Here is a 71,768-nt window from a genome sequence, read left to right as displayed (position 1 = left end):
GGTTTCTTCCTTTTTTTCCCCCTGAAGGGTTATTTGGGAGTTTTTCCTGGTCCGATGTGAGGTTTTGGGGCAGGGATGTCTATGTGTACAGATTGTAAAGCACTCCGAGACAAATTTGTAATTTGTGAAATTGGGCTATACAAATAAACTGAATTGAATTGAATTGAATTGATTGGTATTATCGGATCGGCAGATACTGATTTCAGTGATCGGTGATCGGCACCAAAAACCTGATCGGTGCATCTCTAGAAACCAACAAATGTTTTGATTGGCCACATCGAAGTGCAACATGCACATGCTCAAGGTATGTTTTCTCTTCAAATATGTTTAAACTCAATACAGTAACTTCTGAAGAGTTCTCTGTTGTGAATGTTTTGCAGTTCATGAAGGCAAACAGGCATAAGATTGTATATTGTCAAATTATTTATCAGTAATACAGTAAATGATGGGAAAACTTTGCAAGTCGATTTATAGTGTGTCAGGGTTTTCCTGCAGAGAAAATTTGGCGCGCCTAAGTCGTTTTCCCGAGCGCCTATGACAAATCCCGAGCGCCTAAGGCAAAAAAAAGTCTGCGTTGAAAAAACAAAAAATAACTGTGTTCATCAGGTTCATGTCAGCGAATATGTTCTCAATAGTATGTTTCAAGGAGGTGTGCTCACCTGTGTGCGCATATCACGGCAGAGCGGCCAGCTGTTGATCACGCACTCAATAGCTCGACTGCATGAATAGAAGGTGTGGGCTTGCAAGCGCTAAAAATTGTTTGGGACCACCCAAGACCCATTTTGACCCAGGAAAAAGTGCGCCCCTAAATTTTCTGCTTGCGCCCCTAACATTTTAAGTTAGGAGCGACTGTGCTCCTAGTTAAAAAAGTTAGTCTGGAGCCCTGCTTCATTTCTAAGAACAAGAATAGACTGGCGAGTTTCACAGGAAACTTCTTTTTTTCTGGCCATTTTGAGTCTTATCGAACCCACAAATGTGATGCTCCAGATAATCAACTAGCTCAAAGGAAGGCCAGTTTTATAGCTTCTCTCATCAGCAAAACAGTTTTCAGCTGTGCTAACATAATTGCACAAGGGTTTTCAAGGGGTTTCTAATCATCCATTAGTCTTCTAAGGCGATTAGCAAACACAATGTACCATTAGAACACTGGAGTGATAGTTGCTGGAAATGGGCCTCTATACACCTATGGAGATATTTCATTAGAAACCAGATGTTTCCACCTAGAATAGTCATTTACCACATTAACAATGTAGAGAGTGTATTTCTGATTGATTTAATGTTATCTTCATTGAAAAAAACAATGCTTTTCTTTGAAAAATAAGGACATTTCTTAGTGATCCCAGACTTTTGAACGGTAGTGTACATGTATGTATGTTTGTTCACACATACCTGGCCAATAATGCTGATTCTGATCAACGTTTCTCCTCGTCTCTCCCCCCCCCCCCCCCCCAGAAAAATCGAAAGGTAATGTTTTGATCGCCGTGTATTTATTTATTTGTGTGCGTGTTACTCGCATAACTAAAAAATTATTAAACCGAATCGCATGACATTTGGTGGTATGATTGGTTATTATCCGGGGACCATTTGATTAGATTTTGGGATCGATCGGGTCAAAGGTCAAGGTCATGAAAAGGACAAAATCTTCTTTTTACCATAGCACGGTCAATTTCTATCCAATTGGCATGCAACTAATGCCAAAATGTTCATAATTCAATGCCCAATCTTGTGACATGTGAAGGTATGCGCTTTACCGAGTGCCCATTCTAGTTTCTCATATATTCATATTCAGGGACAAAATTGTGTTGCGAAAATTCGCAACTCGCTTGAACTTACTCCCCCTGACTATTTGTGGTTTATCTCCGTGGAAACAGTTATCATTTCCGCCATCCACCTTTAAGAAATCACCACCGTTTCTGCTTCTTACGTCCCACAAACGTCAGAACGTGTAACGCCTTCGTATCGAATTTTTACCTTCCCTCTATTCGCCTCAATTTGTGTCATTCGCGTCTGTGAATTGACATTGCATGGGATCTAATGAGCGCAGCATTAGGGCTGTCTCAGGTTCACCTGGTCCCGCCCCTAGAGATGCTGCTATAGGCTTATCGGCTGCTGGGGGACGTTTAAGGACACACTGAGCACCTCTCTCCTCTTTTACGTCTCTTCATTGCACATTTTTAAATCTACTTGTTCCCTATTGACTCTACTTCCTCCCCGGAGTCGTTGCGCCTTCTCACCTCATCGGGGCCATTGGACCTGGCCGTGTCTGAAGCTGGTCCTGGGTTCTGACCCCTTGTCCCTGCTTCCTGCATCCAACCTCTGGCCCTGCCTCCTTCTTTGTGCCTCCTGCCTCCGTGGCCCTGATGATGCCCCTCCTCACTTCTTTCTGTTTCATGAATTGTGGAGGTCTAGATCGAATTATTCCTAATTACCTTCGCATTGAAAATGCAGAAGGTAATGTTTTGATCGCCGTGTATTTATTTATTTATTTGTATGAGTGTTACTCGCATAACTAAAAAAGAATTAAACCGAATCGCATGAAATTTGGTGGGATGATTGGTTATTATCCGGGGACCATTTGAGTCGATTTTGGGATCGATCGGGTCAAAGGTCAAGGTCATGGAAAGGTCAAAATCTTCTTTTTACCATAGCACGGTCAATTTGTATCCAATTGGCATGCAACTAATGCCAAAATGTTCATAATTCAATGCCCAATCTTGTGATTTGCAAAGGTATGCGCTCTACCGAGTGCCCATTCTAGTTTTTCTATGTTCTTCTATTTTCTTCCTCTGTGAAAGTTTTTTTTTCTGCCTTTCCAGCCTTCTTATCTTCTTAATCACACTCTAGTGATCAGATAATGTGTGAGTGTGTGTGTGCATGCATACCAAAGTGTGTGTGGAAACCTACACGCGTGTCATGCAGATTACACAAGCAAGGTGACACCACCTTCACTCAGGAGGAGTCGTGCAAGCACACGCGGTTCGTCTTTGTGTACGTGCATCCTGTTATGGTGAGACAATGAGAAAAGGAAGCACAGTGAGCTGACACAGTGTGGCTGACAGTGATAGCCCCACATATACATGTCAGCACATCCTTCCACTGAAACCCCAAAACAGCTCCCTTTTCTCGCTATTCTGTTGGCTCAGAACATTTTTTACCGTTAGTACGTACGGCCCGAGCCCACAGGAAGAGCCTTTTGAGGTCAATTGCATACAGAGATTAAATGGTGGACGGAAAACTTATTTTTCATAGATCTAGATTGCGTAAGAGACGTCTGTAAATCAGCCCATTCAACCAACTCCCCAATATAAGCAGTGGCCGTTCTCGTAACTGGCCCAGGGATGTCTACAGGTGGCCACTAGGGGTGGTTTTGTAAAAAGAAAATAAATAGAAATATAAACTTTTATTGATCGCATTGGGGGAAACTTCTCTGCATTGGATCCATCTTAGTTATGAAGGAGCAGTGTGCTGCAGTGAAGCAGCCGGGAAGCAACTGGGGGTTCAGTGCCTTGCTCAAGGACACTTCAAAATGCAACTAATGGGGAGAGCGGGGATCGAATCGGGGACCTTGAGGTTACGGGATGACCACTCACCCCGTGAGCTACCCAAATATATGTGCCTAAATGATGCCGATTCTTCACCGAACTCACTTAAAAAGTGTGGAAACATACTTGAAATGTGGCATCTAGTTGGATAGTTAGACAACGTCTATTTGATTAAATGGATTTGTGAGATGACGCAAACACCCAACTGGACAATACACACACTGTGTCTATAAAACTGTCAAACGTATACTACCAAGGTGCAAGGGAATTAATATCACAACCGATCAATGGAACACATCATTTTACATGAGGGAATCTGTCGGGAAAGTGCACAATATCCTAATTAATTACCTAAAAGCAGAACAATAAAGAGAATGTGTGTGTGTGTGTGTGTGTGGGACCTTGTGATTACGGGACGACCACTCTCCCCCATGAGATACAGCCGACCGGTGCGTGTACACAAAGCGGACGTTTTGTTTTTCAATGCATTAATATTCTACTCATATTTGGCCAAAATGTAAATCAAGAGGCTACATGCACTTGCAATAATAAAAAAAAAAGTGTTTTAAATCTTAACTTGTGAAACGTTGAATGAGGGTTTGAAACATCAGCTGCAGAGAAGCAATGACAGCAGTGGAAATGTTAACCGATGAGCTGTTGGCGTAGAAAATTGGATGGAAGAAGAAGACGTCAGTTAACGTTTACTTTTTTTTTTAGTCATCTAATTCTATCTCTCGATCTTATTCCGAAGGTTTGTTGACAGGAAGTTCGGGTTTCACGTTGTCTCTCTCTCTCTCTACAAAGTCTGTGACAGTTTATCTTCTTCAGCTTTTAAGAATAGAATATTAACACAATGTACACACTGACACGGCGTTGATAATTTAATTTAAATTAAATCAAATCAACACAGCATTTATAAAATCACTTAAAAATACAACTTCCTTCCTCGCAGTGCTTCCCCCTCTCTATCTGTAACGCTGGCCTCCGACCAGAAGCTGAGCGGCTCCAGAGTGATGTCCTCATATTTTCTCTGACGCAGTGAGAAAGAAAATGCATTCGCCAACTCGCTGACTTTTAAACAGGCAACCCACAAGAGTCACGTGACCTGCACTGGTGACACTTTTACCTGCAACGTTTGGTGTATTTTTACTTCTTCCTGTGTACAGCATACAACGAAACGAAAAAAAGACTTCTCCCTCTGCCAAGGAAGTTATAGTTTCGCTATAATTATTAATAAAAGGCACAACTAAATAGCTTTTACAGCACAAAGTGACACGGTATAGTTCCCTATGATGTCTGCTGATTGGTTGCAGAGTGAACAAACCTTATTTAATGCAATTTGAAAAGTCTATTTACATTTTTTTAAATATATATATATATATATATATATTTTTAAATAGACTTTATAGATATAGATATATAAAGTATATTTAAATTTGTTTTAATATATATATATATTATATATATATATATATTTATATATATATATAATGGGATATGAAAAAGAATGCAGGAATATTCACCCTGAATTTTGAAGGCCGCATTTTAATTTTAATGAGACAACCTGGTGCACTTTGAGAGAAAAATGAAGAAGCTCCTCCTCCCCCTCCTCTCTCTCCTCCCCCTCCTCTCTCTCCTCTCTCTCCTCCAGCTCCGTCTCCCTCTCCTCTGTTTTCTGCCTCTTCGCCGCCCTTCCGTACTCACCCTCCTCGTAATAAATACGACGTAATAAAATGATACGACCGGCATAAAGTGCAAAAATACAACTCCTAGCTTCTCCTCCTCTAGTCTCTCCTCCTAGCTTCTCCCCCTCTCGTCTCTCCTCCTAGCTTCTCCTCCTCTAGTCTCTCCTCCTAGCTTCTCCTCCTCTAGTCTCTCCTCCTAGCTTCTCCTCCTCCTCTCTCCTCCTAGCTTCTCCTCCTCTCGTCTCTCCTCCTAGCTTCTCCCCCTCTAGTCTCTCCTCCTAGCTTCTCCTCCTCTAGTCTCTCCTCCTAGCTTCTCCTCCTCTAGTCTCTCCTCCTAGCTTCTCCTCCTCTAGTCTCCTCCTAACTTCTCCTCCTCTAGTCTCTCCTCCTAGCTTCTCCTCCTCTAGTCTCTCCTCCTAGCTCCTCCTCCTCTAGTCTCCTCCTAGCTTCTCCTCCTCTAGTCTCCTCCTAGCTTCTCCTCCTCTATTCTCTCCTCCTAGCTTCTCCCCCTCTAGTCTCTCCTCCTAGCTTCTCCTCCTCTAGTCTCTCCTCCTAGCTTCTCCTCCTCTAGTCTCTCCTCCTAGCTTCTCCTCCTCTAGTCTCTCCTCCTAGCTTCTCCTCCTCTAGTCTCTCCTCCTAGCTTCTCCTCCTCTAGTCTCTCCTCCTAGCTTCTCCTCCTCTAGTCTCTCCTCCTAGCTTCTCCTCCTCTAGTCTCTCCTCCTAGCTTCTCCTCCTCTAGTCTCTCCTCCTAGCTTCTCCTCCTCTAGTCTCTCCTCCTAGCTTCTCCCCCTCTAGTCTCTCCTCCTAGCTTCTCCTCCTCTAGTCTCCTCCTAGCTTCTCCTCCTCCTCTCTCCTCCTAGCTTCTCCTCCTCTAGTCTCTCCTCCTAGCTTCTCCCCTTCTAGTCTCTCCTCCTAGCTTCTCCTCCTCTAGTCTCCTCCTAGCTTCTCCTCCTCCCGTCTCTGTATATCTCACTCAGAATACACATATTTGATTGGCTGAGTGGGATCACGTGATGTGCTTTACAACACTTGTAATTGGTCAGTGTGTTTCCTGGACCGCTGAACGTGGGCCGTAAAAGCTGGAAAAGCTCAGTCAGCATTTAACAATTCTCAATTATTGATCGGTTATAGGTCCAGCAGAGTCTGGGTCCGGATCTGATCGCGGTCCGCCTGTTAGTGGCACCTGCTCTCCATAAAGGAGCATGCTGTGGATTTCTCACGGTACCCACACATACAGTCCTGTCCTTTCAGTTCACCAGTGGTGAACATTATGAGAGCCTGGTGCGGACAGATGGTGAGGAACACTCATCTATCTAAGTATCTGTACTTCTGTTGCATTTCTGACAGAGAAGACGTGTTTGTTGTTGTGTCATTACGGCTTTCATCCATCATCTGGACCCACTTGTCTTATTCGGGCTGGAGCCGATCCCAGACGACCTTTGGCGAGAGTCTCAGGCCCTCGAGAGTCAAACATGAAGCTAACCTGCATGTGTCTGCACCAGGAGGCAACCTCTACTGACCAGCAGGGGGCGACCCCTCTGGTTGTATAGAAGTGGCTCAGGTTCACCTGGTCCCGCCCCTAGAGATGCTGCTATAGGCTGATAGGCTGCTGGGGGACGTTTTAGGATACACTGAGCTCCTATCTCCTCTTCTCTCTCCTTTACATCTCTTCATTACACATTACTAACTCTACTTCTTCCCCAGAGTCTTTGTGCCTTCTCGCCTCATCGGGTCCTTTGGACCTGGCTGTGTCTGAAGGTCCTGGGTCCTGACCCCTTGCCTGCATCCAGCCCCTGGCCTGGACCTGGCCTCCTTCTTTGTGCCTCATGCCTCAAAGGCCTGGCCTCATTGGTCCGGCCTCTTTTGCGATGCCTCCTGCCTCCTCCGTGGCCCTTCTAATGCCCCCTCTCTCTATTTCCTTCTGTTTCATGGCTTGTGGAGATCTGGATCGTGGTCCATGCCTACTACTCATTATTCATAATTGCTGTCCTATTTATTGAATTCAATTCAGTTTATTTTGTATAGCCCATTCTCACAAATTTGCCTCAGAGGGCTTCACAATCTGTACACATACGACACCCCTGACCTTTGACCTCACATCGGATCAGGAAACTCCCAAACAACCCTTTCACAGGGAAAAGAGGGAAGAAACCTTCAGGAGAGCAACAGAGGAGGATCCCTCTCCAGGATGGACAGGTGCATGTTATGTAAATCTGTAACGCTGTTCATCTGGTCACATGACATCTATTCTTCTCTCCATCCTGGAGAGGGATCCTCCTCTGTTGCTCTCCTGAAGGTTTCTTCCCTTTTTCCCTTGCGAAAGGTTTTTGTAAAGCACTGATAAATAAATGTATTTGTGAGGATCACATTGTTTCAGATGGTTAAACTGTGAATGGATTTGATGTAGTTATTGAATACAAATCAAACCTAAAGTAACATGAATTAGTAAAACCAATATCCATATTTAATGGACCTCCGGCCACTTTGTGTTTGAAAAGTTGAGCCCTGAGGTCAAAAAAGGTTAAGAACCCCTAGTCCATGGTATGGGCCGATTCAACCTTTTTTTACGAGCTTAAATTATAATATAATATTCAAAGTTGACATGCATAGCCCAAACAATATATCAGATAAAAGTGTGTACATGTTGAACTGTTTTTAATGTGTTGTACGGCAACCTTGAGTGCCTTGAAAGGCGCCTTATAAAATAAATGTATTATTATTATTATGATTACATAATACCATTAATAATATCAGAGTAACTGCAAAGGTATTTTTGACAATACATAAACCCTGAGCAGCACTGTGAGGAACCGAAGCTCGACTATGGAAGTATAATTGATTTAATGTCGAAGGAAAGCAGTAAAGTGTATTCTCCATGGCCAACAGCTCCTAATGTCCACGGCTCAGTGTCCACACGGTGTCCTCGCGCGACTGACGTGTGAATGCGCGCGCAGCCACGTGGAGAAGCCGCTGAAGTCACCTAGTGGTGTTGCAGCTGGATGCTCTCTCACTGACACAATGACAGCGTCCGCGTGCACGCGCGCTCGCGCACGCGGACGCATGCGATGCCGCGCTGCAAGGGGGCCAATGTGTTTGATCCCGTGTGTCGCTCTCCTTACCTTCCCCGCTTCTCCGTATTGGCTCGCGCTCCGACGGGCCCGGTTGTCCCCCGCTGACTCCACGTTACCGGGCAGCGAGCCGGAGTCCGAGTCCTCTCCCTCCTCCAGCTCCTCCTCCCCCTCCTCTCTCTCCTCTCTCTCCTCCGCCTCCGTCTCCTCTGTTTTCTGCCTCTTCGCCGCCCTTCCGTACTCCCCCTCCTCGCGCTGGCCAGCTCCTTCTGCCGTCGACATGCTCGCGCGCTGCGCGTGGACCTGTTGGATAGAGCGGGTCTGGAGCGGGTCTGGAGCGGGTCAAACGGACACCTCCATGTCAGCAGTTAACCCCGGATAGCGTGTCCCCGTGAAGCAGCCTCCGCGTCCCCGAGTCCGTGTCTCTACGTGCCCGCGTCGGTCTCTATCACTCGCCAGCACCAGTGATTTTTTTTTTGTCCTTCTCTCCTGTGTGTGTGGAGGTGTGAGTGGACCGGACACGTCCCGCCCCTCGATGCTCCCTGATTGGCCTATCGGGCCCTGCGCCTCGGAAGACGAGGCGTGCGATTGGCCGGGGGCGCCGATGCGTCAACAGCCCTCCGCGCTCTCTGCAGAGGAGTGCGCAAAGAAGGAGCGGGGAGAGAGGAATGGTGGGCTGGATGGAAGCAGAGAGGGGACTGACTCAAAATTGCAGAGCGTAGAAAGAAAAAAAAAGAGAGAGAGAGAGGGAACAAGTGGATATTTGCTGCATCATTTACCGAGCTGCCGAGGGGCCTCACTGAAGACGCTGCACCGCGCTGAAGGCCCTCCCGATCTCGTCCTGGAGGCTGCGCTGTCTCCATCAAAGGTCAAGCCCAGTTAGCGAGCGTCAGCGTGGGCCACGGCGCTGCGTGGTGGCTGACGCACATCCATCTCTCAACATGTGTGTGTGTGGTGGGGGGGGGGGGGGGGGGGTGATATGATGATTTATGCTCCTTTCTAAGAGCGCTTTCATGACGTGGGAAAACGTGTCCTCATGCAACATGTCCTGATAAAGCGTGTCCTCATTCAACGTGTATCACTTAATTGATTAAATAAATAAAAAATAGCAGTTCTTCGACAATAGGCCTACGGTCAAAATGCTGGATCCTAAAATTCCCCAAATCTAATGCATGCACACACACACACACACATTGGTCCAAAATACACATAAACAGGATCTGTGGCGAGATGTCAGAGTAATATATCAAACTTTATTTTTTAAACGTCATGCCCCAGTTTGTTACAGCCAATTTAGAAAAGATGCTCAACTACTGTTAACGTTCTCCTCCGCAAATTACTATGAGCACGTGTATAGTTGTAATGGTACAGACTTCAATATCGTGTCTGATTATTGTCTGAGGAAAGTATTTACAAGCAGTACAACTCGTGCATGTTCAGGGGTCATGCAGAAGCTTCAGGTTTGATATGTTCTGGTTTTAAGATAATGGTTTGAATGAAGTATAGATTAAGACTCCACACTGAACCTGATTCTGCTGTAGTTTTGATGATGTCATCATCATCGTGGTCGCTCGCTTCCTTGCTACCTTGCGAGTCGTCAGCAGTGGTTGCGTGTATAACGTCGCAGCTCAGAGCCCTGTGCAAAACTAACCCGCATGCCTAATTATCAGATATTTATAACTTACAAGTTGTATGTTTTTTGCACATCTTTACCGTCGCATGGAAAATGCGGAAGGTTATGTTTTGATCGCCGTGTATGTGTATGCGTGCGTGTTATTCTCATAAGTCAAAAAGTATTAAACCGAATCGCATGAAATTTGGTGGGATGATTGGTTATTATCCGGGAACCATTTGATTAGGTCATGAAAATGTCAACATCTTATTTATACCATAGCACGGTGAATTTTTATCCAATTGGCATGCAACTAATGCCAAAATGTTCATAATTCAATGCCCAATCTTGTGATATGCGAAGGTATGCGCTCTACCGAGTGCCCGTTCTAGTTTCGTTATTTATTTTGCCCTATTAGCTAGCTTTGATTGTAGGTCCACAGAATGGAGTTATGTAGTTATGTTTGTAATAAGACGCTGCTACCGGCCCGAGGCTCTCGTCCTCCACCCGGAGTCTGAGCCTCTTGTGAACCTGCATGATTTGATCTGATTCCACCAGACTCCAACCCGGTGGCACCACATTAGGAACGACCACATAGAAATGGACAGTCCAGTTGGTCCGGTTTCTGAAGGTAAAACAGAGACACCAGGATTACAATGAAACAGCTTCAGGACCAGTTAAAGGTCAGTGTCGGTCGTCTCTCCCCCGCCTCGGAATCCCGTCGCCAGCTGGTTTTCCTCCCCCCGAGGGTCCGATTATCCGACGGACTCTTTCCAGAGATCGCCTCTTGCTACACTCAAAGAAATGACTCATTGGATGAACTCAATTACAGTTTTTCTCGATTGATTACACACAAAAACTGGAACTTATAACACAATGACCACAACCTGTAACTCATGTGCCAACTCCCTAAACCAATTCTGCTAAACTATAAACACAATTATCTGCTTTAGACACAGATTTCAATTGTTAGCCACACTTTCTTCAAAACACTAAACACCATCCTCTCTACTTTGCACACTTCATCAATGCCACACCTCCTCGTGTTCAGACAGAACACACTGCTATTCAATTGGCAAAACTTCCATTTCCATGGCTGTTGTGCAATTTGGAATCAAGGCTTTAGCAATATAAGGGCCACAGGTGACCTCCTGATTTGAAGAAGAATGGATGAAAACATGGAAGGTAGAGGAGACCTTTATTGTTGTCCTTTATTATTTACACTTTTTTGTTGTTGTTGTTGTGGTCTATTTTCTATTGTTTGTTCTGTGAAAAAAAGTGAAAAAAGAAAGAATTTTGTTGTTGTATATGTGTGTGTTGTTTTATATTTTGAGTTAAAACACTATACATTTACAATATTTTACAACAGGAGAAAGCGTACAGTACCACTGGACATGAAAAGGCATAATTCTCCTGATAAGGCCTTCATACTCACGTTTTCCCATTTCATTGTGTTTTCCATTGAGCACATCAGTGTTCAATCGATGCTTAGAATGTCTACTCATATAATGGGCTGTGTTTGTCATTTGAAAACAAAATACCCTTTTGAGGTGACATAACACTGTTTTGAAAGCAAAGTTGCATTTTGCAGGAGATATAAAGGGTTTTGTATTTTGTGTGAGTGGTTTTGGGATTTGCGTTTAGAGTTTTGAGAAAACGAGGCATGCTTTCAAAAAATGTGTTTAAGCAATCGAGAAAAACTAAAGTGTTGGCAGGTTTTCCATCCAATATTTATATGCAACTCCAACTCAAATTTAGCACATCAGTAATTAAGTTAGTCCAACTCATTTTTATCAAATACATCTAAAATAAAATAACGATATTCATTAAACTAAATTAATGTGTGTTTGTCCAACTCAAAATATAAATAGGAAATTATTCTATTCCACACCGCTTATCCTCATTAGGGTTACGGGGCGCTGGAGCCGACCCCAGCTGACATAGGGCAAGGGCAGGGTCACCTGGACAGGCCGCCAGTCCATCCAGGGCACACATAGAGACAGACAACTATTCACACTCACATTCACACCTATGGGCAATTTAGACATCAATTAAGCTGCTGCATCCCCACTTTGGGAGGAAGCCGGGGAAAACCCACACTGCCACGGGGAGAACGTGCTGCCTCCACACAGAAGGACCGCCGCGACCAGGAATTGAACCCGCGGCCTCTGGCGCCAGTGCTGGCCACTACACCACCGTGCAGCCCTGAAAGCGAGTTCACCTCATGCAAACAACTGATTTTCAGCTGGCGCATGCGCAAAGGGTAGTCCCCAATTAAACACATTTATTTTGCGTTGATATGCACACCATCTAACCTAAATAAATCTAATAAATGAAAGTATTCATACATTTTGTGTTACACCCATTAAATATAAATATCTATTTTTGTAATTGATTTATTTAAATGTATCAAACAATATTTAAATGTGTCCCCTCTAAGAAGGCCTTGAATCGTTTTTTTTGAGTGTACAAAGTCAGTCAGAGGTTCAGATACCAACATCTGTGCGACACCGGTACCGGATGCCGAGCCGGTGCGTCCTGCGTGTTTCTATAGCTACATCTACGTCCGTGCGAGGCTGAGCTTGTGTGTTCTCGGAGTCACAAACGTAATAATGCAGTCGCTCCAGCTTGCCTGAGCTTGCACACTTCACTCTCTTTTCCCACGCAGCCGGTTTTCAGGCCGCCGCCGCGGTCCAGATCGGCTTTCAGGCGACTCGGCTTGTCGAACAAGGCTGCAGCGGAAACACGAGACGGTTCAGATGATCCTCTCACTTAATACTTTTCAAAAGGTTGTGATTCACATACATAAACAATGGGTTTTTAGGGATTGTAGTAAGTAATTAGATCAGCTTACACTCATCAACTGACACGGTTTAATTCTTGTTACCGAGTCCCCGGTAGCACTTGGAGGTGGTTCATGTTTTTAGTGACTAATTGGACTCATGGTTCTGGCTTCAGGCCTCGATCTGACACGTCTGGAGTGTCTTGTTTTCATAGTTTTCAATGAGTGTGAAGCATTTTGCTCTTTATTTTTCACCTCACCTTTTGACAGGAGTGATCTGAACGACTCGCGAGGGTTTTGGAGTGGCTGTAGCTCAGTGGGCAGAGCGGTCGACCTGCAACCTCAAGGTAGTCGGTTCGATTCCCGCTATACCCATTAGTTGCAGAAAATTCATTTCATATATATATATGTAATATGACAATACAAGTATTAGCTTGATACCCAGCGCTGTATGTCTCCAGTAATTTAAACCATGCTTCTCAAATTAAGGTCGCGTAGCAATAGGATTATTCACATATAATTTACTAAAATAGAGCCCGGAGCTGGGATTAGGGTCCAATAACCAAACTGTGGGTTAAAGTCGCAAAATTGGTGTTTACTCAAAATGTCAACAGTCAAAGTATTATTCAGAGTGAACAGTGAAGGTTTGAACATAACACATATGCACACATAAAATAAATCACCGAAAACTTTAAAAAATATAACCGAGTATTTACATCTCAGAATATCGATCCAAAATCTATAATATTATAAACCAACTATAATACTACAAGCGTACTACCTAAAAGCAACAAACACGCACGTGGTGATGGGAGTGTCTCTGTGTGTGTGTGTGTGTGTGTGGAGGGGGAGGAGAGAAATAAAAAGAAAGTTGGCGGACATAGTCTCGAATGTGATGACGCCAGGTGAGACGTAACAATGCAGGAGGGCAGAGGGAAAAAGAAAGGGGGGAGCAAGAAGGAGAACATATTCACAGGAAGTAGTCGTGTCACGCAAACACCACAACGGCGTTGAGTCCGCGTTCATCCGACGGGGGAATAAGTACAGTAACTTTATCCCACAGAAGCTCGACAGGTGAACTCAGGCTCAGTCGGACCTGGACCTGTAACTTATGAATAGTCTCAGGACTTTAACAGGAAACAGTGAATCCAGGAATTCCGTGGTCTTCCTTCTGCAGGTTAAAGTCGTGGAGCAAGTTATCCGTTTTTCCATCAGGAAAGATTCTTCGGTTTTTTTCTTCTTCTTTAAAAAAACCAACATTGCCTCACCCCCTTTGCGCAAGTTGAAGGTATGCACTGGTCGATGTAGCCTTAGTGACGTCATGCAAGTGCCTCCTCATCTAAGAAGAAACATTAAAAGAGTTCATTTTTCTCAGGTGAAAAAGTCTTTGCTGTCCACCAGGTCAACTCCTTTAACAGCAGCTGGCAGTGGGCTCGGTGGTGACCTCCGGAAGTCAATAATCAAGTCTTTGCACATTGAGATGGAAAAAAGACTCATCACACCAAACCATAAAGTCATCCATCACCAGCCCATCATCCCCTTCTCTTAGAATATAAATACAAAACATATCCTACATGCAAAAAGGTGACTGAAGTACCCGATGGGTTTTGGGGCGATGTGTAATGGTTACAGGTACTGGAACCCAAAAGCACGACAAACACAGGAATGCAGGAGGAGGCAGTTTACTTAATCTTTCAGGCAGGGTCAAAACCGGGTGGTCCGTCAAACAGGGCAACAAATCTCAAGTCGTGTAAACAGGGTCGGAACAGGCAGAGCAGAACTAGTACTAGTAATTCACTGGAAAGTTTGGCAACGACACACAAGACAAGCTGGCAGAGAACAAGTGGAAGTGAGGGAGCTAAATAGTGAGGAACTAATGAGGGGAGGGGCTGCAGGTGAGAAGGGCGTGAGGACCAGGTGAAGGGAATGAGGGGGTGGGCTGCAGGTGAGAAGGGCGTGAGGACCAGGTGAAGGGAATGAGGGGGTGGGCTGCAGGTGAGAAGGGCGTGAGGACCAGGTGAAGGGAATGAGGGACTAATGAGGGGGTGGGCTGCAGGTGAGACGGGCGTGAGGACCAGGTGAAGGGAATGAGGGACTAATGAGGGGGTGGGCTGCAGGTGAGACGGGCGTGAGGACCAGGTGAAGGGAATGAGGGGGTGGGCTGCAGGTGAGAAGGCAGTGAGGACCAGGGGAAGGGAATGAGCGACTAATGAGGGTGGGCTGCAGGTGAGAAGGCGTGAGGACCAGGTGAAGGAATGAGGGACTAATGAGGGGTGGGCTGCAGGTGAGCAGGCGTGAGGAGCAGGTGAAGGGAATGAGGGACTAATGAGGGGGTGGGCTGCAGGTGAGAAGGGCGTGAGGACCAGGTGAAGGGAATGAGGGACTAATGAGGGGATGGGCTGCAGGTGAAAGGGCGTGAGGACCACGTCAAGGGAATGACGGCCTAATGACGGGGTGGGCTGCAGGTGAGACCGGCGTGAGGACCAGGTGAAGGGAAGGAGGGACGAACGAGGGGTGGGCTGCAGGTGAGAAGGCGTGAGGACCAAGTGAAGGGAATGAGGGACTAATGAGGGGATGGGCTGCAGGTGAGAAGGGCGTGAGGACCAAGTGAAGGGAATGAGGGACTAATGAGGGGATGGGCTGCAGGTGAGAAGGCGTGAGGACCAGGTGAAGGAATGAGGACTAATGAGGGGGTGGGCTGCAGGTGAGACGGGCGTGAGGACCAGGTGAAGGGAATGAGGGACTAATGAGGGGGTGGGCTGCAGGTGAGACGGGCGTGAGGACCAGGTGAAGGGAATGAGGGACTAATGAGGGGGTGGGCTGCAGGTGAGAAGGGCGTGAGGACCAAGTGAAGGGAATGAGGGACTAAGAGGGGAGGGGCTGCAGGTGAGAAGGGCGTGAGGACCAAGTGAAGGGAATGAGGGACAATCAGGTGAGGATGACAGGATCTGGAATGACAGGAGAGTTAATTAAACATGTAAGCAGAATGAATTTAGCTAGGAAGGTGGGGAATTCGTGACAGATGTACGTACTCTGACGTTAAAATAGAAGCGAAAGATGTTTGTGAAAAAGTTGACAGAACATGATGTGGGCAGAAACTATAGTGATGGTGAGATGAAGCCTCATGAGGCATCGAACCACTTCAGCCAATTGGTTCGAGAAAGGGTTCATTTCTCGAAGCTTCATGTGCTCACGAAACCCCCTACTGGCCAAGTGTATAATCACAGGCAGCTTTATCTAAACCACATAATGTGATGCATTGAATGTGTGTGTGTCTGTTATGGCTGTTGGGAATGACTATGAATTACAAAAATGTATGACCAAATAATTTCTGTACATAAATTATCACATATGTGTATCATAAAATATTGTTTTAAAGTATTCTGTGTGTGTTAATGTTCCCAAAATGGTAGTATCATATGATATGGCAGGTTGTGTAATAATGTTATTATGTCCCTTTAGGAAAATGGCATGGGCTTAAAGCAGGCAGAGGACAGTGAAAGTGCTCGTGGAACTAGGAAGAGGGGACTGAATATGCTTGTGTAACTTGGACAGTGATGTACAGGACAGGGGACATTTTATTCATTTTTATTCAGAAATAACAGTTTCTCAACAGTTCCATCTTATCAACTCTCCTCTCCTAACTCTTCAAACTATTTCTCTCTCTAAACTCTCCAAACTCTCAACCAACAACCCACATGTTGAATGGAGCCTGAGGGGTTTATATTGCTGTCAAACCTCCCGGCAATATCTGAACCACTTCCCGAAGCAGTCACGTGATACAGCCGGGCAGCGAGGCTTCGGACGTCATAATTTTTGGCTCCTCCCCTAAATGAAGCGAGCCTCGATACGCGCTTCGAGGAAACGCCCCCTCCATTACTCGACTGCGGCAAGGCGTCGGCACATCTCGTAACAACACTAGCAGAAACCCGCCAACGCCGCCTCGCCGTGGCGCGGAGGGCTTCGTGTGACGCGTCAGTGCCAGACAAAGGAAGTGAGGATTGTGTGGCAGGATGCGTTGATCCAGGCAGTGTGACAAGCTTCCCCAAAGAAGAGACTCCGGCACTTTTGGGTTCAGTGACTCTTCACCTCGAGCATCGCAGCTGCCAATGGGCGAGAGCCATCAGAGGATGGGCGTGGCCGGAAGGAAGAAATAAGGTGCAGAGGTTATGTTTTGACGTCGGAGTAGTTTCCAGTAAACAATCGGCAGATTTACAGGATATAGAGAAAGATATCGAGAAGGATATAGAGAAGGCTATAGAGAAGGATATCGAGAAGGAAAGAGAGAAGGATAGAGAGAAGGACATAGAGAAGGATAGAGAGAAGGACATAGAGAAAGATATAGAGAAGGCTATAGAGAAAGATATAGAGAAGGATATAGAGAAGGATATCGAGAAGGCTATCGAGAAGGCTATAGAGAAGGATATCGAGAAGGATAGAGAGAAGGATAGAGAGAAGGACATAGAGAAAGATATAGAGAAGGCTATAGAGAAGGATAGAGAGAAGGACATAGAGAAGGATAGAGAGAAGGATAGAGAGAAGGACATAGAGAAGGCTCTATAGCTGCTGGGATTGGTATGGATGATAAGAGGGGCACCATTTTGATTTCTATTGGTAGATTTGAATTATCACTGACATTGTAACCTGCCAGAACTAATTAATATATCTGAACCTTCACGTATCATATGCATGGATAGATTGATTAAAAAAGAACCCGTCTCATCCATAACTTGGTCTACAGACTCTGGTCTCTGAGTTCCATGTTTCTGGTGTTCGGCCTCAAGGCTGCAGTCAGAACTTCTCTCTCATTTCTAACACGGGACGAAAGACAGATGGACTACAGACAATCTATAAAGAACACATAGGAACAAATAGAAACCGCCAGCTTGAGTGAGTCAGATCCTTCTTTATTTTAGTTTCACTTTAAAGTTTGGTCAGATTGGACTCGGAACATCGTGTTAATGACTACTGCAACTACAAAAGACAGCATAGCACTGGTGTAGTAAAATATATCACATCTCTGTCCTCCTGTTGGTCTGTCCTGTGGGTCTGTCCTCCTGTGGGTCTGTCCTGTTGGTCTGTTCTGTTGGTCTGTCCTCCTGTGGGTCTGTTCTGTGGGTCACCTCAGACGGTGGTGAAGGTGAAGCGGGTCACGTGGCGGTATTCCTCACCAGGACGCAGAAGACAGTCAGGAAATGAAGCCTGAAGACAGACAGACACACCGTCTGTCAGTGTGTGTTCACAGATATAAAGAGTAACATTGCCCCCCTCTCCCTCTCCTCATCATCATCATCATCATCATCATCATCATCATCGTCATCGTCGTCATACCTGGTTGACAGCATCAGGCCAGTTCTGTGTCTCCAGACAGAAGGCGCTGTGCTTCCCGTACTTGGCCCCGCCCTTTCCCGTTATAGAGCCGTCCAGGAAGTTGGCGGTGTAGAACTGGACGCCTGGTTGGCTGGTAGAAACCTCCAGGACACGCCCACTGGCCGGGTGACACACTCTGAGATGAAGAAGGTCACGTTTCACTGACGACGGTGTCCGTGATGTGACGGTGTGGTGTGTGTGACAGTGTGATGTCTGTGTGTGTGTGTGACGGTGTGTGTGACGGTGTGTGTGTGTGACGGTGTGATGTCTGTGTGTGTGTGTGATGGTGTGTGTGACAGTGTGTGTGTGTGTGACGGTGTGTGTGTGTGTAACAGCGTAGTGTGTGTGTAAGGGTAGTCTGTGATGGTGTTGTGTATGACAGTTTAGTGTTTGTGTGTGTGACAGTGTTGTGTGTGCGTGTGAGTGTGTGTGTGTGACAGTGTGGCGTGTGTGATAGTGTGATGTCTGTGTGTGGTGTGTTGTGTGTGTGTGACAGCGTAGTGTGTGTGTAAGGGTCGTCTGTGATGGTGTTGTGTATGACAGTTTAGTATGTGTGCGTGTGACAGTGTGGTGTGTGTGACGGTGTTGTGTGTGAAAGTGTGTTGAGTGTGTGTGTTGTGTGTGTGTGACGATGTGTGTGTGACAGAGTAGTGTGTGTGTGTGTGTGTGTGTGTGTGCTCACCTGGCCGCGTGTCTCTCGGCCCAGTTGTCTCCGGGTGACGAGAGACAGAAATTGTGGTCAAACCCCGGACCTTGGAGTTCCTTCAGCCGGGAGCCAATCAGAACGGGCTTCCTGAGGTCGAAGGGCGTGCCTTCCACTTGTCTGATCTCTCCTGCAGGTGGATCAGGTTATTGGGATGTCATCATTGTGAGACAGCGACGTTTTACTGAACAAACGACACCAACAAGCCGGATTTTACATCTTTTAAATTTTTTTTTTTACTGCTTCAGAGAAGCAACATTTGTGGGTGAGAAAAAGAAAACAACAGTCCGTTCTCTCAGCGTCAAACAGAAAGCACGGCCGGCGGAGACGTGAGGCTCGAGTCCGGCCTCCACTTTGCTGTTCAAGTCAAGTCAAGTCAAGTCTTTTATTGTCAGATGCACAGAATGACACAGGGTCAGACTGGGCACTGAAATTCTTAGGACAAGGCACCACACAACAACTACCATAGCCTAACATAATATAACATAACATGACATACACTCTGTACAAGTACTCTGAACATAATACTAACATATAACATATAATACACATAATAAACTAAACTACAGACAAATTGGAGTAGCAGGTAGTGTTGAAGTCAAGTTCATGTTCGAGGTGGATTTTGCGGTTTAAATAAACACTCATTAGCTCCTCCGTCTCCCGGGTAACCAGCGCTAATTGCAGAGTAACGAGACTGTTTGTCTGACGTGAAGGAACACACTCTCACGCACAGGAGCACAATGGGTCGCGCTTCCACACCTCTGGGTGGAAAGCACCGCAATTACAGCGCGAGGAGGAGAAGGATTCATCACACAGGAGGAGGAGAGGAGGAGAGGAGGAGAGGAGGAGAGAACCGCCTGTTATCTCCAACAAGCGGACCCGACCTCTTGAAATAGAAACGGAGGCAGAACCGGGAAGAATCTTTCAACACGAGCGCTTTGGGAGGAAAAGGGAATCAAAGAACAAGAGCCGGTCTGGAGCGTTGTAGTTCGGTCTGGAGCGTTGTAGTTCGGTTTGGAGCGTTGTAGTTCGGTTTGGAGCGTTGTAGTTCGGTTGTGGAGCGTTGTAGTTCGGTTTGAAGTGTTGTAGTTCGGTTTGGAGCATTGTAGTTTGGTTTGGAGCATTGTAATTCGGTTCCGGAGGGGTGTAGTTTGGTTTTGGAGTGTTGAAGTTCGGTTTGGAGCGTTGTAATTCGATTCCGGAGCGTTGTAGTTCGGTTTTGGAGTGTTGTAGTTCGGTTCTGGAGCGTTGTAGTTCGGTTTGGAGCGTTGTAATTCAGTTTGGAGCATTGTAATTCGGTTCCGGAGCGGTGTAGTTGTGTTTTGGAGTGTTGTAGTTCGATTGTGGAGCATTGTAGTTCGTTTGTAGTTCGGTTGTGGAGCATTGTAGTTCAGTTTCGGAGCGTTGTAGTCCGATTGTGGAGCATTGTAGTTCGGTTGTGGAGCGTTGTAGTTCGGTTTGAAGCGTTGTAGTTCGGTTTGGAGCGTTGTAGTTCGGTTTGAAGCATTGTAGTTTGGTTTGGAGCATTGTAATTCGGTTCCGGAGGGGTGTAGTTTGGTTTTGGAGTGTTGTAGTTCGGTTTGGAGCGTTGTAATTCGATTCCGGAGCGTTGTAGTTCGGTTTTGGAGTGTTGTAGTTCGGTTCTGGAGCGTTGTAGTTCGGTTTGGAGCGTTGTAATTCAGTTTGGAGCATTGTAATTCGGTTCCGGAGCGGTGTAGTTTGGTTTTGGAGTGTTGTAGTTCGATTGTGGAGCATTGTAGTTCGTTTGTAGTTCGGTTGTGGAGCATTGTAGTTCAGTTTCGGAGCGTTGTAGTTCGATTGTGGAGCATTGTAGTTCGGTTGTAGTCCGATTGTGGAGCGTTGTAGTTCGGTTTGAAGCATTGTAGTTCGGTTCAGAGCGTTGTAGTTCGGTTTGAAGCATTGTAGTTCGGTTTGGAGCATTGTAGTTCGGTTTGAAGCGTTGTAGTTCGGTTCAGAGCGTTGTAGTTCGGTTTGAAGCATTGTAGTTCGGTTTGGAGCATTGTAGTTTGGTTTGGAGCATTGTAATTCGGTTCCGGAGGGGTGTAGTTTGGTTTTGGAGTGTTGTAGTTCGGTTTGGAGCGTTGTAATTCGATTCGGGCGTTGTGAATTCGGTTTTGGAGTGTTGTAGTTCGGTTCTGGAGCGTTGTAGTTCAGTTTCGGAGCGTTGTAGTTCGATTGTGGAGCATTGTAGTTCGGTTGTAGTCCGATTGTGGAGCATTGTAGTTCGGTTGTGGAGCGTTGTAGTTCGGTTTGAAGCGTTGTAGTTCGGTTTGGAGCGTTGTAGTTCGGTTTGAAGCGTTGTAGTTCGGTTTGGAGCGTTGTAGTTCGGTTTGGAGCGTTGTAATTCGATTCCGGAGCGTTGTAGTTCGGTTTTGGAGTGTTGTAGTTCGGTTGTGGAGCATTGTAGTTCAGTTTCGGAGCATTGTAGTTCGGTTGTAGTCCGATTGTGGAGCATTGTAGTTCGGTTGTGGAGCGTTGTAGTTCGGTTTGAAGCGTTGTAGTTCGGTTTGGAGCATTGTAGTTCGGTTTGAAGCGTTGTAGTTCGGTTTGGAGCGTTGTAGTTCGGTTTGGAGCGTTGTAATTCGGTTCCGGAGCGGTGTAGTTTGGTTTTGGAGTGTTGTAGTTTGGTTTAGTTGGTTTTTTTTGGACGAGTTCGTTTTGGGGTGTAGTTCCCCATTTTTGGAAAAAAACCGGGGGAAAGCATGAAATCTTGGGCCCTGAGAATGGAGGTTATTCCCATTTTTTAGCGTTTTTTTTGTTCTTTTTTGGGGTTGTAGTTCGGTTTGGGAGGGCAAATTTCTTTAAAAATTTTTTTAAAACGTAAATTGGTTGTTCATGTTGTTTTTTCTTGTTGTTTTTGTTTGGGCGTGTATTCGGAGGGGTGAGCGTGATGGTTTGGCGGTAGTTCCCCAAAACACACCACAAAAAAAACCTTCACTAAGAAAATTTAATTTCTGCGTCAAAAGAAACCTTTTATTATTTAATTAAACTTTTGTTTTTTCTTTGGTTTTTTTCTGGGAATTCTTCCTTCCCCTTGTAGTCCCCCCTATTCCTTTTAAATTTTTTTTAAACGTGTTTTTATTTTCCGGGACTCCCGGTCCGTGATGACGTGTCTCCCACCGGCCCGGGAAAGGATGGGGGAGGTTTATGGGCTTTTTGGGGGGTCGGATTCTTGGGGTTCCCCCAAAACACAAACACAACAAACACCTTAAAATATCCAGCCCCTCAAGTATTTTAAAATTTAAAATTCCGGTTTCCTGTGGGGAAAAGGGACCTCTAAAGATTTGAAAAGCTTTTGGTTCTTCTTTCCCCAAGGTTTTCTCCAAAGGGGGGGGAACTTCTCCCCCCTGGGGGTCTCCAGTTCCTGGGGTTTAAAAAAATCTTTTTTAAACCCTGGGTTTTTTTTTCCCTTTTTGGCACAACCTAAAGGTTTGGCCCTGAGCCGATCGGGTGGTCCCAAACCCGGGGGCGGCCAGGTTTGAAGTGGATGGTGGTTGAAAGGTTTTAAAACTTTTTTGGTGGCCCCGGTGTATCCCTGGGGAGGGTTTTGACAACCTCATTGGGTTTTCCACAGGGCTTTTAAAATTTTTTCACGGGTTAAAATTATTTCAAAGTTCACGAGACCCCCTTTTCCCTTTTTTGCCTGTGAAAAGACAAAAGGGGACCGTTTGAGCCAGAAAAACCCCCTCCCCGAAAAACAGGTCGGTCTCTCGGACCTTCCTAGGGTGTGGGGTGGCCCCCCAGGGAAGGAGGAGGGAGATGCTGGGTCCCTCCCCCTGCTGCGGGGAGAAACCTGAGGAACAAAACCACAAAAACCAAAAACCCCCACAACACAACAAACACCAACGTTGTGCAACCTACTTACAGGAAGCCCGCTGGAAAAACCGGGGCAAAGGGCAAACAAAAATACAATGTTGCCCTGATTAATAGAAAAAAAATTAGGTTGTTAGGTTAATTTTTTTGGGATTTTTAAAATTTTTTTATTTAAAAAAAAGGTTTCATAAAACTAAGTTTTTTGTATAAACAGCTGTTTTCTTTCATGTATTTTTTAATTGTAATGTTTTTTTCCTGGGCCCCCGGGAAAAAATCTCCACATGGGGAAAAATGGGGTCCTAATCTCATTTCTTACTGGAGGGGGAAAAAGACCCCCAACCTCAATAACTGGTTATCTGGTTTTTTTTGTTTGCTTGAGGGCCCCGCCACGCCGGGCGGGCGAGCCAGGACTGAGGGGCCCACCCCCCCCCCCCACAAAAACCCCCTTTAAAGAGGATTGGAAACACACCGGGGCCCAGCAAACTGAAAAACCCAGAATAAAGGTTCTTTTAAAAAAAGAAAAAGGGGAAAAGGTTGGGGGAAAGGGTTTAATTTTAAAAGGATAAAAATTTTCTTTAAATGAAATGTTGGTTTTTTTTATAAATTTAAGGTGTGATAATTGATATGCTGTTCTGATTTTGTTTTGGTTTTTAGGAATTTCCGACCAGAGGAGTCCCCCTGGTGGAGCAAGGGGTCATTAAACATAACATAACATATCAACCAAAGGAAGGGGCAGAAAAATGACCCATAAATCTTTTAAAACCCAAGGGTATTCATAAAACGTTTTGGGTTTTTTCCCTAGGGTCGCCCCTTTCGTAGAAGGTTTCAGAGAAACAAGATTCTAACCCAAGGTCCCTTTGGGGGTAGTGGAATAATACGCGCTGAAATAGACTTTAACAACCAAAACACCCCCGGTTTGGGTCAGCAAACTGAAGCATCCTAGACAACCAGAGGATCCCCCTTTAAAAAAGCTTTAAAAAGAAACATACCTTTTTCCCCAGAGGAGGACTGGTGGTCAAAAGGAAACAGAAGCAAAAATGCTTCTTCAAACCGGGAGTGCCCTTTTTTCAGGGAAAAAAATGAGCTTTTAAACCCTGGAAGCTTATAAACCGAGGGGTCCCCCGGGGGTCGAGGAGTCCTTTAAACCTCTAGATTTATCAAACCCGAGGAGTCCCCCCGGTGGCACGAGAGAATGCAGCTTAAACACAAAGATAAACTTTATCCACCAGGGCATCAAAACCCGGGTTGTCGTAGGGAATGGACTAAACAAATTAGATGACCAACAACAAAAAGTGCAGGGTTTTAAAAATTTAAAAATTTTTTTCCGATTGACCCTTTTAATATAAACTTCTTTTTAAAACCATGTCGGCCCTGGTTTTTGGTTTTTGGTTTTTTTCTTACGTGAACATAGACTTCCAAACCCAGTTTTCCCCCGGTGGTGAAAAAAGGATTAATTCCCGCTTTACAAACATTCTATCACAGTTTACCTTTTTGGCCCCCCCGAGATGCAGGGTAACACATAGGATGGCTTCTTCCCCCCCCCCGGGGGAGTCACCTGTGGCCCCCGAGGAGGTCCGCTTCTGAACGTAACCTCCAACCAAACGCCATTGGGTTTTTTTAGGGAGAACAAACTAGCCCCGAGGCATTTTAATCTATCAACAGGACGCGGTCAAAAAGGCCCCCTTAACCCCCCCCACCAAAAATAAACAACAGGGACGCCCTGTTCAGGAGAAAACAACCATAAGCAAAAAACCTACAAAAGTTGTTTGGTGTTTTAAAAAGAAAAATGAGCTTTTTTAAGCAAAACAAAACGGGACCTTTTGTGGGCTGCTCGGTTTACCCCCCAAAGGTCCGTACTTTTTTTTGGGTATGGAAAAAATTTTTTTTTTTTACAAATTGTATGGGGGAAACCAAAACGTGAACAGGGGGTTTAAAAGTTATTTACCCCCCTTTTTTTGACCGAAAATTTTCTATGATTTCATATTAAAAATTTAAAAAAAAGCTGAATGTAGTTTGTTTTTTTTGGTCTATTCAAGGGGAAAAACATAGTTCCTTTTTACCTTCCCGGTCTCAACCCGGCCCGTTCCATCCGCCTCCCTCCCTTCTCAACGGACCCATGATGGCCCCGGGGGAGGCCCCAGCCCCCCGGGAGGCTGGGGCCCACATCCAGGAGGCCCCTCTCCCCACCAGGCCCCAGTCATCCTGTCCAAAAAAACCCCCAAAAACCGGGGGGCCCAGTACCGCTTTCCTTAAAACTACCTCACAAAGGCCTGATTGGGGCCCCCTTTTTTTTTCACCGGTTGAAAAGAACAGTCGGATTTCAAAAAAAAGGTTAGTTTTCCTTTTTAAAACGAAGGAGGGGTCCAAAACAAAAGCGGTGTTAACCTTTTTTTTCCCAAAAATTTTAAACTTAAGCGACAACTTTTAAAATAAGAGTTTTTGAAAAACAACATTACAACCCTCCTCTCATATAGGGTTGTTTTGGTGTTTTCCTTTAAGGAAAAAAAGTTACATTTTTTAATTTGTTTGGTTGGGGGTTCAAAAACGAGCCAGGGTTAATGTTTGTTTGCCATCCCTGCCACGGGTTTTTTAGGTACCTTTATTTTGGGGGCTTTTTACTTAAAACTATACCCATCAAAGGCAGTGAAGGAAAAAAAAACCGTAAAAACGGGATTTTAAGGCAACTTTTTGGGTTAGTAACAAAAAACCTGCAACACCTCCCCACTTTCACCTCGGCGTTTAGAAGCGATTTTTTTCTTTTTTCTGTTTATTTTAAAATACAGAGAAAAATGTCCCTACTGTGGGATCAATAAAGGATATATTATTATTTATTATTATATAATAATAATAATAATAATAATAATACATTAATTTTATAAGGCGCCTTTCAAGGCACTCAAGGTCGCCGTACAACATAGAATATGTCTGTAGGTTGACAGGTATGTGAATCCATCATATGTATTTATTATTATTATTAATACCGACAGACAAAATAAATTGGCAGCCCTGCCAATATGCTAACAATTTTAATCGGGCCTTTGTGTTTAACTCATTTGTTTTAGGGATGTTCTTTTACATGTTCAAGATTCAAGATTCAAGATTCAAGATGTTTTATTTGTCACATACACACACAGGGTGTGCAGTGAAATGAAAGTGGCAATGCTCAGCAGGAATGTGCAAGGGCAACAAGTACACACTATTTACAATAAAAAACAACACAATATTTACAGTAAGTGTGTGTGTGTGTGTGTGTGTGTGTGTGTGTGTGTGTGTGTGTGTGTGTGTGCCTAAGAGGCAGTTGTGTGGGTCTATGGGGGTCCTGGTGAGGTCGGAGTTCACAGTCCTGATGGCCTGAGGAAAGAAACTCCGTCTCAGTCTCTCTGTTCTTGCAGCGTGACTACGGAGGCGCCTGCCTGACCGCAGCAGCTGAAACAGTCTGTTGTTGGGGTGGTGAGGATCCTTCATGATCCTGCCGGCTCTGGTTCTGCACCTCCTGGTGTACAAGTCCTGCAGGGTGGGAGTGTAGTTCCAATAGTGCGTTCAGCCGAACGCACTACTCTCTGCAGAGCCTTCCTGTCCTGAGCGGAGCAGTTGCCAAACCAGGCTGTGATGCTTCCTGTCAGGACGCCTCTACAGCTCCAGAGTAGAAGGACTGAAGGATCCTCTGGGAAACTTTAAATTTCCTCAGCTGCCTGAGGTGGTAGAGGCGCTGCCTTGCCTTTCTCACCAGAGTGTCTGTGTTTGTTGACCATGTCAGATCCTCGGTGATGTGGACTCCCAGGTATTTATACCCGCCACCCTCTCCACAGTAGTCCCGTTAATCCCCAGTGGTGAGTACGTCCTCTGTTGTTGTACCTCCTAAAGTCCATAATCAGCTCCTTAGTTTTGGTGACATTCATGATGAGGCTGTTGTCCTGGCACCAGAGTGACAGATCAGCAACTTCCTCCAGGTAGGCCTTCTCGTCGTTGTCGGAGATCAGGCCCACCACCACTGTGTCATCCGCAAACTTGATGATGGTGTTGAGCTGAACCTGGCCACACAGTCATGTGTGTACAGGGAGCACAGTAGGGGGCTGAGGACGCAACCCTGGGGATCCTGTGTTCAGGGTGAGGATTTGGAGGTGTGTCTGCCCACCCTGACCACCTGTGGCCTGGCGGTCAGGAAGTCCAGGATCCAAGCACACAGGGGTGTTCAGTCCCAGCTCAATCAGCTTGCCGCCAGTCTGAGGGACTATGGTGTTGAAAGCTGAACTATAATCAATGAACAGCAGTCTCACATAGCCCCCCCTCTGGCTGTCCAGATGAGAGAGTGTGGTGTGCAGTACCTGGGAGACAGCATCATCTGTGGATCTGGTTGGGCGATAAGCAAACTGCAGCGGGTCCATGGAGGAAGGGAGGAAGGCGCAGATGTAGTCCTTTATCAGCCTCTCAGCATTTCATGACCACCGAGGTGAGGCCACCGGTCGGTAGTCATTCATACATGCTGGAGAAGCATTCTTGGGCACAGGGACAATAGTGGATCTCTTGAAGCAGGCGGGACCACGGACTCAGCCAGGAGAGGTTGAATATTGTGGTGAACACTGGAGCTAGCTGGTTAGCACAGGTCTTCAGTACCGCCCAGATATGCCATCTGGACCTGCAGCTTCTGGTGTTCACCCTCAACAGAGCCCTCCTCACACTGTGCTCGGTCACAGAGAGTGTGTGTTCATCCCCAGCGGTAGAACTCACCGCTACGCTTAACGGTGTTGTTGTTAGCCGGCGAGCTAGCGCTGTTGTTGCTAGCCTCAAACCGTGCATAAAATGAGTTCAGGTCGTCCGCTAGGGATGCGCGGCACTCACCATAGCGCCGGGTCTGCTCTGGTAGTCTGTGATAGTCCGTAGCCCCTGCCATAGGCGCCTGGTGTCGCGCTGCTCCATCTGTGATTCCACCTGTCTCGGTACTTCCTCTTGGCTTCCTTCACCGCCTCCTCAGTCCATAGACCGCTGCCTTGTACTGCCCATGTTGCCGGATACAAGACCGGAGTTATAGGCAGCAATACGGGCGTTCACAGCTTCACGGATGGATCTATCAACCACGGCTTTTGGTTAGGAAAGACCCTAACTTTTACCGTGGGGACGATGGTGTCCGTTAAGCGTTGCTATGAGGCTCATTGCTACTCCAAACTCGCTGACGCCACTGGAACTGGATTGGATCATGTCCCAGTCGACGACACGCAGAGCGCCCTGTAGCTCAGCCTCTGATTGGTCAGACCACCGCTTCACGTTCCTCGTCACTACCGCTTCCCGCGATCTTTTGCGGTATCCCGGAAGCAGAAAAATGGCGGCATGGTCTGATTTTCCGAACGGAGGAGAGAGACAGCCTTGTAGCCTCTCTTGAATGGCGTATAGCAGTGGTCCAACGTTCTTTCCTCTGGTAGCACACGTAATGTGCTGGTGAAAGTTCGGCATGACTTTTTAGGTTAGCCCTATTAAAGTCCCCAGCCACCACCACAGCCGCCGGGATACTTGTTCTGATGCCGACATAACACATCATGTAGGTCCGATAGTGCTACGCCGGTGTCCGCTTGTGGTGGTATGTAGACGGCTGTGGTGATGACCGAGCTGAACTCCCGGGAAGGTAGAATGGACGCATGAGATCGCCAGATGTTCCAGGTTCGGAGCAGGAACGAAAGAGTCTTAATGTTCTTGGGGTCACACCACATGTTGTTCGTCATGAAGCAAACCCCTCCACCCTTAGATTTACCAGACTCTTCCGTTCTGTCTGCACGGAAAACAGAGAAGGACTCGGTTGGGCATATGACTCGATCCGCACCAGCGGTTCAGCCATGTTTCCGTCAGACAAAAGATATTACAATCCCTCATGTCCCGTTGGAATCTGATTCTTGCCCTAACATCATCCATCTTATTTTCCAGAGACTGGACGTTAGCAAGAAGGATGCTGGGCAGAGGTGGGCGGTGGGCTTGAACTCTCAGTCTGTTCCGAATTCCGCTCCGCTTCCTCGATGTTTTCGTCTCCCGTAGTAGCGGCTCCACTGTTGCTGATGTGGTTCGCTCGTACGTTCTCTGCCGGCCACGCTGGATCGATGGAAAAAGTGGACAAAAACCCTTGTTTTGCGCAAAAGTTTATGTCCAAAAGTGTGCTGTGGTCGTATGCTGTTAGTGCCGATGTGTTTGTGGCAAAGAAAACATTAAAAATAAACACAAAAACTAAAAGAGCGCACAATCTCCGCGGAGCTACCTCGTTTTGCATGTAAATGTTTTTGCTTCGCCATAAGAATTTGAATTGCAGTTGAAGAACTTCCCAATAATGCCTTCCTTGCACAGGTGTTGGTTAAGTTCTTCATCACCAATATGAGGTTTAGTGGTAGTCTATATTTTATCAGCAGGGAAAATAGGATTATTAATCGTCACCCTCACATGTGTCAACATATTAATGACAATAACCTCAAAACATTTCATATTCATTTCTTTAATTAAAAATAAACCAATAGACAGCTTTTCGGGGAAGACATTGCATAACTTTATTATTTTCTCTCAAGAACAAAGCTCAGAAAATGTCAAAAATGCCCTCCCTGAAAAATATATCGTGATTTCTAGTTATGTATACCGAATATGTCAATACAGATATAACATAAAACATTATAGCAGAACTGCTGCTTCATTTCCGTTGCCAGATTATTCACTTTATTTTGTGTAGACCACACATGCTCACCATTTCTTCTGGTTACTCAAATATAAATGCACACTGAATTGCTTAGAGCACACTTGTAAATAATGTATATACACATATTTAAAGACCGCAAATCAATAATGTTGTGGATGTGGCTTCTTCACATTGTGCTTTTAGCATTTCTCTGTGAGATGGAGAACCATCAAGTTTGCTGTAGGCGATAGCATCAAACAGGGAACTTTCTTTAGAGAGGTGTAATCCATGGATGTTACTGTTATGCTGGAGCTGCATGGTCAGGCAATTAGATAACTGGTAATTTTTTGGGATTGTAGCAAAAATAATTACAACAAAAGGAATTCAAAGTTTGTAAAAAACCTTTACAAATCATAGTCATTGTCTAACCTCAACCATTGCAGTTCAATATCTAACCTCAACCATTCAAGGTGAATGCTTAACCTCAATCATCGGAGGTCAAAGCCTCAGCCATTGGACGACAATGTATAACCTCAACCATTGGAGAAGGACAATGCCTAACCTCAACTATTCTAGGCCAACATTGTACCTCAATAGTTCAATATCTAACCTCAACCAATCCAGGTCAATTATTAACCACAACCATTCAAGGTCAATGCTTAACCTCAATCATTGAAGGTCAAAGCCTAGCCTCAACCATTGGAGGACAATGTCTAACCTCAACCATTGGAAGACAATGTCTGACCTCAACCATTGGAGGACAATGTCTAACCTCAACCATTGGAAGACAATGTCTAACCTCAACCATTGGAAGACAATGTCTGACCTCAACCATTGGAGGACAATGTCTAACCTCAACCATTAGAGGACAATGTCTGACCTCAACCATTGAATGACAATGTCTAACCTCAACCATTGGAGGACAATGTCTGACCTCAACCATTAGAGGACAATGTCTAACCTCAACCATTGGAAGACAATGTCTAACCTCAACCATTGGAGGACAATGTCTAACCTCAACCATTAGAGGACAATGTCTAACCTCAACCATTGGAAGACAATGTCTAACCTCAACCATTGGAGGACAATGTCTAACCTCAACCATTAGAGGACAATGTCTAACCTCAACCATTGGAAGACAATGTCTAACCTCAACCATTGGAAGACAATGTCTAACCTCAACCATTGGAGGACAATGTCTGACCTCAACCATTGGAGGACAATGTCTGACCTCAACCATTGGAAGACAATGTCTAACCTCAACCATTGGAGGACAATATCTAACCTCAACCATTGGACGACAATGTCTAACCTCAACCATTGGAAGACAATGTCTAACCTCAACCATTGGAAGACAATGTCTAACCTCAACCATTGGAGGACAATGTCTAACCTCAACCATTGGAAGACAATGTCTAACCTCAACCATTGGAGGACAATGTCTGACCTCAACCATTGGAGGACAATGTCTGACCTCAACCATTGGAAGACAATGTCTAACCTCAACCATTGGAGGACAATGTCTAACCTCAACCATTGGAGGACAATGTCTAACCTCAACCATTGGAGGACAATGCCTATCCTTAATCATACAAGTACAATGCCTAATCTCAACCACTGGAGGACAATGCTTCAAATCAACCATCGGAGGACAATGCCTGACCTTAACTGTTGGAGGTCAATGCTTAACCTCAATCATATAAGGACATTGCCTAACCTAAATCAAAGTCTGCATGAAGATTAGTACTATGTTATTAGTATTACTGTTTGTTGACACTGAGTTAATTGTTCTGATGGCCACACCCTCGGTGCAATAATAGCAATAAGTTGAAACTAACGCAAGTATTTACAAACGGCTTCCTGCCAATACGTTAGCTTCCACAGCAAGACTCCCTTCTCAATATCCCTGCATATGCAACAAGAGTTTGGTTTTTCTGTTATACTGTGAACACGACTTCAAGCTGGCGGCATGACTCCTCAGCACGGGGTGAGAAGTAGTACCAGAAGCTATATTGATTTGTATTAACCATGTCCCAACAAGAACCAAATAGTTCCTTCTTTAACCATGCGACAACTAAGGTTCATCAAGCACGACCGAGTTGGGTTGGCTCATGATGTTTCACTACTAAGCTGAGGCCATGCAGATGTATTGCTTATTGTTACAGTGGCTCCAACAATAGTTGTTTGACTCTATTCAGAATGAGAGGTGACACTAATACAAAGAATTCAATTTGATATCAACAACCTGAGCTCGTGTTTTTATTGGTAGCTAGTCATTACAAAAATAAAAGCAATAATGCTGCACAGGTTTCTTTGACTTCATATTTTGTAAGACTCCTTTGTGTTAGTCATGTGATGACAACAAAGAGAGAGAGACTCCGCCCCTTCTTGTGATGTACTTGCAGCTGAGCTTGTACTAAAAGAATAGGTATTAGCATTGAACGTTTAGTAGAAAAATTCAGTGCAAACCAAATGGTCAACATAGGCTACCGTCTTATCAGATGAAATTATTTGATTGAATTGATATAAAAACGTTATTTTCATTTCCTCCTTCACCTCTACTTTTAGTGCCATTGTCAAATAAATTAGTTATTTTGAGGAATTCTTCAGATTTTGCAGAACCCCTTGATTTATAATCCCACAACTAACAGCCTTTGACCACTATCGTTATGCCATTAATTGTCAAACTTCATTGCACCTTTCCACCTTGACAAAGGCAGCGCATACCAGACCCCTCCTTCTGCTCTTACCTTTCACAATGAAAGCCTTTGACATATAAACTGCTGAACTGTGAACGAGAGGGAATTCAATCCGTACAGCAGCCTGCCGAAGGCTTGCTGGGTCAGTAGGATCTTGGTAGTTGTCCTCAGCCAGCGCAAATATATTTTGAACTTTATTGAACTTTATTATTTGTGCTCAAGGCATGCCAGTATGAATAGTTTTGATATGAAATATTTGCATATTGTCATGTCAGTTATTAATCACGACCCCACTGTGCACAGGCTTTAACGCTACCTTTACTGTGTGTTTGTATAGAATTAATGTCAAAAGCTAATAAACTGTTTACCATTTAATGTAATGAGTACATCATGATCCCCAGACATAAAACCTTTTAATTTTGGAAACTGTGAATTTTCCATTTTTTCCTACCTCTACCTTTCTTAGATATTTATGTAAAATATTGAGCTAATTCATGCTCCTGATCAAATGCACCTATTTATTTTAAGTCTTGCTTGTCCATAATTATTGACCAATTATTGCCACAACACAACATTATGAGAAGCCGTTGCAAATATTTAGCATTGTCTGTGCACTAAGATTATTTTAATGAAAGTGTGGATACCTGGTCTCACTCCTAACTCGTCAAATACCAACGGTCGGTCGGTGCTCCTCAGACTCTGATACCAACGAGGCATTCAGCTAACTCCTGTGTCAGTGGGAGGCACACCGGGATTTACACTAACTCTAATTTAAGCCCATTATTCGATAGTCAGAGCAACTGATGTGGCATAGAGAGAAGGTTGGTCCTCACAGGGCAGGCGGGAGTTCAACAGGTCAAACAAACCACACTCCAGCCCCTCGCGTCACTAAAAGTACACGTTGATATTTTGTCGTACGTGGCGTCGCGTGAGTCGCTGGCGTCTTTCGTTCATCTCGTGAGTATCTCTTTGGACCCTGCAAGTGTATGAGTATGGGTGAACGGGTGTTACATGAAGTGTACGGTCGGAAGACGAGAAAGGCCTTAAGTACGTGAACCATTTTGTCACTTACTGGTGATGTGGTGTTATTTAGTTATTGTTAAAGTAAACTAAGCTCTTTTCCCAAACGAAGTGTTTTTGTTGCCTAAACCTAACCTCCTGTGAAGACGGAGCTTTATTTTGAAAAGACAAGATGCATACGTAGAAGGAAACTGCCGTCACATCCAAGATTAACGCTGAGGGGGACCTAGACCATCACAGTTTGAAGCTTTTAGGACCACTGACCAATCGTCAGTTGTTGAACAGGTTGCTTGTGAGGGAGAGTTTTCGAGTAAGCCGGTTACTCCGTTCAGAAGATGAGATTCCATTGTTTGTGCGGGCGGCGGGGGGGTGGTCTAGCTGCTGTCGCTGAGCGTGGCCAGAATGGAGCTGGCCTGAGAGGCGAGTTTACTGCTGCTGTGGTCCGTCAGTGTGCCGAGGCTCTCCTTCATGTGCACGGAGTTCAACTCCACCTTCATCACACCTGGAGCAGACAAGGATGGGATGAAGAAGAGAGAGAGAGAGAGAAGTGTGAAACGGATTGCAACTAGTAGTGGTAAAAAAAAGAGGTGATATTATTGTATTATTGAGGGTCAACACAGATCAGATTTCACCCAGGAGACCACTGTGAGTGTTCCATGTGACACCAGAAGACGACTTTGATTTGTGTTGTTGTTACGTAACCTCTCTCTGTCTCTCTCTCTCCAAATGGCCTTGGCTATACATATTGCTGAGGCATATTTCAATATTTAAAGTATTACAATTCATAAAATAAACAAAAACATGGTTGGAACAATATCTACAGGAAACAGAGCAAAGCTAACAAGCAACAACAAAGGAGGAGGTGAGAAATTGCTGCCATATACAGTCCATATATATGTACTTTATTTCTATACATTATATATACAGTATATAGATAGATATATACAGTATATATCCTGTATATACACTGAATATATAGATGTATGTACAACAAACAAATAAAGAGTGATGTATGATATCCAGTATATGATTGAGTAAAATTATAATCACACAAAATATCTACATGACAACATCAAAAAGAGCAAATTAGTGCTGAATGCAATACATAGTTTATGATATGACAATTAGATGTCAGTCTCACCACGAGATGCCACTAACTCCAACACACAGAATCCTTGAGCGTGCAGTTAAAAAACACTCCGGATTGCACAGATGTTGCACAGATGTTGCAGAACACGCTCGAGCACCTTGAACGTTGTGGCGTGACCGGACTCTTGTGAACGCGTGTGGTTGTGCGATCAAACACTTACTGGAGTTGGCCAGGCTGCAGATGAGACCGAGGGCACTGAACTTGACCTCGACTGCCCCGGCAGGATCCTCCAGCATCTTCTTCAGCATGGGCAACAGCTCGGCCTCCCTAAACGGGTCCTTCACAGACTCTGTCGTCACACACACACACACACACACACATAAAGGTAAACATGAAAATGCATTACAGAAAGAAGATGTCTAATTCCTTAATTGAGTGTTTCATCCTGTGTGTGGCACATTGGTTTCATCCGGCTGCATCTGAGGAGCAGGTGTATGGTCGGCTCTGTCAACTTGTTGCAAGACCCAGGCAGGTTCGACATATAAAAAGATTGAGTGTACTTCTCAACCTAAAAGTTATTCGAACATGTGGGCCGAGAAACCCCGTCTCCGAAATCGCTTTACCAATGTCGATGGCGGATGCTATCGCCAGGGCAACCAGGGCCTCGTTCTGCATGATGACATGTTCACTCGTTGCCATGGAGATAAGGTGCCGAACCCCATCTGCTTTGACGACGGCATGGACCACTTCCTGTCAGAGACAGGAAATCAACTCATTAAACAGGTTCAGACAATGTGTGTGTGTGTGTGTGTGTGTATTTATATTATATAATAATAATTTATATAGTGCTCTTTAAGATACTCAAAGGCACTTTATATTGATACACTGTGGACACAGCTACGGGGAGCAATTGAGGGTTAAGTGTCTTGCTCAAGGACACATCGATTAGGGCAGAGATTGAACCGCCAACCCCCTGATTGAAAGACAGACCGGCTAACCACTGACCCACCACAGTCGACCCAAGAATTTGGTATATATATATATATATATTACAAAATTATTATGTAAATTATTATATCTATATTACTAAATTATATTTATATAAATATATATTACAACATTATTATGTAAATTAATATATATATATTACAACATGTTATATATATATATATATATTACTAAATTATTATGTAAATTATTATATCTATATTACTGTATTATATTATTATTATTATTATATTATTATTATATATTATTATTATTACTAAATTATTATGTAAATTATTATATCTATATTACAAAATTATATTTATATATATATATATTACAAAATTATTGTGTAAATTATTATATCTATATTACTAAATTATATTTATATATATATTACAACATTATTATGTAAATTAATATATCTATATATATATATGACAAAATGATTATGTAAATTATTATATCTATATTACTAAATTATATATATATATATTACAAAATTATTATGTACATTATTATATATATATTACAAAATTATATATATATATATATATACACACACACACTGTCATCACATTAAACTCAAACAATATGGTTATGATTCCCAAAAATAAATCAATTTTGAGATAATGAAGTGACGCTGACGCTCGCTTGGCTCACCGGGCTGCGGCTGTGCCTGATGAGGGCGGCGAGGAGGCGGCTGGCTTCTCCTCGTACTCCGGCGTGGTCTTTGGCTTCGCACCACTCCATGACTCTCCCCAGGAGCACGGCGTCTCTCCCCAGCAACAGAGCTGCCTCCTCTGACAACGGCGGAGGAAAAGGGGTCACGTTCTTTTATATGAGGGTGGTGCCGGATAAATCAGGTCAGCGCTGTACTCATTGAGCTAAACTATTATGGCTCATATTACTTACTTTTAATGTTTTTTATTACTTACTTTTAATAGTATGTATTACTTACTTTTATTGGTTTTTATTACTTACTTATAATAGTATGTGTTACTTACTTTTAACGGTTTATATTACTTACTTTTAATAGTCTGTATTACATACTTTTAATGTTTTTTATTACTTACTTTTAATGTTTCTTATTACTTACTTTTAATAGTATGTATTACTTACTTTTATTGGTTTTTATTACTTAATCTTAATAGTACGTATTAGTTACTTTTAATGGTTTTTATTACTTACTTTTAAAGTTTATTACTTACTTTTAATAGTATGTATTACCTACTTTTAATGTTTTTTATTACTTACTTTTAATAGTATGTTCTACTTACTCTTAATGTGCTGTCCTGTAGCTTCGCATTGTGTGTATTTTGTGTTCTTCTTACCACAAATGCTGTTGTCGTGCGTCTTAACCTGGACTGTTTGATGCTGTTGTTTTATGTTTGTTGTTGTTTTACGTTTATTATGGTCTGTCAAGGGGCTACAGATGCTAATTAGCTGTATAGCTACGATGGTACAGAGCATCAAATGTTTATGTTTTAACTGTACATGGTCTCTTTTAAATATAGATCATAATAATAATGTAACCCCCTGGGATCATATTAGTGCATGTGCACGTGATTTTAGTGCATGTGCATGTGCTTTTAGTGCATGTGAGTGTGCCTTTTAGTGCATGTTAGTGCATGTGCATGTGCTTTTTAGTGCATGTGAATGTGCCTTTTAGTGCATGTGCCTTTTAGTGCATGTTAGTGCATGTGCATGTGCTTTTTAGTGCATGTGCCATTTAGAGCATGTTAGTGCATATGCATGTGCTTTTTAGTGCATGTGAATGTGCCTTTTAGTGCATGTGAGTGCATGTGCCTTTTAGAGCATGTTAGTGCATATGCATGTGCTTTTTAGTGCATGTGAATGTGCCTTTTAGTGCATGTGCCATTTAGAGCATGTTAGTGCATATGCATGTGCTTTTTAATGCATGTGAATGTGCCTTTTAGTGCATGTGAGTGCATGTGCTTTTTAGTGCATGTGAATGTGCCTTTTAGTGCATGTTAGGGCATGTCATGTGCTTTTTAGTGCATGTGAGTGCATGTGCATGGGCTTTTTAGTGCATGTGAATGTGCCTTTTAGTGCATGTGAGTGCATGTGCATGTGCTTTTTAGTGCATGTGAGTGTGCCTTTTAGTGCACGTGAGTGTGCTTTTAGAGCATATTAGTGCATGTGCACGTGCTTTTTAGTGCATGTCAGTATGCCTTTTAGTGCATGAGAGTGCATGTGCCTTTTAGAGCATGTTAGTGCATGTGCACGTGCCTTTTAGTGCATGTGAATGTGCCTTTTAGTGCATGTGAGTGCATGTGCCTTTTAGAGCATGTTAGTGCATGTGCTTTTTAGTGCATGTGAATGTGCCTTTTAGTGCATGTGAGTGCATGTGCTTTTTAGTGCATGTGAGTGTGCCTTTTAGTGCATGTGAATGTGCCTTTTAGTGCATGTTAGGGCATGTCATGTGCTTTTTAGTGCATGTGAGTGCATGTGCATGGGCTTTTTAGTGCATGTGAATGTGCCTTTTAGTGCATGTGAGTGCATGTGCATGTGCTTTTTAGTGCATGTGAGTGTGCCTTTTAGTGCACGTGAGTGTGCTTTTAGAGCATATTAGTGCATGTGCACGTGCTTTTTAGTGCATGTCAGTGTGCCTTTTAGTGCATGAGAGTGCATGTGCCTTTTAGAGCATGTTAGTGCACGTGCGCGTGCTTTTTAGTGCATGCGCACGTGCCTTTTAGTGCATATGAGTGCATGTGCCTTTTAGAGCATGTTAGTGCATGTGCACGTGCCTTTTAGTGCACGTGAGTGTGCCCGTTAGCCACCGGGAGCAGCTCAGCGTGCTCACCTTGCCCGTCCACCATCATGCGCAGCGTTCCCAGCAGCTTGAACTGAACCGGCGGCATGTCGGAGCGCAGCAGCGTCTTGATCCTCTCGGTCACGCCGTCCTCCAGCATTTGCACTTTGTTGCTGGCTGAAAGACACGGAGAGCACCGCGTCATCGACGCGTCATTGGGTCGATGCCACCTGATGCGTTGCTCTGTGACGTGGCCGTGCGACTGTGGATCAGTACCGGGGATGGCCAGGTTTCTGAGCGCGCTCAGTCCGGCGTGCTGGACGGACACGTCTCCCTCGTCGACGTGCTGCTCCAACAAGCTCAGGATGTGAGGAACCACGCCGAGGTCCAGCATCTTCACACAGTTACTGTCTGAAGCACAGCAGGCCAGCAGAGACAGCTTCAAGGCCGGATTACTGTCGTACGTTATATTCTATTTACTATTATATTACATATTCTTCTACATGCTATTACATTATATATACTTTGATTTCGCCGTCGCCATCTTGGATTACGGTCGTCGGCAAGTGATGTAGAGACGCCGTGTAAAGCGTCCCCTGCTTTATGGTCTGTGTGACTCTAAATGACCATAATGTAAAAAATTATGACATCATGCTGTATAGAAGACTTGAAACTAGAGATTGAGACATGAACTCATGTTTACAATGTTTACTGAGGGAATAAATCAAGAGAAGTATAGTCATTATATAGACTTCTATACAACCAAAGGAGTCGCCCCCTGGTGGCCAGTAGAGAGAATGCAGCTTTAACACATGAAGCATAGACTTCTATACAACCAGAGGAGTCGCCCCCTGGCGGACACTAGAGATAATGCAGTATATACTTCTATACAGCCAGAGGAGTCACCCCCTTGTGGACACTAGATATAATGCAGCTTTAACACATGAAGCATAGACTTCTATACAACCAGAAGAGTCGCCCCCTGGTGGTAAGAATAGATAATGCTGGTTTTAAGACACCTCCGCATCGGCTTCACTGGGCAGATCCAGAGGTTGACACCTGTTCCCGTCACACGGCTGTGATGTCACAGCGATCTGTGTTCTCGTCTCACCGTTCCTGGCGAAGTTGGCGACGGCCAGGGCTCCGGAGAGCTGCAGCTGTGTGTTGTGGCTCTGCAGCCAGGACAGAACATCCCGATACACCAGACCTGACCCCTCACCGAAACACTTCTGCATGGACTCATCTGGCACGCAGACACACATAACAAGATCGTTATCATTCTTACCAACGGCACATTATTTATTTCAATTCAATATAACATTCTATTATTTGGTTGATTTGCTCCATTTAATGAGGTAATCAAATCACTAATAAATCGACCCTGGTGCACAGACATCAGAGTGCAAAGAGCCTCGCTAGGGGCGACTGTGGCTCAGTGGTGAGAAGGGCCCTTCTTCAATCAGGACCGGCGGTTCGATCCCCGGCTCTGCTCGCCAATGTCGATGTGTCCTTGGGCACAATTGGTGGCGGGTACGGAACCAGTTTAGCAACCTCAAAATATATGTATTCAACTACCCGTCTACTTCAACCAAGAAAAATGATCTAACTTCTGGAAAAGAAAAAAGGGATTTCATGGGAAAGCAGACAAACGGGTCTAAAATATGTGTTTGCAGGATATATATATATAAATAAATATGTATATATCCATGATGTCAAACTGAAGACCAAGGGGATTCAATCAGGGGCGGGGCAGACGATCACAAAAGTAAACATACGACAGGAAGTGAGGTCATCACAGGACACAAGAGGCAGAGGAACTCAAAATAAAACAGGAAAAAAAAAATCTAAACCCAAGAATGTGACAAATATATCTTACAACATGGATATATATAAATATATAAATATATAAATATATATATATATTTATATATATCCATGTTGTAAGATATATTTGTCACATATATATATATATATATATATACACACACACAAATATAGCTGATATATATTTAGATATATCCATGATGTCAAACTGTTGTGTCCCAGTAGTACAGACCACCACTCTGGTGCATTCTGTATGAATGCAATGATGGAGGACAGGACAGGGCAACCAATAGAACTGGCCAATCACAGCGGAATATGCATCGGTCATCACATGCACAAAGGTGAAAGACAGAGAGGGAGACAACAATCAGAGCTGTCCCAGAGGATCCACTTCCTCTTAGTTTGCAGTTGCACCACTCACCTCCCAACAGCAGGGACACGATGAGGTTGGAGGCGATCTTGATGCTGCAGAGGTCGTGTGGGTCAGAACCTCCCTGCAGATCCTGAATCATCTCCGACAAAGCCTCCGGTACTCCGGACTCTGCAAACTGCAGCTTCAGTGTATCTGGTGGTCCAATTCCAAATTATTGCGTCATCGTCATCAGCGAATATAATCTTCCAATAAAGGTACGACTAAGTAAATCTGAATAAATGAGCACGTCATTGAGGTGAATAAGAGGAGGGAGGAGTTAACCATGTGCACGTGTGTGCTGACTCAGCACGGTTGATATATAGGAGGATACATATTTGAAAGCAAAATAGAGCTGCAATATATTGTATTACATTACATTTAATATTTTCAAATGTCACCGTGTCACATTGCTATCTCGTGGCTTTTTGCTAAAAATGGAAATATCAAGTCATACTTGTTACCTTCGCATTGAAAATGCAGAAGGTTATGTTTTGATCGCCGTGTATTTATTTATTCATTTGTATGCGTGTTACTCGCATAACAAAAAAAATTTAAACCGAATTGCATGAAATTTGGTGGGATGATTGGTTATTATCCGGGGACCATTTGATTAGATTTTGGGATCCATCGGGTTAAAGGTCAAGGTCAAGGTCGTGGAAAGGTCAACATCTTCTTTTTACCATAGCACGGTCAATTTGTATCCAATTGGCATGCAACTAATGCCAAAATGTTCATAATTCAATGCCCAATCTTGTGATATGCGAAGGTATGCGCTCTACCGAGTGCCCATTCTAGTTACATTTACAAGTTTCCCCTTCTCCTATACTGGAGCCTCCTTCCCGTCTTACCGCTCTCGCCCAGTGAGCCCAGTATCTCCAGGATGATGTGTCGGCGTTCTGCATCCGGCGCCCGTTTCAGCTGAAAGGTCAGAATACCGGCCACATCCAGGTCAGCCAGGGCTTCCCTCGCAGAGTCTGCACACACGGAGCTCAGTAAGTATGCGGCGCTGTGCAGGTGATTAGTGATCATGTGATGAACGTCCCGCTCTCTTCTTCATAAAGGTTTTGTGAATGAGAGACACAAAGACAAGGCAAACATATAGTTTTTCTTGTTCAAGAATTTGGGGGGGATTTTGGACTATTTTAATTCTATAACTTCTTTTCTTTCAGACTCGTGGAAAGAAAACATCCGTAAAACATATTTAGGGTTTTTATTTTTACCACTTTGTCTCATTGCATCTGTCGATTTCTCCTAAATTCACCAAAAGTTGGCATTAAATAATGTATGTACCTTCCTGGGACAGGGATGTGGTATTTGTTCAGATTGTAAAGCCCTTTGAGGCAAATTCTTAATTTGTGATATTGGGCTATATAAAATAAACTGAGTTGAATTGAATTATTCAATTGTAGATTCCTTTTTAAACCATTGATTACAGTGTTTAGAGTGTTTATTTAACTATTTTGTCTCATTGCATCTGTCAATTTTTCCTAAATTCACCAAAAGTTTGCATTCAATAATATCAACTGGTCAATTTCCACAACCCAGAGACGACCCTGTATCAGGGCCGTTTCTAAATACTGAGACGGTGTGATCAAAAATAGCTAATAATAATAATAATGAATCACAAAGATAAATACATAACACTAAATAATCACCCATGTCCGCCAGGTTGCAGAGGGCCAGCAGGCAGACGTTGACCAGGGGCTCGTTCTCCGGATACTCCCGAACAATGGACACCAGTCTGGGGACGACGCCGCTCTGGACTAACTGGTCCTGTTGGCATGCTGGGTGGGAGGTCAGAGAGAGAGAGAGAGAGAGAGAGGGAGGGAGAGCAAGAGATAGAGACAGAGAAAGAGAGCAAGAGCAAGAGAGAGAGAGCAAGAGATAGAGATAGAGCAAGAGAGCGCAAGAGATGTAGAGAGAGAAAGAGAGCAAGAGAGAGAGAGCAAGATAGAGTGAGAGCGAGAGAAGGCAATAGATAGAGAGCAAGAGCAAGCGAGAGCGAGAGAGGGGTGGTAGGGTGAGAGCGGAGGGAAGAGAGAAAGAGAGAGAGAGAGAAGTGTTTAATGTCACAGATTGAAAAAAATTGACCGTGCTATGGTAAAAAGAAGATTTTGACCTTTTCATGACCTTGACCTTCATCTTTGACCCGATCGATCCCAAAATCTAATCAAATGGTCCCCGGATAATAACCAATCATCCCACCAAATGTCATGCGATTCGGTTTAATACTTTTTGTGTTATGCGAGTAACACGCATACAAATAAATAAATAAATACACAGTGATCAAAACATAACCTTCCGCATTTTCAATGCGAAGGTAATAACTTCCATAAAGTACCTGGTACCCAGCTTATTAGTTGACAGGGGTGTTTTTTAAATAAATAAATACATGAGTCCTGACTCCATATCATGTCACCTGTCGTAACTATAAGCCGGATGCATTGAGCCCGCTGTGTGTCTGCAGCCGGTCAGAGGAGCGTCAGACCAACTCACGGCTGTCGAAGCAGATGCGTCCGATGGCCCTGCCGCTGTTCAGCAGCATCTCCTGGTTACTGCTGCTCAGATGGGGAACCAGCACCGTCACCAGGCCCGCCTCGATGCACGGCTCCCTGACTGCAGCTACAACACACACACACACACACAGGGGGGATGTGACCTCTTGAAATGACCCCTCGGAGAAAGTCCCTTGAATCTCAGTTGGGGTGAGACCACGTCCAGCTGGGATGAAGCATGGTGTTAGTTTCATGCTAGATGAAGTCAAACCCTGAATATGATTGCACGTTCATGTTCAGTATGTGTATAATATGCAACAATGTCTTTAAAAAAACAATGTCTAGACCGTTGGAACAATAATTCCCCTCAATCGCCACCTCTAGCAAGTATGTGGTTCTGCGTTTTGGCTGACGCCATCTTGTTTGTTTGCAAGCAGAAGAGGGCGGAGCCAAGTACAACCCAACGCTGAATAAGACATCCCCCCCGTTATGGTCTAGTCCAGTCCACATGTTTTATCCTGGAGGCTGTGCCATGGGTGTGAATGTGTATGAGTGTTTTGTACCAACACTGTGTCTGTGTGTGTGTGTGTGTGTGTGTGTGTGTGTGTGTGTGTGTGTGTGTGTGTGTGCATGTAGCCTACCTTCTCTGGCCATCTCTGCCACCACCAGAGACACCTGGCAGCTCAGGCGGCTGTTGCCCCTTAAGGTTTGAGCCAGTGTGGGTAGAATCCCACTTCTGACGATCTCAACGGCAGCATCCTCCTCTGTGGAGACACACACACACACACACACACACACACACACACACACACACACACACACACACACACACACACACACACACACACACACACACACACACACACACACACACACACACACACACACACACACACAGTGTTAGGTTTAGTCATGAGGAGTGTGATTGGTCAGGGGAGGCCAATCGGAGACAGAGTAGGGTGGGTCATCAGGCCCGGATTAGCACCGTGACATTCCCAGAAGACTCATCAATAGCTGTCTGTAAGGTGTCAAGGTGTGCATGTGTATGTGTGTGTGTGTGCGTGTGCGTGTGTGTGCAGGTTACATGACTTACTCTTTTCCAGAAGAGCAGCCAGCATTGTGTCCAAATGAGGCTCGAGCTCCTCTTCAATCAGCTCCGTACTCACACTGATAGCCTTCAGGGCCTCGCTCAGAGAGTCTGCAACACACACACACACACACACACACACACACACCACACACCACACACCATTAGCACGAACAACAAGAACGTTACCGAAAAAAGTTAAGAGAATACCAGATTCAAAAGCCTTCCTTATCCTGAAATAACCATTTATATAAAATATATTATGGATACATCTATAAGGGGCGACACCAGGTAAATACCGCGTTGTTTTTTCACTAATTAATTTAGACATTTTGGACAGTTTTGCTTTCACAACATGTCTTCAAACACAACATGTCTTCCTACAGGAGGAAGCTGGAGGCCAAACTCCAGCTGAACAACACAAGGGAGGTGTGGTCTGGCATGAAGCAGATAACTGGCTTCAAGGTGGGAGGGAGACAGCCAGGGGGCTCCCTGGAGAGGGCCAACGAGCTGAACTGTTTTTTCAATAGGTTCAGTTCACAGCCCTCCCCCGTCTCCTCCACACATCACACCTCCCAAACACCTCCTCCCCTCTGTCCCCTGCTGAGCTGCACATCCACCGAGCCCTCAATAACAATGGGCTCCTCCACCCTCCCCTCTCTGTGACGACTGACCAGGTGAGAAGACAGCTGGAGAAACTACACCAGCGCAGAGCTGAAGGTCCTGATGGCATCAGCCCCAGGGTCCTAAAGACCCGCGCCACCCAGCTGTCTGGTGTCCTGCAGCGCCTCTTCAACCTCAGCCTGAGGCTGGGGAAGTCCCGTGCTGTGGAAGACGTCGTGACAGCTCCCTGTCCCAATGAAGTCAGCACCATCTGGCCTCAACGACTACCCTCCGTCGCCCTCACCTCCCATGTGATGAAGGTGCTGGAGAGGCTGGTCTTGGCCCACCTCCGGCCGCAGGTGAAATCATCGTTGGACCCTCTGCAATTTGCTTACCAGCCTCATGTGGGAGTGGACGACGCCATCATCTACCTGCTGCAACGAGCTCAGTCGCACCTGGATGGAACCGATGTCTCTGTGAGAGTCACTTTCTTTGACTTCTCCAGTGCATTTAACACCATCCAGCCACTGCTGCTGAGTGAGAAGCTGCGGTGGTCGTGTGGACGCGCCCACCATCTCCTGGATCACTGACTACCTCACAGGCAGACCACAGTTTGTCAGAATGGGCCGTGTGCTGTCTGGAACGGTGGTCAGTGATGTTGAGCCCCACAGGAACTGTTCTGTCTCCTTCCTCTTCACCCTGTACACCAGTGACTTCCAGTACAACACGGAGTCATGCCATCTGCAGAAGTACTCTGATGATTCTGCAGTGGTCGGGTGTATTAGGGATGGACGGGAGGAGGAGTACAGGGCAGTGGTGAGTGACTTTGTAAAGTGGGCCGATGAGAACCACCTGCGGCTGAACGTGGCCAAGACCAGAGAGATGGTGGTGGACTTCAGGAGGAAGGCGACAGCTCCTACACCTCTGAGTGTCCTGGGAGTGGACATGGTGGAGGAGTACAAGTACCTGGGCGTCTCCATCGACAGCCGACTGAACTGGAAGGCCAACATCAACGCTGTGTACAAGAAGGGGATGAGTCGACTCTTTTTCCTGAGAAAGCTTCGATCCTTCAACGTGTGCAGCAAGATGTTGGAGTTGTTCTACCAGTCGGTTGTGGCCAGTGTGCTGCACTTTGCCATTGTCTGCTGGGGGAGCAGCATCGAGCCGTGACACCAGCCGTCTTAACAAACTGGTTAGGAAGGCTGGCTCCATCATCGGCTGCCAGCTGGAGCACCTGGAACAGGTGGTGGAGAGGAGGTCGTTGAAGAAACTGGTGTCCATATTGGACAACCTGACCACCCTCTCCACCACCTCCTACAGGGACAGAGGAGTACTTTCTCCAGACGTCTCCTCACGCTCCGCTGCCACAAGGAGAGATACAGGAGAACATTCCTGCCGACGGCTATGAGGCTCTACAACAGTTCACCTCTTGCCAGATCACCCTAACCCTTCTTATATTTTGTGTTTTGTTTTTTTATTCTTGTGTGTTGCTGCTACTGACTCGACAAATTTCCCCTTGGGGATTAATAAAGTATATATCTATCTATCTATCTATCTATCTATCTATCTATCAATACACACCAAATTCTCCAGAAGTCAACCCCTGTGTGTCGGGCTGAAATATCCAGTTCTGGGTGATATCGATGTCTTTTCTCTCAATATGCCAGATCTTTATCAGGGTCAATCGAGCCATTTTAATAGATTATAATAGACTATACAAAGCCTGATCTGTTCCCAGTCTTTAATCAGAAAATATTGTGGCCTGGTAAGTCATCCGTCACCAACAACACCATATCGTGGTTCATTAAAATCAGATTCACACTGAAACTCTGATATCTCCATGGATACTAATAACACTACAGGATGTAAAGTAGAGTTGAGATCCCAGAAGAGCTGCCCTGAGGCAGTGGGCGTGGAGGCAGTGGGCGTGGAGGTAGTGGAGGTGGAGGTAGTGGAGGTGGAGGTAGTTGGCGTGGAGGTAGTGGAGGTAGTGGGGGTGAAGGTAGTGGAGGTGGAGGTAGTGGACATGGAGGTAGTGGGCGTGGAGGTAGTGGACATGGAGGTAGTTGGCGTGGAGGTAGTGGGGGTGGAGGTAGTGCACATGGAGGTAGTGGACGTGGAGGTAGTGGATATGGAGGTAGTGGGGGTGGAGGTAGTTGGCGTGGAGGTAGTGGGGGTGGAGGTAGTGCACATGGAGGTAGTGGACATGGAGGTAGTGGATATGGAGGTAGTTGGAGTGGAGGTAGAGGTAGTGGGGGTGGAGGTAGTGCACATGGAGGTAGTGGACGTGGAGAGTAAAGGTCACTCAGAAGGCCGCTGGGTTCACCGGGAGTCGGGCTAGCGGGTTAAACGGGGACAAGCCGGGTCGGCAACAGGGGATCAGTCTGAGAACAAGTGCTGGAGAGTCTGGCATGAAGAACAGAAGAGAACAATCTGGTGAGCTGTGTCTGGAGGGGAGGAGCCTAAATAGTGACTTGATTAGTGATCAGAGGCCGCTGAGTGAACAGATGAAGGGAGTTAGCCTGACGAGGTGGGAGGGGCTGAAGAGTGAGGAGGGGGTGGAGCTGAACTGTGAGAATTATTTATTTCACTGCTGACATGGAATAAAGCTCATGCACATACCTAGAGTTACTTCAATTAAACAAATGCACATACAACACAAGGCACAACATACAGTACACACACACACACACACACACACACACACACACACACACAGCGGGGAGAGACCTGCAGATGGTAAATCACCTCAGATAATCCCTTGTAAGTCGAATGAAAATAGCCTGAGTGGAGAGGGCTTTCGGGCGGATACACAGCCTGCTGTACGTCAGGATCTAACCCCCGGGTCCTTCTGTGTGTGTGTGTGTGTGTGTGTGTGTCTGTGTGTGTTTGACATGAGTGCAATTTACTAATCAGTCCCACTGAGTACTGAGGGGGAGTCCCGAGGGTACTTATTACAGATGCCTCTGCTATACTGTACACATATGAACATACATGCATATGTAATTACACAAACATACACAGTGCATTTCACACTGCACTATCTATTCATACGTCCAGATGATATCATCACTTATTATGGTTTCTATGTTGTGTTTGTCCGAGAGCTAAACATTTGCAGTTTGCATAACCTTGTTGAAAGTCATATGCATTTTTTTTAAGCAATAGAAAATCCAATCATCATTAGAGCGTGTGTCATGCATTAGAGACAAAAAAATGTCCTGTTGGGTATGGAGGACAGAAAATGTCTAAATAAATAAATGTATGAATAAATACAGGAATAAATAAATACATATTGAATTAAATGTATAAATAAATACAGGAATAAATAAATATGTAATTAAATGTATAAATAAATGCAGGAATAAATAAATAAATGCTTAAATAAATGTATAAATAAATACAGGAATAAATAAATATAAGTTATACCAATACAATACATCATTAAATAAATCTATTTCTACATTTATGGTCATGTGATTCGTTGAAATGAAAAGTGCTTTACAAATAAAATGCATTATTATTATTTACTAAAAAAATACATAACCTGTCAAAATAATTATAGTAATAATAGTGAGGTTTCAGCAACAAAACCACTTAGTTAGCTTTTGGAAAAGTCACGTGACAAACGACACTGATCCCTCGCGTTATGAATAATGTTTACTTTGAGTTCGGTGCCAGACATGAACTGCGGCCTCCTGGATTAAAGTCCTGTGTGTTGGACCCATCCATCTCCTCCTACGGCCATCATCATGGTAACGTCGGTAGGGAGATCTCTAAAGCTCAGATATGATGCAGCATCTTGTCCTCTTCACAGTGTGTCTAGTGATTCAGTCGTATCAGTATATCTCTCTATCTCTCTATATCTGTATCTTTCTATCTGAATATCTATCTCTCTTTCTCTCTATCTCGCTATCTATCTATCTATCAGTATATCTCTCTATCTCTCTATATCTGTATCTTTACATCTGAATATCTCTCTCTATCTATCTCTCTATCTTTCTGTATCTCTCTATATCTCTCTATCTGTCAATGTATCTCTCTCTCTATCTGTATACATCTCTCTATCTCTCTATCTATCTATATCTCTCTCTCTCTATCTATCTATCTATCTATCTATCTATGTAGTTAGCTACTTGCTATATATCTCTATCTCTCCTTATGTCTATATATCTATCTGTCTATCTCTCTGTCTGATGTCAAAAACCACAGCTGGTATAACATGTTATCACTCAGATGAAACCATGCACACTCACACACACACACACACACACACACACTAGGATATGTTAGATAGCTACTCACCAGTGTCTGTCATGGCTGCTGGTTGACACTCTCTCTGCTGGCTGGCTCACTGCCTCTGCCGGTTAGCACTGTGTACGTGTGTGTATAGGTGTGTGTGTGTGTGTGTGTGTGTGTGTTTGCGTGTGTGGGGTGTGTGGCTAGCAGAGGAGCGACCCTCTCTTCTTATGGTCAGGTGTACCCCAACTCTGTCTCTCTCTCTTTATGTCTGTGTGTTTTGCTCTACTCCTCCTTCTCGCTCTCTCAATCCCATTATCCGTCTCTCTCTATCCATCCCCCCTCCCTCCATCACTTCCCTCCCCCTCTCCTTCCAGCAGCCACTGTGCATGCGTTCTCTCTCTCTGCTGATTTGCTCTCAGCATGGATGCGTTTCTCTGCTCTCTCTCTCTCTCTCTCTCTCTCTCTATATATATATATATATATTTATATATTTATAGATACAAATTTATAAATAGATATATAAATATATATTGTATATCAATTGTAATTGTAATATTCATAAATATATAAATATAAATATATTTATATATATAAATATATACAGTATATATGTATATATCAATTTAGAAATATATATATAAATATATTTACATATATATATAGAAATATAAATTGTACTATTCATATATATATATAAATATAAATTGTAATATATATATATATATATAAAAAGTAAAACAGGAATACCATTATCAGTGCCTTTTTTCTTTTTGCGGCTTGTGGGTTATAATCATTTCTTGCATCACTTCTTTTTATATTTAACTTAATGACTATACTTCACGTGGAGACCCTCACTTTCATAGTGTCTCTGTTTCAAAACCAGTATGTTTCTCTTGATTTCTTGTGTAGTCTAAACTGTTTATTTTGTTTCTAATTCTTCCCATTTCCCCGAATGTATCTGGTGCTAGACTCAATTTGTGTTTTTTTTAAATTCCTTCGTCATCTTGTTTTTGTGTCTCTGCGAAAGTCCCTTTCATTAAATTTGCTGTGTGGTCTAAGAGTTAGCGTTAGCTCTGCCATCTTGTACGTGTGCTGGAAAGCTGTGTGTGTTTGAGTGTGTGTCTGTGTGTGTATGAGTGTCTGTTTGTGTGTGTGTGTGTGTGTGTGAGTGTCTGTGTGTGTATCTGTGTGCATGTGTGTGTATGTGTGTGTGGGTGTGTGTGTGTGAAAATATGTGTTAGTTTGCATGCATGTCAGTGGAAGGGTAAATCATGTTTTATTTGCGATTCCCAAATTATTTCCCAGATTTTTCCGGATACCTGCTTTTTTGGTTTATGAGAAGTAAACACGCCTGTAAATAACCCCATGAAAGATTTATTATTTTGAGTTTATTGACTGTTTTGCATTTTCCATATTGATTTTGATGTATGCCTTTTATATTCTGTTGTTTGAATAATGTATAGACGTTTTAACCTACTTCCGCTTTATAGATAAATCGGACTACTATTTTGAAAGGTTAAACGGAAGCGCGCTCCAAATGCCGAGAAGATCCACTACGTCATCAGAGAGAGACACGGTTTACACACGCGACAGCGGCGCACTGTTTGTCGCATAAATAAAAGTTATCAGAGTGTATATTACCGGACATTACAGCGTCACATATCTGTTCTCTGTCCGCTGCACTCCTGAGCCAGAGGGACCAACTGCCGGCGAACATCCGGGTCTTCTGGGGTCAGAGGTCACGGACGTCCGACCCCTGTTGGAGCTCGTTTAGTCGGCGGTCTAATGTGCCAGGTGGACGAAGACTACCACGAGCCGCTGCAGCGCGCGCAGGTGCCCGGGTAGGTTACTGCAGTTTCTGTGTACATGAGTCATTCCTAGCATTCGGTGCCATTTCAGCTAGGTTGATCAAAAATAAAAAAACATAATTTTCCATGTTTTTTTCTATTTAATCTGAATGATGGCTTGTTAAAGTATAAGAAAAAGGTTTTGGTCAAGCTCAGGATATTATGTTTAAATAATTGTGACCTAATAATCGGATGCAAACGAGGCAAAACGTCCACCCTGTTACAGACATTGTCATGTCTATGAAAAAGTGTTTTGACTACACAATCATTATAAATGTTAATTATCTAACAGCTGAAATGTTCCTTACTTAACCTGTCAAAAATAATTTAACAAAACATTTTTTTAAAAATGCATTATTTCGAAAAATACTACTATTTTGAGGCACAATGTACGTTCAACCCATTTGTTTTAGAATAAAACATAATTTAATTGGAATGTGGCCGCATGTTTTAGTAAATTAATTTTGTCAAATCATTCCCTGCAAAGGACTACAAAGACATGGGTCATATTTGTTCATTTCATTTAATTATTATAAAAAGAAACACAGGTAACAGGGTGGACACAAGAGAAACGGGACGTAACAGGGAGGACTTGTATCAGTGAATACAATAACATATTTAATTAAGAACATAAATCCTTAAACATTAGGCTACATTTAATTAATGGTGTCAAAATGTTATATTATATATTATTTAATTACATTTCATTTTACCAAGAATACTAACAAGAATTATTATAATTAACAATAACAGCCCACCCGCCCCGCATCCCCCAGGCCCTGACAAATACGTATACTCCAAACTTCAACCATAAAAGTCCACCCAATACAATATTCATGAACATATTCAACAGTTAATACATATGTAGTACCAACATTCTCCATCTATACATCAACCGATCTATTCCATTAGCCAGCAACCCAGTTGCTTCTCTAAGAAACTCCAAACAGACTTTTCCAGCTGGACAGACCTCTTATTGATTGGTTGCGGCTCTGTAATGAGGCATACAATCTGGTCATCTCTGTACCAACTGACGTCTTCTCGTGGACTGGGCCAGTAAAATTTGTTAATGCCATTTCTATACATACACTTGATCTTCAGGTCTTCTTCCACCTCCAGGATGATTCCTGGGAAGGGTTCACCATCATACTTAATGATGCACCACTGCAATTTCTTCTTTAGTGAGGACCTCAGGCGGGTTGGTTCTCTGGTGCATTCTTGAATCGGCCCTTCTACCAAGCTCACCTCCTTCAGCCCATAGCACGGACAGTCCAGTTTGCCCTTGTCAGCCTGGCAAAGACAGGTTATGTCCCTGTGTTGATAATCCCTGGAGAGAGGCAAATGACTTGGTGAATTTTCATAGTTCCTTTCACAGGCACAAGCTGCGCCCATCCAACATTTCCTGCCCTTTTTCTCAACTTCTTCTTCTCCCACGAGAAAAAGCTCCACTGAAGTGCCCGACTTTTTTAACTCGTGGAACATGGTTTCCGCATTGGGGATATCTTCTCCATGTTTGACAATTCTGTCAGCAGATCTTTTAAGGGTACCCCCAACACCATCTGGAGCACCCTTTCCATGGCTGGCCTCAAAAAAGTTCCAGCTGACGGCTTGAAAGCCTTTTTGAGCGGCTCTTGAGATAGTAGGTAAAGTTACCCTTCTGTTTGTACTGAGTTGCTGGGCGTCACTGAAAACATGCAGGCGATTGATATCAGGGTGTCTCTCCCTCACCATGTCCAAAACAGGGTCAAGATGGGCCCAGATGGCTGGGGGATCGTGGCGTCTGGAAGGTGAAATGGTGGTGAAAGTCACTGGAGACAGTTCAGCTGCTGTGTAAAGCACTCCAGTGTGCAGGGTTGCTTGCTGGTGGGAACCTCCAAAATGGACAGATTGAATTTCCTTAGAGTACTTACAGGAGTAATTTTCACTGAAATCTACATGAATTAGACATTCATTGCTCCTCAAGTTTTCTCTTAGTTGTCTATAGGCTCCATACTGCCACCGAATGTTAAATATGTGCCTTCTAAATCTGAACAGTCGGTCATGAAAGTCACATGCAAGTCCATCCTCTGTTGTCATCACATTTTCTTGACAGTGATTGTTGACCTTTTCCTGGCTCCTCTCCATTATGGATGTTGGCTTCCAAAGACCACTGGGTAATACCTACCTCTATGTTTTCAGGAGCTCTCAGCATTTTATGTGTTGTGTAAACACAGTCTTTACACTCGCCGTATGCACAGAGTTTGGATTTTGGATTGCACATGGTTGCATCTACCATTTCCTCAATATTTTTGTAGCTGACATGCCTTGGCTGTTTAGAGTGTTGGCCATGAACTGTAGGTTCTCATGAGTTTTACACTGACAGGTTTCTCGATCAGCTTCTGTTGGCACCACAACCCAAAATGGTCTCAAGGTGCAGAAACACGAGTAAGAGACCCGATGTTGATGCTCAGAAAGGAATTTCTGGTGCAGATTTTCATCGTGTCAGTTAGCAAACGTTTTGATTTTCGTCTTCTTTTGGTGACAGTTTGTTTCGTCCCGTTGTCATCCGGCTGACGTCATCTCTCAAATAGAATGCTTTTACTTTTGCTTTGCATTCAGCAGGTAATCTGTTGCTCACTTTTCTTTCAAATGTCAACAGCGCTCCATCTGGTCTTTGACCTCGCTTTTGAAAAGCCAAGAATTTTCTGTGCATCCCTCTGCAGCCTGTATTTCTCGATAATCTTTCCTATTGTTGTTTTAGCAATTATTTGTTTCTCTCGTTCCTTCCGGGTGTTTTGTATTTATTTCTGATGTCTTCAATTATGGCTTCCTGCAATAACAATCTTTTTCTAATTGTGTCCTTAACTATTTGATTCGAAGCAGGTAATTCACCCTAGACCGAGGATTTGTTCTCCCCAAAACGCTGGTCTCTCTTTTGTATTTGTACATTTTCTAATTTCTCTCTTCAATGTGGCCTCCAGTTTTTCAATCTGGTTCTGGAGCCTCCTTCTCCCCTTCTGACATTGTTCTGTCCAACAACGTGTGCCTATAACACAAAAAAGTTTATTGTCACAATTTACAATCACTGAAACACAAAATGGTTTGCTTTATCATGTAAGATAATTCAAATCCAGATACACACAATCTGCAAACCATTTAACCCATAACTTTATTCTAACCTTGAGGGCCCTTGTTGTGCTGCATTGTCTCGACTTGAGGTGGAGTGGTCATTACGCTGGCTCTTGCTTTATCCTAAGCTTTTTCTTCTTTTCTTGCCACTTCTTTCTCTGTTCTCTCCTTTCTCTTTCACTGAGGTCTGACACTTTCTTTTTTTCCCCTTCTTCTCTGTCTTTCTTCCACTTTGCCTTCTCTTTATCCAGGTACTGCTTCCTTCTTTCATTGTCTGAATCCCTTCCTCCCCTGTGGCGTCGCTGCTTTTCTGCATTAGACAACGCTGCCATTTCCTGATAAATACATTCATACCATTAGATATCATATAATTTAATATATATATATATATATATATATATATATATATATATATATATATATATATATATAACATATATGCATATTAAACAAACAATACATAACAGCACATGCTGAAATAGTTAATCATCTAGCCTTTTAACAACCCCTTACTGTATGTCCACCCTGTTACTGTGAAACATAGTAACAGGGTGGATGGTAACTAAGGTGGACATTGTATGCTAAACTTGGCTATTGCTACATGTCTGATGATGATCAAGCTAGCACTTGTGACATCAGAGAAAGATATTTGATAGCTTTATTCACATTTTTTCTAAATGTAAACATTTTGATCAGTTTCCACAAAAATGAGCATAACAGGGTGGACATGTTATGCTTTACCGCAACAGTTAAGTTAGTAAAAACATTAAAAATTGTTGAAGGAAGAGTGCATACTTACTCTGCTTCTTGAAGATGATTTTCCCGCCTAAAATGTATCCTTCTTCTTGAGTCATACAAATAGTAGCATAGTAAAGGGCGTGTCCAGAGGATTCAAATCACAGTAACAGGGGACATTAAAACAGGGACACACACTTTTAAAAACTTTAATCAATAAAATGAATTACCATTTTATTTTTTATTTTGTGATGAATATCAATAAAAGGGTTACATAACAGTGACACAAATGTAGAATTTGTTTGTATTTGTTTGATTTCTTTGTTTATATCCGTTAGAGAAGTTGAGCAAACATGATTTGGGACACAGCAATTTGGCCTACTTGTGCTAAAATCAGAGTAATTATTTAGCATTTTGAATATCCTGGGAAAATAACATTGATGTTTTATAGTAGAGGGGAATAAACATGTAAAACCAAGCTTTTAAAAATAAGCATTTGACCTTTTACATGCAAAATATATGATATAATGTGTTGGGGACCTAAATGGCACTGAATGCTAGGAATGACCCACATGTCTGTGTACATGTTTGTGTACATAAGATAATCCTTCATTGGCATGTGACTCGTGCCGCTACTGTAACGTGACGGCCGTATTTAACTCCCAGTTGTTGCGTCATCTCATGTTGTCATCTTCACATGTAGGGCTTTACTTAATCAATTTAGAGCTTTTGATACATGTAATTAAATGTAAAAAGGGCTCGTGGGGCTTTCTACTACACAATGAACCTCCACAGTATAGAGTATAAGAGATGTCTGCTGTGTATAAGGAGATGGTCGCAACTAAATGCGTCCCAGCACAACATGGGACGTAAACATCAGATGGAAATACAAACAAAATCAATATTCAAGAAACAAGTTGTCCAAATAATATTACGTAAACACACCTCTTAAACTAGAATGGGCACTCGGTAGAGCGCATACCTTCGCATATCACAAGATTGGGCATTGAATTATGAACATTTTGGCATTAGTTGCATGCCAATTGGATAGAAATTGACCGTGCTATGGTAAAAAGAAGATTTTGACCTTTTCATGACCTTGACCGATCATCCCAAAATCTAATCAAATGGTCCCCGGATAATAACAAATCATCCCACCAAATTTCATGGGATTCAAGAAGATTTTTGACCTTTTCATGACCGTAACTTTGACCTTTGACCCGATCGATCCCAAAATCGAATCAAATGGTCCCCGGATATTAACAAATCATCCCACCAAATTTAATGTAATCCGGTTTAATACTTTTTGAGTTATGCGAGTAACACGCATACAAATAAATAAATACACGGCGATCAAAACATAACCTTCCGCATTTTCAATGCGAAGGTAATAATATTTATGGCAGTTAAACTGTGTATGATGGCACATTATTGTATCCTAAAGTATGAATCTAAGCACATGATTTTCTTTTTTTAAAAACGTGTGTGTTTTCCTCCATTTATTAGTGTTTCCAAGAAATGTGTGAAATGCAAAGAGGCGACTGCCGCCGTGGTCATCAGAGCGGGAGATGCCTTCTGCAGGTAAGAGACACTGTTCACCGACATTTCCTGTCCAACTGCTAGAGGATGTCATATACATCGTCCCCATGTCCATAATGCATTATATCACACTTATGATACGTTATAATCTGCTTCCAGCCCTGTATAGAGAACCACAATCCAAGTGTTTCGTGTTGAAAGGTCAAAGAAATGCCACTGATGACACAAAAGAGCCAATCTCTGTGGAAGAATTCGGTTTAGTTAGTATTTAACCGTTTATGACACTATTATTAAGCACTGCATCTTGTCTTAAGATATGAGGTAATCTTTTAACATTTACTTGAGCCTCAAAGTACCGAATCTAAATGTGATTTAGTGGTTAAACCTGTCCCGTATCTGACATTTTCACTATGACAGAGTCTTGTTAGCTGGGGGTGGGGCTCACCTCACATTGTTGTCATGTCTCTGTGTTAGGAGCTGCTTCAAGGAATACTTCATCCATAAGTTCAGAGCCATGCTGGGCAAAAACCGAGTCCTTTTCCCTGGAGAGAAGGTTAGCTGTGTGCTTTATCCTCTGAATATGAACTCTGGTTCTTTACTGACATACATGCATACATACATACGTGTGTGTGCATGCGTACGGGCATACATGCATATGGGCATGCATGCATGTGTACGTATGTGCATGCATACGTGCATACATACGTATATGTGCATACATGGATGCATACATACGTGAATGCATATATGTGCGCATACATACCCCCACTGACTGACTCTGTCACCCCCAGGACTACCTCCTCTTCCTCCTCCTCCTCCTCCTTTCTCCTACTCCTCCTCCCTCCTCCTTCTTCTTCCCTCCTGGAGGCCTCCTCCACACACATGCCACTTTAACATGCACTTTAACTTAAACACACGTCACTTGAAACACACACCTAAACACTTTAACATTATTTGTTGTCTGAGCACTTTATCTTTATCTTATCTTATACTTAAGTTCACTGTTGCTGTCGCATTGATTGTTGTTTGTCATGTCTAAATGTTGCACCTTCCGGCAAAAAAAATTCCTCGTTTGTGTAAACATTCCTGGCAATAAAACTGTTTCTGATTCTGATACATACATACATACATACATACATACATGCATACATACTGTACATACATAAATAAATGAGACTTGTCTGGCTGTAGGTGCTGCTGGCTGTGTCCGGAGGTCCTTCTTCCTGCTCCATGCTCGGTCAAGTCCAAGAGGTAAAACTCGTCTATCTTTCCGTTGTCTGTCGCCACCAGTGAAGCTTCTTTTTAAACGAGTATAGAGATTCTGAGTATAGAGAGTATAGAGATTCTGTATGACCCTGTGGATTCAAAGAAATCCTTGTTTCTTCCTCTTGGTTTAAATGTTCCTAACAACTAAACTCCTGTTCCTGCTCCCTAGGGGTTGAGGCAGAATGCTCACAAGAAGTTGAGATTCTCACCTGGCATTGTCTTCATTGACGGTAAATCACATAGCGACTCATTCAATGTCAAGCATTCTCATGTATGACAGGAGGACTTTAAGTGTGTGTGTGTGTGTGTGTGTGTGTGTGTGTGTGTGTGTGTGCGCAGAGGGCGGTGCTGTCGGTCAGTCTTTGGAGGACAGACGGAGGACGGCGGCTGAGCTGCGGGCTGTGTTCAAAGCGACAGGCTTCCCCTTCCTCGTGGTGCCTCTGGAACAGGTCAGCGTGGTCATCCACACCACCGCGTTTCCATTTCATCGTGCACATCTTTCGGCTGTGTTTTCACGCCGTGCGTTCAAACTGCCTCGGAGGTTTGAACACCCGAAAATGGGAGAGGTTTGGACACGCCACCTACGAGTTGACGTAGATCAAAGGTTCTCAACCTTCTTTTGTGAGAGATGTACCCCCTGTGAAATATTTATTTCAGCCGAGTACCCCCTGACCAGTGCAAAGCATTTTGGGTTGGAAAAAAAGATGTAATACGTAGTCTTTTAGTATATATAGTGTATGTATATATATATAGTTTATATACACTATATATACTAAAATACTTTTTTTCCAACTATATACATATTTATATATATCTGTATATATTTATATATATAGTATATACAATTCAGTTTATGAACTTACGCATATATTTCATTTAATATGTATTAAATAAATATTTTCAAAGTTTTTTTTTAATGGATGCTCATTTTAAATATATTTAAAACAAATCTCACGTACCCCCGAGAGGGCCTTCACGTACCCCCAGGGGTCCACGTACCACAGTTTGAGAACCACTGTCGTAGACACCGGCGTTCTCTATACTCGATTAGGTCTTGGTAGTCTTGACGTGTCTTTCTGGGTTCTTCACGCCGCCGGATGAAAACTAACAACGGCCTTGATTACTGTGGAGAAGTCAACATGGATAACAGTTTACAGGTGACCTTGGTGACCCCGTTGTTTACTAGCAGCTGTTGTTGGAGCGATTGGCGGGCGCCGTGTCCAGGGACGTTATCAGCGCCACGGAGCGCTTCTGAAGTCACGGACTTTCCTTTTTCTTATCAATGCTTATTTTGTCCCGCACAACTATTGTGAAGTTCACGAAGAAGCTGCAAACAAACAGAAGCACGCAGTCTCCCCGGAGCGTCGGAGACAAACTAAACCGAGGAGAGCAGTGAGAGTTGCGTGTTGACCACATTTCTGGACACATAGTTTGTTAAAGTGTTGATTTGTATGGGTTCATTTTTTAAAAATGAGTTTGATGCGAGTGTGAGAAACGGGGAGAGCAAGACCTGCAGCCTCGTCACTAAGTTTGAAATGATACCGTTTTCATAATTAAAGAAAAGTATTTCAATTAAATTCAGTTTATTTTGTAAAGCCCATTCTCACAAATTACAAATTTGCCTCAGAGGGCTTTACAACCTGACATACGACATCCCTGACCTTTGACCTCACATCGGATCAGGAGAAACTCCCAAAAAGTAAAGTATAGAGAGGAATAGCTTGACCATCTGCAACCGCCGTATATTATTACCTTCGCATTGAAAATGCGGAAGGTTATGTTTTGATCGCCGTATATTTATTTATTTATTTATTTGTATGCGTGTTACTCGCATAACTCAAAAAGTATTAAACCGAATCGCATGCAATTTGGTGGGATGTTTGGTTATTATCCGGGGACCATTTGATTAGATTTTGGGATCGATCGGGTCAAAGGTCAAGGTCATGAAAAGGTAAAAATCTTCCTTTTCACCATAGCGCGGTACATTTTTATCCAATTGGCATGCAACTAATGCCAAAATGTTCATAACTCAATGCCCAATCTTGGGATATGCGAAGGTATGCGCTCTACCGAGTGCCCGTTCTAGTTAAAGGTATGACGCCGTCTTATTCTCTGTAACTAAGCAACCAATATACTTCCGTCTTTCAATCAGAGGATCGCCGGTTCAATCCCGATGTTCAATCCGATGTGTCCATGAGCAAGGCACTCGACCCCGAATTGCTCCGAAATGTGTTGGATGAAAGCGTTGTTTAAATGTGACGTAACATCCGGTCCCTTTTGATTTTACGACGGTTTTACACGTCCGTGTTGCTTCTACTTCTCGGTGTAGCCTGTAACTATGTTGACTGAAAGCCGACAGTGGATCAGACGTGTTATTGAACGTGACCTCCGACCTCCTCTCAGGTTCTGGACCTTCCCAGTTCAGTCGTGGTGGCGGCGGCGGCCCCGGCGCCTTCGGAGCGAACAGTCGGCGTCTACAAAAAAGCTGTGGGCCACTTCATTCAGAGTGACGGCGTGGAGAGCCAGACGCCGCCGGAGTGGGAAGAGGCCCCTGCGGCCGATGTGCCGGAGTCCCGCACGCAACTCCTGCAGCAGCTGATCGGCTCCGCGAAGACGCTGACAGCCAGAGAAGACCTGCTCAACACACTCAGGTCAGACGGAGGCTCAGGCGGTCGCACGCTCCCCTGTTTTCAATAATGTTGACTGTTATTACCTTCGCATTGAAAATGCGGAAGGTTATGTTTTGATCGCTATGTATTTGTATGCGTGCGTGTTACTCGCTAACTCAAAAAGTATTAAACCGAATCGCATGGAATTTGGTGGGATGATTGGTTCTTATCCGGGGACCATTTGATTCGATTTTGGGATCAATCGGGTCAAAGGTCAAGGTCAAGGTCACGGAAAGGTCAACATCTTCTTTTTACCATAGCACGGTCAATTTTTATCCAATTGGCATGCAACTAATGCCAAAATGTTCATAATTCAATGCCCAATATTGTGATATGCGAAGGTATGCGCTCTACCGAGTGCCCATTCTAGTTTATTTATTTGTTTATTTATTTGTATGCGTGTTACTCGCATAACACAAAAAGTATTAAACCGAATCGCATGAAATTTGGTAGGATGATTGGTTATTATCCGGGGACCATTTGATTCGATTTTGGGATCGATCGGGGTCAAGGTCATGTAAAGGTCAAAATCTTCTTTTTACCATAGCGCGGTCAATTTCTATCCAATTGGCATGCAACTGATGCCAACATGTTCATAACTCAATGCCCAATCTTGTAATATGCGAAGGTATGCGCTCTACCGAGTGCCCATTCTAGTTTGTCTTTGTTCTGACTGAACTTGATTCCCCAAGTGGTCTCTCCTTCCCCTGACACTGAGATGAGCATGAGCTCGCGTTGAGACTCTGTAACTTTGGCTGCGTTCTCCTCAAAGGCAGCACCTGCTGGTGCACACGGCGCGCACAGAAGGCTACAGCAAGGTGATGCTGGGAGACAGCTGCACCCGGCTGGCCGTCAAACTGCTCACCAGTATATCGCTGGGCCGAGGAGCGCAGCTGGCCCAGGACACGGTGCGTATGCGACGATCGACGGGTGAGCCTTCAAATCCAGAGGTCGCGTTTCCCCCCTTTTTGCTGTTTTCGCCGTTTCACACGATATTAAATGTGAAAATCTGACTCTCAGAAACACGGGTGCATTGTATTCAGTGTGTATTTGTGTCCACAGGGTTTCTCAGACTCCAGGTACGGGGACGTCGTACTGGTGAGACCGATGAGGGACTACTCGGCTAAAGAGATAGCGTACTACAACCGCATGTTCAGCGTGCCCTCTGTGTTCATACCAGGCCTGGACACAAAGGTGAGGTCAAGCGGCAGTAGATGGGACAGCGGCGGGGTGACACTACGGTCCGGAACCAAAGTAGTGGAATACCAGATGAGTAGTCTTGGCTTCGGTCGGCTAGCCGTCCACACGTGGGACCCTGAGGGGTTGGAGCTGTACGCTCAGTTTGTTTGGTCGAGTGGACTCTCGGTCGAAATGCTCCGAGTCGACGTCATTTACAGGGTTCGTACGGTCATGGAAAACCTGGAAAAGTCATGGAATTTTAAAATGGTCATTTCCATGCCTGGAAAAGTCCTGGAAAAAAACGTAAATCATAAAAGTTTTGGAAAAGTCCTGGAAATGTTGGTATATTCACATGTTCATTTACGCCGAGTTTGAAATAATTAATATAAACAGATGGATTTGCACATAAAGAATAAACATTTATAGAAGTGTTTAAAGGAATAAACATGAATAGAAATATTTATTCTTTTAATCAAACTATTGTCTCATTCATTTGTTTCATTTCAGGTAAACTGTACGCTTTGGAACTCCCTTTTTTTTAAAATACAAAATTCTCTAAATTGTTCATGTTTATACCGAGATTTCAGTTTGGTCGTGGAAATTTGGTTTAAAGTCCTGAGGTCGATGGCCGCCCCAAATCCCGACTCTGAAAAGCTGTTTTAAAAAAAGGTTGTGTAAATATTGATAAATATTGTCCAACCGGTGCATTTCCAGCGTGTTTGTGTCCGTCCCCACAGACGAGCAACAAGTCCAGCATCCAGCGTCTGACCGAGAGCTTCGTCATCAAGCTGCAGGCGGACTTCCCCTCCACCGTCAGCGCCATCTACAGGTCAGCGCCGAGCCGCACATACTACGGCCTGCTTTTTCAGATGATGAGCAAGAGGCGACCCGTTTTCCCTCGTACACACACACTCCAGCTCTCGGAGTCCCCGTGAGGTCATTAACACTCTGCTGTGTCGGCCGTAGGACCAGCGAGAAGCTGCAGGCGCCGTGTACGGGCGCCTCCGCGGCCGACCGCTGCCTGCTCTGCATGTGCGTCCTGGACACGGCCGCCGGTGAGTGTCGCGTGGGGCGAGTCGCTTCCAGAGCTTTTTAAGTACTTTGGCATTTGTGTTCTAAGTTGAGTGACTTTAGAGCCTTAAAATACACACGTGAAAAAAAGAAGTGATGCCAGAGGGGAGGATTACTTTTCACAAAAGAAAACCTGCAGAATTTCCCTTATTTTTGAGATGAAAATAGTTTATCGAAGCACCGTGTCGGTCAGAATTCTTTGAATTTAAAAAAAACAAAAACATTTTTTTGACTAGGTTTATTTGATAAGGGACAGTGCACATTGATAAAAACATTTCAGTAAGTGTGCCAGAGTTAGCCAAGAGGCTATTTTTCATCTGTCATCCCCAGAATCAGAGATTGTTTTCTTTTTCTAATATAGATTCTAGTTATATTAAGAGATTTGTGTTGTCCTTATTCCGAAATATAATCGGATAACATTATTATTTGTTCAGTAAGGAGAGACATGGCATACTTTTTGAAGTAAAACCTTTTACTTTGTAGTTTTCAACACATGAAGAGGACATAATTATGACCAGAATGCAACAAATTGCACCTTTTTTAAGTGAAACAAATAAATAAATAAAAAACCGGTAGCACCCAAATGGATAGGAAAGCCGTCTTCATCCTGTCATGTGGGCGGAATGAAATAGGATTGCCCTCTTGATCTGTACACGCATCCTTCACCCCTCATGGAAGAAGACATTTTCTTTCTTCTCTGCCTTCTTTTTTTTTTTTTCAGAGAACGCTTCGGCCTTCAAGGCCACGCTGATCTCAGAGCAGCTCTCGCAGAATAAATCTCCAGGAGCTGCCGGTGCTGCGATCCCGAGACCAAACCCAGGTCCGGTCCACGGTCAGTCATGAATACATTCCACCTCCACCTCCACTGGGATTGACAGGCGACTTATAGCGCAGCGCTACGTCTCTCCTCCGCATTCACAATATGGCAACCTCTGTTCATTGGTAGGAAAAGAAATCAAAGATGGTGACGGCAAACTCGGCTTTAAAACATCAGTGATACTCCTTTAGGATCCGACAGTAGCGTAAAAGTCCTCAACGGAGTTCCCTTAGTTCTTCGTCAGTAACGTCGGTTTTCCCGTGTTTCCTTTAAAGCTCCGCTGGAGCCCGACTCGCCCGCTGCTCCCGGGCAGCGCTGCTCCTCTGGCGGAGGAGAGGATTGTGGGAAAGCAGCCAGCGGTGTGGGCTGCTGTTCGTCTGCCAGGTGAGTGTTCAATGGTTTCTCCATCTAATCTAATCGGGGGTCACACAGACGCTGAGGAGTCAAGAACACGTACTTTTCCTCTTGCTTGTCGTGTCGGCTGTCGAGATGTCGGGACTGGATGGGAAAAATAAGTTGGAAAGACAGCGATGTCTCAAAATTATTGTCCGTTCAACGTGCAAATGTGTGTCAACAAGCAGATTCCAAACTTCCTAAACAACTCTGGATCTTGGCCGCCGCTTGTTGAGGGTTCTCAAGTCTTCGTTCACGACATCAACGAAAATAATCTTCAGTTCCACTTTCATCACGATCGTCAGCAAGACGAGACGTTCATCATAATGACATTGTTAAATGATTTAAAGCTTTCATTATTTCTGGGTTATTATGCAAATTAATGTCCTGGTCTGGCGGGGTTCAAGTGTATTTTCTCCGCGATGCCAGTGAACGCGCCTTAACTGAAAGGTTCGGTGGCCATAGCGACAGTATTTTGGGGAAGCGGTCGGGATAATCTACTTTGCCAGAGAAGTGTAGCTTAAACCGAGGCGACATTAACGAGCCGTGCCGAAGGAAGCAGACATCAAGAGCGCTGCGGAGAGCGGAGCTAGAAGCTATGAAGCTACAGAGCTCATCGTTAGTTTGAATTAGGGCTGTCAATAGATTTTTAAAAATCAACTGATTTTTTGAAATTCATTAATCGCCGAGTACTTTCCGCGCCGCGTCACCCGACACGTCCACGCCACCTATTTTTCTCTGTGAATCTCGGAGGAGCAGGCGGAAGGAAGGAGGCGGAAGAGGAAACCCGACTGATTCATCCAGGAGTTTAAACTTATTTCTGCTCCGTATTTTCGCGGAGAAACACTTGTTTTAAAAAACGGAAACAGTGTCAAACCTTCAACGCACACCGGAAGTAACCAAAGTGGCGTAAACTGCGTTCAAATATTTTAGTGCGTTAATCGCAGCCAAAATAAACGCGTGGATTAACGCGTTAACGCTGACGGCCCTCGTTTAAATACTACATCTTCTCCCTTTTTCATGAGATTTTTACAAAATGTGTGGTGAATGGAACTTTGGCTTAACCCTCCTGTTCCCTTTAGGGTCAATTTGACCCCATTCAATGTTTAACGTCGGTGTTCTTTGGGGTCAATTGACCCCAGGATGTTTTTCACTGTGTCAAACATATAATAAATATCAACTTTTTTATTTATTTAAAGGGCTATTTAGGAAGTCAACAAACAAACATAAAGTACCTCACACTTAAACTTGGGAAACAATATAAATTCTAATTTTCTGGAGGTTTTAATTGCTGGGGTCAAATTGACCCCAAGGGTAAAATATGTCAGTAAATATAAAGGTAACAGGAGGGTTAAAGTCCTGCAAATCCATTGGTCAACATGTGTATCAACATGTGTATGAACCCTGTCTTTAGTTCCAGGGAGCCAGAGAGCGGCGACCTGAGGAGGCTGCTGTGTTACAGCTGCCAGCTGACCATCAGAGACATGGTGAGTGGACCCGGGAACGTACTGAACGCATGACCCAGTGTTGTGTTCACTTCATTTCGTTTTTACTGCGACTGACGGCGGCCCCCGTTTGTCTCTCCGTGCTCCTAGTCGTCGGTGGAACGTCTCCCGCTCTACATCCTGTCCGAGGCGCAGAGGAGGTGAGGAGAATCCTCGGCTCAAAAAACCCACGTCTGTTCAGTGAAGGAACGTTCCCGAATGCATTTCTCTAGACTCGAAGTCACGGCAGCCGAGACTCCGGCCCCCCGGGCTCGGTTTCCAAACACACTGTCGTACTGGAACCACGCACACAGCGACGTTGGGACACCATCACAAATGTAAACTAGAACGGGCACTCGGTAGAGCGCATACCTTCGCATATCACAAGATTGGGCATTGAATTATGAACATGTTGGCATTAGTTGCATGCCGATTGGATAAAAATTGACCGTGCTATGGTAGAAAGCAGATTTTGACCTTTTCATGACCTTGACCTTTAACCCGATCGATCCCAAAATCTAATCAAATGGTCCCTGGATAATAACCAATCATCCCACCAAATTTCATGCGATTCGGTTTAATACTTTTTGAGTTATACGAGTAACACGCATACAAATAAATACACGGCGATCAAAACATAACCTTCCGCATTTTCAATGCGAAGGTAACAATGGAACGTAAGTGGGGAACAACGGCACCGTGCTCCCTCTGCTGTGTGTGCAGGTCTCACATGAGAGAGGAGATCGGGGAGTTCCTGCTGGATGAAGATGACGAAGGCGATCAGAGGAGGAAGTGAAGCTGCAACGGTCCACCGACAAATATATGAATCTATGCGTCCGGAAGGCTGGGTTTTGTTTTGTCCTCCTTCAAATATACACTCAAACGCAACACACACACACACACACACACACACACACACACACACACACACACACACACACACACAGATGTATTAGATAGTTTAAAGACAGAACATAATAAAACTTCTATTTTTACTGCTCCTCCATGCAGTTGTCCCACGTTTGTTCATTGATTTGTTCGCTCTTGCTCACGTTACCATGGCGACATACCTGGTCGGAAGTGAACTCCATCATGGGACTGGAAGCCCAGGGTCAACCCTGAAGGAACCTCGCTAACCCCAAATGCTTTGTCTCAAACTCTAGTTTCAAGTCTTCTTCAATACAGCATGATGTCATCATTATGGTCATTTAGAGGCAAACGGGATGCTTTAGGGCGGGGCTACAAGGTGGTTGACTGGTTGCTACCGTTACCAGGGAGTATCTGGTGTCTCAGCATCCCTCCTCAGTCCAGATCTGGTCCCTTCTTTTCGTTTGTTGCAACAACAACAACAAAAACAACAACATGGCGAAGGCTGTGAACCAAGATGGCGACGGTGAAGTCTCGAAATTCGAGGCTTCAAAACATCAGTCCACAAACCAACGGGGGATGTCACCATGACTACGTTCACTTCTTATTTACAGTCTATGGTACACACACACACACACACACACACACACACACACACAGTGTTTGCTGCAGTGGAACCAGCAGATGGCAGTCCTTCCTTCTCCAGAGGCATCGAGAGACAAACTGAAACCAACTCCCATAAGTCACAGGTTGTGGAGAAGATTCTAATATTAATAATATTCTGCAAAATGTTCATCATTTGCACAAATAGGTTCTTAAATGAGTTCTTAGATGAGTTCTTAAGTGAGTTCTTAAATAGGTTCTTAAATGAGTTCTTAAATTGGTTCTTAAATAGGTTCTTAAATGAGTTCGTAGATGGGTTCTTAAGTGAGTTCTTAAATGAGTTCTTAAATAGGTTCTTAAATAGGTTCTTAAATGAGTTCTTAAATGCGTTTTTAAATAGGTTCTTAAGTGGGTTCTTAAATAGGTTCTTAAATGAGTTTTTAAATAGGTTCTTAAATAGGTTCTTAAGTGGGTTCTTAAATAGGTTCTTAAATGAGTTCTTAAATGAGTTTTTAAATAGGTTCTTAAATGAGTTTTTAAATAGGTTCTTAAATGAGTTCTTAAGTGAGTTCTTAAATAGGTTCTTAAATGAGTTCTTAAATTGGTTCTTAAATAGGTTCTTAAATGAGTTCTTAGATGGGTTCTTAAGTGAGTTCTTAAATAGGTTCTTAAATAGGTTCTTAAATGAGTTTTTAAAATAGGTTCTTAAGTGGGTTCTTAAATAGGTTCTTAAATGAGTTTTTAAATAGGTTCTTAAATGAGTTCTTAAATAGGTTCTTAAGAGGGTTCTTAAATAGGTTCTTAAATGAGTTTTTAAATAGGTTCTTAAATGAGTTCTTAAATGAGTTTTTAAATAGGTTCTTAAATGAGTTCTTAAATAGGTTCTTAAATGAGTTCTTAAATTGGTTCTTAAATAGGTTCTTAAATGAGTTCTTAGATGAGTTCTTAAATGGGTTCTTAAGTGAGTTCTTAAATGAGTTCTTAAATAGGTTCTTAAGTGGGTTCTTAAATAGGTTCTTAAGTGAGTTCTTAAATAAGTTCTTAAATGAGTTTTTAAATAGGTTCTTAAATAGGTTCTTAAGTGGGTTCTTAAATGAGTTCTTAGATGAGTTTTTAAATAGGTTCTTAAATGAGTTCTTAAATAGGTTCTTAAGTGGGTTCTTAAATGAGTTCTTAAGTGAGTTCTTAAATGGGTTCTAAATAGGTTCTTAAATATGTTCTTAAATGAGTTCTTAAATGAGTTCTAAAGTGGGTTCTTATAGTTTGTCCTTCCGCTCTCTTGCGGAACACACCTGGCTGTCACGCAGGTGACGTCTACATAAAGAGTTAACGTTATCATCATTGCATCATCGCCATCATAATCATCTGGTGATGTGTCAACATGATCAACAGTATTTCATCATGATCAATGTGATCCGTGGTCAGTGGCGTGATTACACGTGACCCACATGGATGAGATCTGGTATCAATAATCACAGATCAGCTGACGGCTCCTCCGGGGTTTACCGACTGCAAAGCTTTCAAAACAAGTTGGTTTACCGATAGTATTCCAGTATTTTAACCCCAACATGATTTCTCTTTTTTTCATGTCGTAATAGCAGACGTTCATACATTTGGGTTTCTTATTTTGTGCACTGCATGTTGATCTCACTTTTTGCAGAGGTCATATCGAGATAAACCTCGAGCATCAGCGTTTACATGAGTCTCTTTTCAAAATAAACTTCCAACAGAGGTCGACTTAGTTTAAGTCAGATTGGTCAAGATGGTTTATAAATGTCTCTCTATCATTTATGAATTATTCATAGTGAGCACCACACATGGAATCCCACCTGCCTCCATCGTATTCCACACACACTCACATACACACACTTCCAGTTGCGGTGGAAAAAGAGGAGTGGGTGTAATGACTTGGCATAGTTGGAAATGTTAGCGCCTCCCTGAGCTGCTTTTCCACCGCCACTGCATAGATATATCTCCAGCTCCCTCTCACCCGGTGCCTCATAATAAATCCACCATTCTTTTTCACATTCATAACTCGCATACAAAAGTTCATACTGAGTGTATCTCCTCCTCTTCCTGCCCATAATATCTGCTCGTAGCAACGAAAGCATGATAAACATTGTTATGGTTATGTTTTTCGGCAATTTGAATTTCCCATCATATCTATTGCGTCCGGGGTCGTGAACACGTGTCGACCAATCACAGACCGGCGGTGATACCAACGCACAGAGGGACTTCATCCTCTGACCAGGTAGACTTTACTCCTCCAGATACTTGCTCAGACAATAGTTACTTGATGATAAATTAATCTTCTAATTGTCATATATACATATACATATATATATATATATATATATGTATATACATATATATATATATAAACATATACAGTATATATATTTATAAAAAAATATATATATAATATATACAGGATATGTTTTATACATATATATACATATAATATATATGTATATATATACACATATATGTATATACATATGTATATAAATATGTATATACATATACAGTATATATATTTACAAAAAAATAGATATAATATATACAGAATATGTTTTATACATATATATACATACATATAATATATATATGTATATATATATATATACATATATGTATACATATATATATGTATATATATATGTATATACATATACAGTATATATATTTATAAAAAAAATATATAATATATACAGTATATGTTTTATACATATATATACATACATATAATATATATATGTATATATACAGGACTGTCTCAGAAAATTAGAATATTGTGATGAAGTTCTTTATTTTCTGTAATGCAATTAAAAAAACAAAAATGTCATGCATTCTGGATTCATTACAAATCAACTGAAATATTGCAAGCCTTTTATTCTGATTTATTGCTGATTATGGCTTACAGCTTAAGAAAACTCAAATATCCTATCTCTAAATATTAGAATATCATGAAAAAGTATACTAGTAGGGTATTAAACAAATCACTTGAATTGTCTAATTAACTCGAAACACCTGCAAGGGTTTCCTGAGCCTTGACAAACACTCAGCTGTTATAAATCTTTTTTTTACTTGGTCTGAGGAAATATTAAAATTTTATGAGATAGGATTTTAGAGTTTTCTTAAGCTGTAAACCATAATCAGCAATATTAAAAGAATGAAAGGCTTGCAATATTTCAGTTGATTTGTAATGAATCCAGAATGCATGACATTTTTGTTTTTTTAATTGCATTACAGAAAATAAAGAACTTTATCACAATATTCTAATTTTCTGAGACAGTCCTGTATATATATATATATATATATATACATACATATACAGGATCTTAATAAAAGGGACCTGTTGATATTAATAAAACAAACATATTCTGTAATTTTTCTTCATTGTTTCAGGACTTTTTGTTGGAGAGCATACGAGTGTCCCGTGAGCTGGAGAATTTTCGATGTTCAAGTACCATTCGAGTGAAACTTGACTCCATAAAAACAACATTGAAAGGTACATTTAGTTAATAATGACATTTAAAAAGGCAGCATCTCTGTCACTTTGACTCATAACACCTTAAACACAACCTCGAACCTCTTCCGCCCCTCATCTATTCAATTAAGTTCAATTCAGTTTATTTTATATAGCCCATTATCACAAATTATAAATTTGCTCCAGAGGGCTTTACAACCTGTATACATACGACATCCCTGACCTTTGACCTCTCACATGGGATGAGGAAAAACTTCTAAAAAATAGAAAAAAAACGTTCACAGGGAAAATAAAGGGAAGAACCCTTCAGGAGAGCAACAGAGGAGGACCCCTCTCCAGGATGGACAGAAGAACAGATGTCATGTGACCAGAAGGAGCGCATACCTTCGTATATCACAATGTTGGGTATTGAATTATGAACATTTTGGCATGAGTTGCATGCCAATTGGATAGAAATTGACTATGGTAAAAAGAAGATTTTGACCTTTCCATGACCTTGACCTTGACCTTTGACCTGATCGATCCCAACATCTAATCAAATGGTCCCCGGATAATAACCAATCATCCCACCAAATTGCATGCGATTCAAGAATATTTTGACCTTTTCATGACCTTGACCTTGACCTTTGACCCGATCGATCCCAATATCTAATCAAATGGTCCCCGGATAATAACCAATCATCCCACCAAATTTCATTCGATTCGGTTTAAAACTTTTTTTGTTATGCGAGGAACACGCATACAAATAAATAAATAAATAAATAAATACATAAATAAATAAATAAATACAGGGCGATCAAAACATTACCTTCCGCATTTTCAATGCGAAGGTAATTACTATGACAGAGTGAATGAATAGTTGGTAGTCGGCATGGACCACGATCCAGACCTCCAGATGCATTGAAAGCTACATTTAGTTTCTAATGACATTTTAAAAGGCAGCATTCTTGCCACTTTGACTCATAACGCCTTAAACACAACCTCGGACCTCTTCCGGCCCTCATCTGACCTCTCGGGCCTCTGACCCCCTTCCCCCCTGAAGTCTTACCACATCCCTGTGGCAGATGTCCTGGTAACAAGTGCCATAGGCGGGACATCAGAGGGCCTTTATTCATCCAAATACTCACATTCACTGTGGAAAATACCAACGGGATCACACTTACTGTATCCGCTGGCCTCCTATCGAAGCCTAAAATTAGTCCTCGACTGCAGCTAAATCCGGTGGCGCTGTCTTGTATTACTGACACGCTGCGAGATGGAGCGCCGCCCTCGTGCCCAATATAACAGCTTTGTGTATCTATAGGCCTGCAGGGAGTCAGAATAGCATCTGTGTGTATTGGAAATCAACCCCACTGACTGGCTGGGAATATTTAGCCGTTGTTCCACAGATACGGTTACTGTTCACAGCATTCCATGACATCATAACGGAAGCTATTTTGGGGGGGGGGGGGGGGGGCAAACAACAGGTGCTCACACTCATCCTCCAGGTGCAGCACAGTTGAGAGCGTTTGCAGCTTTGTGACATCAAGTCATCAAAATATTCTTTTGTTTTTGTTTCCGCCGGGGGGAGAACTTGGATCATGTGTTTATTGAACCGCACATGTCGGCCATGACATCATCTGCTATGCCGAGGCGGGCGCTGGCTGATGATTAATTGCTAATTGACTGATTGATTGATCATTTAGAGATGGATTTTGGACTCGGCGAGGCAGCATCCACGTCACCGGTATCCATTCTCGTAGAGGAGTTCGTTAAAGACGGCGAACCCTCACCCGGACATCGGACAACAAGTCCCGGGGAAATCGAGAGAGGGTTTTTGTCACAATGTTGTTGATAGAAAACCGAATCACATGATTCTGTGAATGAGGGTCGGCTGGAGTTGTGGGACAGTTACTGCTAATTACCGTCGCATTGAAAAGGCGGAAGGTTATGTTTTGATCGCCGTGTATTTATTTATTTATTTGTATGCGTGTTCCTCGCATAACAAAAAAAGTATTAAACCGCATCGCATAAAATTTGGTGGGATGATTGGTTATTATCCGGGGACCATTTAATTAGATTTTGGGATCGATCGGGTCAAAGGTCAAGGTCATGAAAAGGTCAAAATCTTCTTTTCACCATAGCACGGTCAATTTGTATCCAATTGGCATGCAACTAATGCCAACATGTTCATAATTCAACGCCCAATCTTGTGATATGCGAAGGTATGCGCTCTACTGAGTGCCC

At 43.4% G+C, this 71,768-nt stretch overlaps 4 protein-coding genes across 5 annotated transcripts in view; 1 reads left to right on the top strand and 3 right to left on the bottom strand.

Annotated features, from left to right (window-relative positions):
• LOC130207201 (heterogeneous nuclear ribonucleoprotein L-like) overlaps positions 1–8,921 on the bottom strand; it is a 46,077-nt gene extending 37,156 nt beyond the window's left edge. The window contains exon 1 of the mRNA XM_056435689.1: positions 8,347–8,921. Within this exon, the coding sequence (XP_056291664.1) occupies positions 8,347–8,577 (231 nt within the window). The 5' untranslated portion in view covers positions 8,578–8,921. The remainder of the gene's footprint in view (positions 1–8,346) is intronic.
• Positions 8,922–17,575: 8,654 nt separating this feature from the next.
• On the bottom strand, positions 17,576–18,908 carry galm (galactose mutarotase; the record flags this gene model as incomplete). The annotated part of the gene is made up of 3 exons (XM_056436197.1): positions 17,576–17,891; positions 18,021–18,195; positions 18,742–18,908. Coding segments are annotated over 3 exons (420 nt in total), but the record flags the coding sequence as incomplete, so codon positions are not given.
• Positions 18,909–29,045: 10,137 nt separating this feature from the next.
• si:dkey-191g9.5 (rap1 GTPase-GDP dissociation stimulator 1) lies at positions 29,046–48,689 on the bottom strand. The gene is made up of 14 exons (XM_056435861.1): positions 48,538–48,689; positions 43,636–43,740; positions 43,184–43,306; positions 42,544–42,669; positions 41,703–41,831; positions 40,896–41,021; positions 40,057–40,200; positions 38,923–39,054; positions 38,088–38,222; positions 37,863–37,988; positions 35,699–35,838; positions 34,672–34,798; positions 34,269–34,397; positions 29,046–33,460 (listed from the first exon to the last, which is right to left on the bottom strand). The coding sequence occupies exons 1-14, from the start codon at positions 48,548–48,550 to the stop codon at positions 33,333–33,335; spliced, it is 1,683 nt and encodes a 560-aa protein (XP_056291836.1). The 5' UTR covers positions 48,551–48,689; the 3' UTR covers positions 29,046–33,332.
• A 1,065-nt stretch (positions 48,690–49,754) lies between these two features.
• Positions 49,755–65,583, top strand: ctu2 (cytosolic thiouridylase subunit 2 homolog (S. pombe)). Of its 2 annotated transcripts, none has more exons than XM_056435865.1 (16): positions 49,755–50,315; positions 55,671–55,745; positions 56,178–56,256; positions 56,895–56,954; positions 57,139–57,199; positions 57,309–57,418; positions 59,373–59,620; positions 60,411–60,546; positions 60,701–60,832; positions 61,555–61,646; positions 61,784–61,872; positions 62,610–62,708; positions 62,981–63,089; positions 64,513–64,585; positions 64,694–64,743; positions 65,306–65,583. In XM_056435865.1, exons 1-16 carry the CDS (start codon positions 50,260–50,262, stop codon positions 65,376–65,378), a joined length of 1,542 nt encoding a protein of 513 aa, XP_056291840.1. In that variant the 5' UTR covers positions 49,755–50,259; the 3' UTR covers positions 65,379–65,583. The 2 variants fall into 2 exon arrangements, with proteins under 2 accessions (XP_056291840.1, XP_056291837.1); XM_056435862.1 differs by having other exon boundaries at positions 50,043–50,315; positions 62,610–62,720.
• The last annotated feature ends 6,185 nt before the right edge of the window (positions 65,584–71,768 follow it).

Source organism: Pseudoliparis swirei, chromosome 17 (assembly GCF_029220125.1).
Source record: "Pseudoliparis swirei isolate HS2019 ecotype Mariana Trench chromosome 17, NWPU_hadal_v1, whole genome shotgun sequence".
In the NCBI taxonomy this organism is placed as follows: Eukaryota; Metazoa; Chordata; class Actinopteri; order Perciformes; family Liparidae; genus Pseudoliparis; species Pseudoliparis swirei.
Note: the sequence above shows the minus strand (reverse complement) of the source record. Positions and strands in the feature narration are given on the sequence as shown.

What these genes read in the sequence shown, in the direction of transcription:
- ctu2 (XM_056435862.1), top strand. Translation starts at nt 50,260, where the DNA reads ATGTGCCAGGTGGACGAAGACTACCACGAGCCGCTGCAGCGCGCGCAG. An exon ending in CAGCGCGCGCAGGTGCCCGG is followed by an intron (nt 50,316 to 55,670) that starts GTAGGTTACTGC and finishes TCCATTTATTAG; the next exon opens with TGTTTCCAAGAAATGTGTGA. An exon ending in TCCTTTTCCCTGGAGAGAAG is followed by an intron (nt 56,257 to 56,894) that starts GTTAGCTGTGTG and finishes GTCTGGCTGTAG; the next exon opens with GTGCTGCTGGCTGTGTCCGG.
- si:dkey-191g9.5 (XM_056435861.1), bottom strand. An exon ending in GGCTGCTCTTCTGGAAAAGA is followed by an intron (nt 43,307 to 43,635) that starts GTAAGTCATGTA and finishes GTGTCTCCACAG; the next exon opens with AGGAGGATGCTGCCGTTGAG. An exon ending in ACGCATCTGCTTCGACAGCC is followed by an intron (nt 41,832 to 42,543) that starts GTGAGTTGGTCT and finishes CCTCCCACCCAG; the next exon opens with CATGCCAACAGGACCAGTTA.